We start from the raw sequence: 71,388 nt of genomic DNA, 5'->3' as shown, positions 1-71,388 counted from the left end.
GGCCAGTATACACGCTGCTAAGACCAGTGGGAAGGCTGTGTTTCTCTTTCAAGTTTCAAGCTCTCTTGTGGGGCATTATTTATGTGCTGTTAAATCTCATACGGAAAACATTGAAGGTCTCTGAAATCCACTGAACACAGGAAACATCGTACCATTTGACAATAACTTGCTCTGCAGTGAAATCCGCTGCCATTGAACCTGTCAATAACTTATCACGTTCTCTTTGACAGGTTCAATTAGAAGATTGAAAACTTGACCAGTGTCCAGCCATGAGGCTCATGAGCTGCCACGAATTGATTAGCCAGGAGTGTTGAGATGTAGCATGCGTAGCTGTGGAAGCAGACGAGAGCCGGGGACACGGAGGTGTCTCGACCGGGGTTGTGACTCGGGCGTCCTGCTCCTGCAGTGCCACCCTCAGAGTGCATGCTGGCCTGCAGTCATACTGTATCCCCTTTTTTGGCAAAATGTTTGACATGTACAGAAAATGAACTCTTTGTGCCTTGCTGGCTGGGGGCCTCCATGCCTGCCAGGGGCAGGGGTGTGTGGGTCAGCGGCCTGCGAGCTGAGTGCTGCAGTGTCTCTGCCTGACCCACGTCCTGTGCCCCAGGGATGCAGGAAGCCCTGCCCAAGCCACAGAGCAGACAGAGGTGATGGGCCTGGTGCAGCCCTTCCTGCAGCGGGGCTGGGGAGATGCACGCACTGACGCCAAGTCCAGTCCATAAAGCTGTGTCATCTGAGTGCACAGTTCTGTTTGCAAATACGCAAGCACAGACAGCTTTGGCTAAGCCTGCCCTGGCCCGGGGGCAGATGTAAATCTGATCCTGGGCATTCAGAGGGCATGGAAGGGAGCAGCTGCAGGGCCGGGGTCTGCTGATGCCGGGGTCTGCTTCTCCACTGGGTGCACCAGTCAGTGCTCGGGCTCCAAACACAAGCTCGGGACAGAGAACTAGACACGGAGGTCCAGTGGGGTCAGCCATCCCTCTTTATGTGGCTTGTGGGAGGGGAAATGTGAGCCAGCCACGGGGGATGAACACTTTAGAAACTAAACAAAAGTCAAAATGGATGAGGAGTGGATGCTCCCGTCCCGTCCCGGGTGCGGCTGCACTGTGGAAGCGTGTGTGTCTGCCCTTTGTGCTGGGGGGGGAAGGGCGCCACAAAGTCTGCCTGAAAATACTGAGAGCCCACGCCCCTCCACCCCCCTCTCTGCCTTCTTTTCCTGCACAGTGAATGCAGAAGGGTTTTCCTGACAGGGTCAGGCTGGGAAGGCCCTGTCTGGGGACACTGGCCTAGATGGGAACAAAGCCCAAGGTCACATGCTGGGCGATTCATTTCCAACATGGCAGTCTTCTTCCTCACGTGCCTGGCTATTTCCACACAAGCAATGGCTTTCTACACAGTCCACCGTATAAATGTAACCACTGCGGAGAGCACGGGCTAGGTGCGAGTGGCCACAGAGCTCTGGGTGTCACGAATGAGCAACAACCAACGTCGCCACAAAAGCAGAAGGATTCTTGGTAGACACCGTAGCTCTGATGAAGCTGACGAAATCAGCTACAGGTTACCGACACTCGATGACTTCTGAATCACTGAAGAACATTCCCTGGCATTGTCAGAAAACATGCTGCAAACAATACTTAGAAAAGCACAGGGGTATGATTAAAATGTAAATAATGTATATACACATGTATACATATATGGGCTAGCTTATGCAAGGAAGATCTGAACCATTCAGCAGAAGCGGGTTGGTGATCAAACCAGCAGGCTGGAACCTAAATCCAAGTGTAAAACACTCAAATGCAAATGAATGACTTCAAATATACAGGGCTGCCTCCCCTACCACCCCTAACAAGTTTCTGACTTTGAAGCCAGTTAATTCTCAAGTTGTAAACCAGTGGAGCTGCTTACTAATTTATTTATTTGGTTTATTTTTAGTCACAGATGAAAGGAACAGAAACCTAGATTTTCTGATTTTTTTTCTAAGCACAGAGGTAAGGGAGAGATGGGAGAGAGGAGTGACACTGAGACACGTTGGCTCAAAATCTTTGTGATACATTTTAAAAAATACGGAACACACTTAGCTTAAGTTGTGACTTTCTCAGAGCACAGGCAAGCCTGCCTGAGCTGGAATCTGTAGTCACTTCCTGGAGCCATGGTTCAGCCAGCATGGGGGTAGAATGCTGTCCCCCGCCTCGCCTCGGCGTCCTCCCTGCCACCTGACAACCGTGCAAGGGAAATGTCAACGGTGCCACCTTTCACCGACAGGTTGGCCGTGGGTGGTGTAGTGAGCACAACACTGACAATCACCCTCTAATCTGGACGTGAAGGACGAAGTGTCTATAAAACCAGTAGCCCAAAAGTGGCCCAGAGCCTCTGGGACCTTCAAATGGGAGAGGAGCCCGGAAGCAGGGGTACTAAGGGTGGCGACACGAAGCCAGGCGCCTCCACCCCCACCTCAGACACGTCCTGATTTGTTCACCAGGTCACTGCTGATGTCCTCAGCTAGGATGACGCTCTCCATGTGAAACAAGAGGCCTGGGGCGTGTGCATGCACATATGTACGTACACACGCATGACACCACGGGAAGGGCAGGGCAAGATGTACCTGGCTGATGCCGCTAGACTCAAGGAAGCCAAGGGCAGCAGGGACGCCTGCAGAGAAGACAGAGAAGGGGCCAGGCAGAGGCACGCTCACGGTCAAGAGAGACAAGTCTGCTTTCAAAGCCTAGGGAGTGTGGAGGAGGGACTGTCCCCTCTCCCAAGCTGACCTGGGTTGTCCCCATCCCCACTCTCATTCTTCATGGTTGGCAAATTCCTCCTGATCTCTTGAAACATATGAGGGGCCTCACAGAGCTTCCGTTTATGTTCGCTCTGTGCATTGACATTAAGTTCATTGACAACCAATGCTGAGACAGTTCGAAGGTAGTTATCAGTTCATGTTAACAAGGGGAACCTATTACAAATCAACATGCGCCATGTATTGCCATGAAAGACAGCCACGCGTTCAGAACCAGAGGAGACTCGTGGAGAGGACGGGCACTGCGTGGCTTTTGCAGATCTCAGTTTGTGGCTTCACTATAGACGGGTCTTCACCCTCGCTGCCCCCTGTCTGAGGGTTTGCTTTGAAGGCCGCCAGTGAGGAAAACTGCCTGGAACGGGTCAAGCATTTTGACAGGATCTCGGTAGATCATGGAAATTCCTCCTCTCTGTGTAGCACGGAGGTGTGACATGGGATTGGAACCCATCTGCAGACATTTTATGTCTTCTTGTGTGTGCGCTGGTCCTGGGCTTGAACTCAGAGCCGGGCACTGTCTCTGCCTTTTGTGTTCGTGACTGGTATTCCACCATCAAGCCGCCGCTCCTCTTCCTGATGACTTCTTTGTGTTTGTGGAACCCCCGGACCAGCCTATCATCATTGCCATGGGCAGTCCCGGTCCTCGGCCACTGGGCAACTGTGGCTACGGAGATGCCCAAAGCACTTGCTTAGAGAGACCGCAGCCTTCCAGGGACGCAGCTCAAGCTCAGGAAAACCCCTGTCCATCTTAAGATGGAGGTTCTATGGCTCCATTTCCAGAAGGCCCAGCTCACAGTGGCCCATGGAAGGCTCCCCTTCAAAGCATAAGTGTTAACCCAGACAGCAAACACTGTCATTTATTCTCTTGGAGTGACAGCTCACAATGTGTAGAGAAACTGCCCAGCACAAAACACAGGTCTGAATGGCAACCGCGTGCCCACCATTCTTTCAAGTAGAATCAGGGTTTCCATGAAAAAAAGGGGGGCTCAAGTAGAAACATGGTTTCCGTGAGGAAAATGGGTGCTAGCTCCAGGAGGTCACAGCGGCACAAGGACACTGCTGTAGCTCGGTGAGCAGCATGTCCCATTCCCGTGAAGGATTAAAAGGCCACACTGCTACCCAGCTGAGGAGGCACTGCCACCTCCCTGGTGACTGGGGGGTCAGAGTAGGGCTCAGCTGCCACCTCAGCACTGAGCAGAAGGGGAAGGTGAGGTGACAGCTTTACCACGCAAATGCTGGGGGCCAGCTAGTCCTGAGGGTGAGCTGGGGTCCTCGGGGACCAGCAACATATTTGCAGACAAATGCATGGGAAAGACAAACCTCTGTTTCCCTGGGAAATCACTCATGTGTGACTTGTCATCAACCGCTGGGCAGCTGGGCAGCCAGGCACAAGCCGTAAATCCGCCCAGAAGTAAGGGATTCTGGTGACATCCCTTCCTCCTGTGGAATCAGCTTTGGTTTTCTTCATGCTGATTGGCTTCAGTCTTCCGTTTCCATACCAGGCGGTGGGTGCCCTCTGCTGGTGAGCACGGGAAGCGGCAGGGCCGGGAAGAGCCGCTCTGCAGTCCCTAAGCTTAGGACCCTGGAAGCCCCTTCCTTCCCTGGTTCCCTGGAGAAGCAGGCTCACGCCGTCGTCAGGATTGATGGCCCACACATCATTTACCTGCAGTAATTTAGTGTTTCATAGATAAATTAGGAGTCGAGCTTATTTTCCAGAGTCAAACATGATTAAAAATATTTAACGATGTTCAACTTTCTATGAAGTACTAAGACATCCCCCTAGACTGCTTAAAGGCAAAAAAGCTACAAATGGTATCCATGTTGCTAATGGCTCTTCATGACATTTGGGAGCGCAGGAGTGCGTGCGCGTGTACACGTGTGTGAGTGTGTGTGCGCGCGTGTGTACAGGGAATAGGTAAGTTAAAACGACAGAAAACACGCTACTCGAAGAAAATGGCTGCTCACACTCGAGAGACAACTTCCTGCTTGAATCTGGCTCCTAACGTGCATCACCACCCACTGCACCTCTAAACGAGCCTCTCCCCAGGCCTGTGCCACGCTAGCATTCAACTTCTTGTAGGAGATACTCGGTTTTGGACGCGTGTGCACTGGTGAGACCTCATGAAATGAGGAAAGCAAGGGAACTGTTTCAGACTTCTGGGTGTGGGTTGTATGTCCTGCCATGTAGGACTTTACCATCTCCTAATGGGGCCAGGGCTTTGTCACCCTCTAAGGTCGTCTCTCAGGTCGGCTGAGCCACCTCTCCTGCTGCTCAGGGTGACAGTGTACGAACACCTAGGGCCTGGGCTGCCTTCCGTCCGCTAAGGACAATCGCTGAGTCCCCACACAAGCCTGCATGTGGAGCCCTGCACGCTCGGGCTCTGACGCCTGCCCTCATGCCTGCGTGGACTCTGACTAGAGGCCTGCATCCTCTCAGTCCTCTCCGGACGCTCGCCCCTCCCGTCCCCTCCCCATGTCACTGAACACCCCTCCCCCGTCCTCCCAAGGTCCTGGGTTTAAGTTTCACTTCCATAACTGCGCACCCAAGATGCACTGCACTCATCCACAGACACACTGAAATGAACCCCTTCGTCCAACTAACTAAAGATCTTTTTAAAAGAAGAAGAAGCAAAAATAAAAACCCAACACTCATATGCTGTTGAGTGTAGATAGAAATGGAAGACTTTGTCTTTTTTAACTTGCTTGCAGTCTCACTGAAACAGATACCATAAAGGAAAAGATATGGATATCTGAAAAGCAATTCCTTTACTACTACTGAGTTTATAAAAAAACACCCAAAACAACAACCACCAGCTTTGATCCAGGCACGCCGCGTGTGTGCCTGGTTAACCGATTTTGATGCACATTCTGTTGCTTCTTCCGTGTGAGACTTCACACCAATAGGATTCCTGCCAGCCCCTCCTTCACCTCAGGGACAGACCAGACCTGGATCCGTGCTCTGTTGGCAAACCCTAGAGCATCCGCTGCAGAGACAAAGCACTCTCACAGTTGGATCTACCTGCCCGCCACTGTCAGTATTTAAATGACTTTTATGTACTTGAGGGTTGTTTGTGAACTCAGGAACTAATTTCTATTCCAATATTCATTTCTATCATGTGTGTCTCCTCAGTCTCAAATGCTGGGAGATGCCTAGAGCTCAGAGACTGAACTCAAAGCATGTGCTCTGGGGACACCAGGCTCGCAAGAACAGGGCCTGCTGGGGACAGAGCCCTGCATCCTAAGTCTATAACTCCTTACAGAGCCCACCAAAGAAGAAAAGACACCATCTGGACTCCACACTGTCAGGAGGCTGAAAGTTTAAGGGGAAGACCTCCTCCACTGTTGTAGTTTCCATTTACTCCACAGAAACCTGATGTCCTGAACCAATTGAAGCTGCGAGTCTGGCCACTCTCCAGTACGTGAGAAAGCAAGGGAGACGGATGAAAAGACTGCAGTGTCTGCTCCCGCCTGCGCATACTCCTGTCCAAGAGTGGACAGACAGCCGGGGGTCCCGCGGGAACACACAGAAAGAGGCACCACCGGGAGTCCCCATGAGGTTCTCTTTCTCCTGCTGGAAAAGACAGCCGCACCGCAAACTGCCTCCAGGGCCCTCAATGGTTAAAAAGCAGCAGGCGCCCACTTTTCTTTAAGCCTCGTGGCCAATCCTGCGTGCGTCATGGAACAGACAGCCTGCGCGGGATGCTGACACCCCAGTGAGAGCCACTTGCACGGAAACTGCACACCCAGTCTCTCCGCAGGCTCTCCGCACCCTCGCCCATGAGGCCTGGCAAAACCCCAGGCCAGGCCAAACCCCAGGCCAGGCCAGGGACAGGCAAGGGCAGAGAGGTCCTAAGAAAACTTCCCACCTGAGCCTTACCATCTACAACATTCTAGAAGCCTGCGAGAGGCACTGTGGTGTCTGGACCATCCTGCAGACTACAATCTGGGACTTGAGTTTCCTGCGCTGGAGGCCCCGGCAGTCGCTGCTGTCAGTGAGTGTGCAAGGTTAAAAATCAGGTCCTCTGCATCCTCAGCCCACTGCCTCCTTCCGAAAGGAATCGTGGCCGGAAACCACTGCAAGCTCCAAACTCACAAAGCATTTGCTAGCCCGGCGGTTCTGTCTCCTTCCACGGAGAGGCTCACCTTCCAGCCCTGCTTCCACTCCAGCGAGGAGTCCACAGAACTGGGTCCAGGCAGGACAGTGGGTGACGCCAGCCCCGCCCTCCCTCCCTGCCGCCAGCCTTTCTGTGTGCCCTGTGTCCCCCGTTCACCCCCCCTCGGCCGCATCCCACCACGCGCTACTCCTGGGTTTATTCCATGTCCATTCTTCCTGCAATCTTCTTCCCTCCTCAGAGTGGCTTTTTCACTCGCTTGACAGAAATGATGTTTCCATCTACATATAGATACATATAGATACATACACATAATATATTACACACACACACACACACACACACACACACACACACACACACACCACGCACAACGCAGGGTTCTGAAATACATACAATTGCAGGATAGCTCAACTGACAGTGATATGCATTAGGGGGAGGCAGGAGGAGAATGAGGCTATTATCCTTATCTGACAGAAAAGGGAAACAAAGGCTCAGAGGAACTAAGCAATTTTCTCAAAATCACAGGCATAGACATGGAAAGAGCTGGGGTCTGAACACAGGTCTCCCTCAGGAAACGAACAGGAGATCCCACACAGGCCCCATCAAAACACGAGGTTCCCGGAGGTGCAGGAGCCACGGCTGGCTGGGAGAGGCTTCCTGGGGCAGCCGCTTGCCCCGTAGTGACTGGACACCGCTGTTCCCGGCCAGGGTCGGGCAGGGCATCAGCTCCAGAGCACCAATGGTGCCCAAGCCAAGGAGCTCCGAGGGCTAAGCAAGGACAGAGGCAGCTTCAGATCTAGGAATCCTCAAGAATCCACACACAAGGACCCCACTCTACCACTCTGGGGACCTCCAGCAGTAACGGGGCCGCTGAGGCCTGTATCTCAGCTCAGGGAACCATTCAGACCCGCGCTGGCATGGAGGTGAAGGCCTCTTTTCCCGGGGCCATGCTAGGTTTGATTGGATTTTAGCGAGTGCTCCCGTGGCTGCGTGCTGTCTCTGATCTGGTTGGCCACACGGGAGGACATGGGGTGCCGTGGCAGGGCTCGAGTCCTCACCGTCGGGGTGGGACCCTTTTGGAATTCCACCCTCACCCCTGCTGCACGCAAAGCAGTTTTTCCGGGGCCGTCCCCCTTTTCCATGGGTGTTCCACCCAGCCACGGCTGTGCACTCTGGACAGGCCTGTCTTCCACACAGGTCTTCCCCCAGCCCTGCTCCCTGGCCTCCGCCCTGGGCGAGGCCTTGAGTGTCCTCGGGTGGCATTCTCCTCTGGTGTTGAGTATTGATCATTTCCAATCCTAAAACCCGACCCTGGGGAGAATTTTTGTGCTGGGAACAGGCTCAGCTGGCAACTGGTTCAGCTGTGCAAAATGCTACAAGTTGTTTAGAAACCCTCAGACCCAGGAAAGCCATTGGCGCCCTGGGCCAGGTCCTCTCTCCCCCGACTGTCCAGTCCCGGGACCGTGCAGGCTCCCTGCCCGCCCGCAGGCCTCAGCAGCCCTCTCTTCCTGGAGCCTCTCAGGCCCCAGCAGCCTCCAGGGCAGCCACATGACTTTGTTCTTTAAACCACGAAAGCCACATTCGTGGCTAATCATAAAGTTAGGATTTTAACAGACTGAAGTGGGTGATCTTTTCAAGCAGACAAGAAACTGCGATAACTTTTGGGCTTGTTCCACACAATTTGCCTTCTCTTCCGTCACTATTACAGGGGTGTGGCCTTTGGGGCTGGCGTCTGCTATGCCGACTCTGGCTGGAAGACACGGACACTGGCCTGACCCAATACAGTCAAAGGATGGAGTAGGGGCAAGGCTGGAACCAGGAAGCCTTTGTTTTCCTACCTTTTTTTTTTTTACCAGTCCTAGGACTTGGACTCCGGGTCTGGGCACTGTCCTTGGACTTTCTCAAGGCTAGAGCTCTACCACTTGAGCCACAGCACCATTTCTGGCTTTTTTTCTGTGTATGTGGTACTGAGGAATCTAACCCAGGGCTTCATGCATGCGAGGCAAGCACTCCACCACTAGGCCATGTGCTGTCACCCTGCAGAAATCTGGGCCGGGCTGTTTTATGAAACCACCTGCAGGTGTCACCCCCGTCTGCTCCGGTCACTTGGCTTGGTCGGGATGGAAGGCGGAAATATCTGCCACAGGAACCACAGATGCAGCGTTCGTGGAGTGAGTGGATGCAGGCTGGCCTCCCAGCACTGGTGAGGAGCAGAGGTGAGTCCCAGCACTGGTGAGGAGCAGGGGTGAGTCCAGCCAGCAGGACTGGGTGCCTTCATCACAGGGCAGCGAAGCTTCTCACTCACTGAACACCACAATGTACCCGGCTTTGTTTAAGAAGACTGTTGTGCACATCTTCAGTGGCGGGGCTCAGGGGGGAATTGGGCACAACACAGGCATAATTTAAGGGAAGGGCATAAACACGGGGAGGGTAGACGGGCGGGGGCACTGTGGGTGGGCCTCATTAGAGGGTTGGGCAGACTGCCGCCTGGGAGCTGGAGAAGCCGCTGGCCACGAGATGGCGGTGTGCACCTGACGTAAAGCCAGCCCGAAGGGGCCCTGAATCGATGGCGTGTGGAGGTGGGTCTCCCAGACAGTGAGTCACACCCGTTCACGTCCTCTGGTTCATCCCAGACACACGTCTAGATAGAGAGCGTGAAGAATAAGTGAAAATCTTGCTGTATTCACTGCTGGTGGAGAGAGGAGAGAGGAGCTGTGCGGGCCACTACAGGAGTTCCCTTGTTGCATTGGACTTCAGTGCATGCGTGCATCTACCTCACACCGTGGAAACCGTAAAAATAAACAAAGCCAAGATAAATATAAAACTGTTTCCTTCTCTGGCAAAAAAAAAGTGTTAGATGGTCTGAAGATTCTGTTGCCACCAAACAATAGCAATGAAGAAGGTCAGGTAACAGGTAAGATGTGTCCTGAGGCCCTCACACCCAGAGTGGACAGCAGTCCAGGCCATGCACTGCCCCTGCAGGGCCCATGGCCACACAGGAGGCTGGAGCCAGCCGGGGCCGCCTTGGCAGACTCATGCCAGGACACAAGGACACTGCTGGACCAGGTCTGGTTCTCCGGTGGAAAGCATGTCTTTGTTGAGAATCTACCACCACAGACTGGCTTGGCAGGGCTCCAAAGTACCAAACAAGATGATGTTTACAAGGGCTGCTGGGTGGGCAGCGAAGATACACACTTGAAATCAGAGGAGAGGACCCTCCAGCCCCAGGACGGTGAACAGGGGAGCTGGCCTGTCCCACAGACAGCAAAATCGACACTCCAGTATTTCAGTTAAGTCTAGGGCTGCGATTTGATGAGGTTTACACAGACACATGTGGACTATGCTGAGAGAATACAGGATTTCACACTCTCCCTCACCATCCACTCACAAACTCGCTGTTCACCCACTCAATCCACCTACTCGTTTACTTGCTCCTCCGTTCATTCAAATGTCCATTTACTTATTTCTTGGACTATTTCCTGTAATCCTGTAAGCAGAGATTGTGGGATGCACAGACTGGACTTGGAATCCAGAATAACAATGTAGACTGGCTGATTTTTGAATGCTCTGTAATTGGGTGAATTGAATTGGAGACTGGATGCAGCCTCCTAGAGGGACAGGGAAAATGACTAAATAAATAAATACCCGGTGCTGGCTGGTGCCTGGAAGGGGCCTGCCAGTGCTCGAGTGGGAGAGAGAGTGGGATACACATGTAGAGGTGCCTCCCCCGCCCCCACCAGGACAGGGCCATGCCAGGGACAGTGGCAGCCAGTGTCGCCCTGGAGGCAGCTGCATGGCGGGTGGTGGGTCTGGACTGTGCTATGGAGTGATGAGGACAGACATCTCCAGTCTCGCGCCCCATTCGCATGCCTGCCACATCTCACTCCTTCTGTCCTCCAGGCTGACCTCCAGCCCTTCCCCTCCACCCTCTGCCTGAGGGAGCCGCCTGGGACTGCCCACTGGGAATCTGAGGGGAGGCCGTGGCTCATCTGGGGATCCTGCGTGTTGTAGATTCGCTTGGGAGGGGAGGGGTTGCATGCATGTACACACATGTGCACACACACGCACACATGCACACACAAACATACACACCTGTTCCTCAGGTGAAGGATACTGCCTTTCTCATCTGCCCTTTGAATGTGCCATCTCAATGACTCATCCTCTTGCTCCTGGGGCCTGTGCTAGCATCTCAGTCTTCAGGGACTCTCCCTCTCTGACCCATGACTCCTCAGAACCGAGGGCCTCTGCCACCCCCAGCGCCCAGTGCTGGCCTCTGCCCACTGTGTCCCAACCCCCTCATGGAAGTCGCCTCACGTCCCCAGAGCTGCCTCCACAATGGTGGTGGCAGGTTCGAAGCCACGCTGTGGACCACGGGCCCTGGGCTGGGGGCTTCGTGGTCGTGGTGAAGCTGCCCCCATGGAGACGACATGTGGCTGCTCCTAGAGCCAGCGCCTGGCTGATCAACTGTCTGGATCCCCGGGTCGCCATGTCCTCAGGACTTCCGCTGGCCTGGCTGGGACATGGACCTCTTAGGCTGTTGCAGAGTCCACGGCAACCACCATCCTGGTGTAAAAACAGCGCCTCCCTGGCTTAGGAGCTGGGTTGCTCAGCGACCTGATTTTTCCCCCTTTGTTTCCTTTTGGTCTCCCTGTGCACTCCGGTGGCCCTCTGGCAGCTCGTCGGAGGGACCGATGGGTCAGGGCCACCTGACAGCCACGCAGGCAGGAACTGGGGGGCCGGTGGTGCTGAGGTGGGAAGACGACAGGCACGCGCTGGTCCCCGGCTGTGTGGAGGGCTGAGGGGTGCACGAAGCGGGGCGAGGACCGTCCAGAGGCTGTGAGGCCTTCCCATTCAGAAGCCCGGAGTTACCCTACGTTATTCCTCTTCCTTTCACCTCCCTCTGTCTTCCTCTCCCTTTCTCCCCTACCACTTCTCCATGCAGACACACATCTGGTGAATAAGGAGGTGAGATGGAAGAGTTTGCTCTTGCACCCTGTGTGGACGCCCCGGCAGAGGGTGTGGGTGGCTCAGTGACTGGCTCCGTGTCCTTCTCTCTGCTCCCCGGTGCAGCTCTGCCCTCAAGACCAGGTTCAATAACTGTCCCCTGAGCGGAGCCACTGTGTCTTCGTCATACACATTGGTCTCCGTACGGAGGGTGCTTCCTGGGTGACCCAGGAATGGGAGCGCGGGAAAAGGTGACGCGCCCTGAATGAGGCAGACGATGGCTGATGGGTTCTGCCCACAGCTGTGAGCAGGCTGGCCCTCAGAGCCACACCAAGGCCTCGCTCGGAGATCCCCGCAGTTGGTCATGGGTCTGTGGGGCTGTGAGGATGAGAGTTCCCAGGCTCCATGGGCTCCTGTGGCGTCCCCACCCTGGGCCCCGGTGGACAGAGTCTGGTGAGTTCTCAAGGGAGGCGCAGAGGGGGGCCCCATCTCCTCTGGCCTGAGCTGCACCGCGAGCTCCCTCAGCGCCAGCTCAGTGACTGAAAACGCCACACCACGCAGGGCAGACAGCCCTTCCCTCCTGGCTACTGAGTCCATCAGGGCAGCTCAGCCAATTGCCTGTCTACATGGATCCGTCCCCTGTCTAGTGTTTTAAAATGGCCATCTGTCCCTTCAGGTTTGAGCTGTCCATTGGTTCCTGTGGCACCTAGAGGAAAGCCAAGCTCCTTCACAAAGCTACAGGCCTTGCCCGATCTGCTCTAGCCCTCGCCTTACGCCCGACCCCTGGCTCCTGGCTGGCCTGGGGGGAGGGGGGTGCCATGCTGAGGTGTGTGTCCAGAGACTCCACTCTTGTCCTTCCAGACACACTGCCCTTCCTGCACTGCTCAGTTGCAGAACTTCCTTCCCACCTGCGAATCCCTGTAGAAAAGATAATCCATTTGTTTCCACCATGCCCTTCTCATTGCCTCTGTCTCCACAGCTCGGCATAGTCCTGCCCATAAATCCGTCCAACAGACAAGGTCTGAGGGTCTAAAGACAGCCACGTACTCCCTCCCCAGGGTATGGGCCACGGTTCACTCCCCAGCTCCCTGCCTCCCACGCCACGTGCGTGCACGGTAGCAAATGGTGATCAATAACTATTTCCAAACTGAATAAAAGATCGGCCTTTTGTAAACTCGGAAAAATCTATGTTTGTTTCCAACATGGATTCAGACTCGGTTCCTGTTATTCAAGCCATGTCTTCCTGGTCTCCCGGGGTCCTTGCTGGAGGAGGCCATGGTCCAGGGTCCATGGTGAACACCCCTCTCTCTGGCTGCTTCTCTTGTCTCTCAGCAGTCCTAGAAAATGTTATGTCATGATTGGAATCTCCACATCAGTGGCTAAATTTGTGTGAATGTACTTTTCCTTTTACGTGTGTTTCTGGATTCAGATTATCATTATCATTGGCTAACTAGCCTTTGTCCAACCTAATGGGGGCGGAGAGGGGAGGCAGACGGCGTGGAGAGGGTCAGCATGGCGTGCACATGCGCAGCTAGGCGCGGAACCGCATGTCCCTCCCCTTGCTCAAGTCCCATGGGCTTCCCGTGGAAGAGGCACCACTGAAAAGGGCAGGCATCTGACGCAGTCAGCACACTGGGCACCGTGCTGTGTGGCCACCTATGGGCTACATGGGGGAACTGCAGACAGCACCGTACAGCAGGCACATGCCCACCGCCCTCCATCAGCTGTGGCGTCCTGTCCCAGCCCTTGCCAGCGGAATGGGAAGTGGATTGATCCCAGGCCCAGACACGAGAGCAGGAGAGTTCTCATACCCCAGCCTGCTGCAGTCTGGAGGCAGAAAACGGGGCTCTCGGGGCGCTGAGGACCGGGAGGGTCAGGTGGGGTCCTGGGACTGAGGAAACATCTCCAGGAACTCGGAGACAGGCCCAGGAACGCGGCCTGTCACATGCTGTGGTGTGAACCAGCCACACTCCGGTGTGTTTGGCCTTTCGTTTGTGGACTTGGTGTTGGAGCTGCAAGAGTCGTTGTGGCTGATAACCACCAGACAGAGCAAGACAGAAACCCCAAAACCATCTCCACACTTCCTTCCTGGCCTCCTGCGCTTAGCTGTTTTACTTCCTGAGTGAAATCAAGTCACAGAGTCACTGGCAACATAGCTGGCCTCAGTTCTCACGGGATTTCATGAGAAGTGTGGATTTTCTTCCTGTGCATCAAGAGCCCATTGTCATCTATTAATCCGTGGTGTGTCCCACGTTTCCGTTTTAGATTTTCGGTGACTACCCTGGACTAGAAGAGACTGGCTCGGCTCATAGCAGTGCAGATGGAAGGAGAAGGGTTGAGGATTTACTTAGCAAACTAAGGGCAAAGGGTTTCTTTCAGGCCTACACGTGCTGGGCACAGGAAGAAGAGCAGTCTGGGCTGGGTAATGGAGATTGGTGTGGGTTGCTGCCATTTCCCGAGACAGGTGGTACAAACTGGGGGATAGATAAAGATCCAGGTAGGAGAAAAAGGAGAGCCAGCACCTGCCGTGGACATGCGACATCTGCAATCAGACGTTTTGGCAGAGTGGCCTAGAAGAGGCTGAAAGCCAGGCCTGTACTCACTGCCAGGAGGGAAGCTAGAGACAGCACGTGGGGACTGCCTTCCCCAGAACACGTCTGGAGCCGTCCTGAGGGCTGAGGCCTCACCGTACAGACACACAAGGACCTGTGCCATGCCATGGCAGACAGCTTGGCCACCGCCAGGGAGCACAGCAGGCAGGCGCTGGACTTGCAGGACAGAGGTCACCAATGTGGCCACACAGCTGCAGAAATCAGCATGGCCACGGAAGCCTGGTGGCCACAAGCGGTCACAGGCGTGGGAGGCGGCTCTCCTGAGGACATAGAGCAGCGTGGAGGACGGAGGATGGGCCAGCACGGAGGGGCCACTGAGGCTGGTGAGGCAGGCCTCACCAGGAGGAGGGGTGCAGGGAGGGGGCCAGCAGGAGGAGCGCAGAGCCCCTGTGGGCATGGACGCCAGGAGGCTGCGTGATCTGTTCAAACACCAAACCCATCGCTGAAATGGACGCCTAGGTTTTGAGGACATCAGAAATAATGACTTATATACCTTCTAAAGGCCCACTCCATGTCTCCCCCAATTACAGCACTGGGCTGGTCCCCCGTTCTGATCAGACCTTTTTGGGGACCCCGGGACCCAAAATCCTCTGCTTCCCCTCCCCTCTCCTGACATGGACCCCAGCACCATCAACAGTTTTAAATCTATTTTCTTGTTTCTTTACTAGACTGTAAGGCTCAGTTACCAATTTTCATCTCATTTCTTCTTCCCTGTATCCCCCAGGCCTGGGCAAGTGTCTGACAGGAGCTAGGAGCACAAGAAACACTCAACGCACGGCAGATGGCGCCATCTGACAGTGCACACCATCGCTGCTGGGCAGGGGCAGGGACAAGAAAGCAGGGTGCCACACACAGGAAAGCTCTGGAAGGTTACCCACTAGGAATCTGGTGACAAGGCAGGAGAGATGGCCAGAAAACTCAGGAAGTCAGAAAACAGTGCTCAGACAGGCAAGCATGTCTGCATGCAGGCTCTGTCCCTGCTGCACAGATGAAAATGTTCTGCTGGCTGGCTCACCAGCATCAAACTACATCTAAATACACCGCTGACAAATGTGCTGAGCTCACAGCTTTCTGTCTGAAAGACTTGCAAGCCCTTCATCCACACACAAACACCCTTCTGTAATTTGTACTAGTTTAAAAGCAATATTGCCAGAATAAAAACCATATTTTGACAGTTTCTTTTAATAATAGTACCTGGTTATTTATCATCATCATCATCATTATTATTATTATTATTATTATTGAAGTCTAATTTAGTTCTACACAGGGGATAGAACTTCTGTGTTCAGGAAAATGAATTTGCTTCTTGATTTCTCTATCCCTACCCCAGCACCAACCTTCCAGGAAACTTCACAGTTCTACTGGAGTAAAACTTAATTTCAAATTAAAAATCCAATTTCGTGCACATAGCTCTAAGGCCGAAGAAGAAACATCTCAGGATCGGAATCAGGCAGACCCTGTGGCTGCTCAGATCTGGGTCTCTGCCGGGGGACACAGGCTCAGGGAGCATGGGCACACCTCTGGTGAGCGTGGCACATGTCTGTCAGAGTACCAGGCACAGAGCACAGACCCTCCTGCGGTGTCTGATAAATCCAAGCCACCGCAGATCACAGGGAAATGTTACAAGAGGATGCGGAAGAGCCGTGGCCTATTATCACAATTCAAACATGCCTGCAACTTTTAAAACGCAAAATAGGTACAGAGGCCAGCAACACACCCTTCTCAAAATAACGCTTGCATTAAAACAAACGTACGTGGTAACAATGGCCACACAGAAAACGCGTAGGACACGGTGTCCCAGACATGTACACGAAGAGCAGATTCTGGAAATGGCAGGAAAAACCTGGTCACGGCACCATTACAAAAGCAAGTTTTAAGGGATGTAGGACAGAAGATTCCCTATCCAAGGAACGTCCTGCTCTCGTGGTGGGCATGGAGCCCAGGGCTCCTGGCTGTCAGCCCTTCTGTTCCCTGACACCCAGCTGTGCTGCACAAGAGAATCCACTCCTGGGAAGACCTATGCCCTGCCTCCCGCCTCCATCCGCATCCCTGCCCATCGCCTGTCAGCCACACAGCCCCGACTGCTGGCAGCTTCCGTGCCCTAGGCCCCAGGCTTGCCTGAGGAGGGAGGAGGTGACGCAGGCACAGACCATATGTGCCAGCTGGTGCCAGCTAATGAGAGCAGAAGAGTCCTGGAGAGAAGTGCAACGTCAGCATGCTGGCGAGAGGGGCTCTGGGAATGTGCATTCGCTCTGTGATTCCCCAATGATCTTTTACCTGAAGGGGTAGAATATGCATGAACACGAATGAACACACACACACACACACGTACACAAGCACTGAATGTACACCCAGGGTCAAATCTCATTACTTAGAGATTCCATGCCAAAGACTACCTTCAGGGATCCTTTCTACGGTATGCTACCAGAGAAGCTCCACGGATTGTATGGAGAGCCGGAAACCACGAGGAGGTGGTACAGTGTTCTCTCCTAAGCGTGAAGCTGGCATTTGGCGTTGCTTTGACATTCCATGCTGTGGTACTCTCTACTCCCTACATTTGCCTGTGACCTGCAAAGCTGCACTTCCATCTGCTAATATGCAGACCAGTAGAGAGGTGACCCTGCCATCTCTGCTTCCCCAGAGGAAGGATGGCAAGCTAGAATTCTGGATCTCAGTGGGGGAAACCAGGCCTTGTCGGCCTTCTTATGCCCTGTCATACTGCAAATAACTCACTTCCAGATTTTTGTGCTTCTCTGGGGTGCATTTGCTGTGAGTGAAGTCCCAAAGCATGGTGCCACAGAATGGCTCCTATTCCTGATCACAAGACGGCCGAGAAACCTGGACTACAGAAGCTGGGTCCCACTGGGTGGCAGTCAGAGAGACAGGGGTGATCCCAGAGACAGACAGGGAGCCTGATGGTGACAGTGGTTAGTGACAGCACAGCTGCTATTGACTGGCAGTGATGCCACAGGGAAAGTGTGGGGGAAGCGGTGATGGTGAGTGTGTGTGGTGACAGTGATGGGGGTGGCGCGTGGTGACACGGACAGCGGTGGAGAGGGTGGCAGTGGTCATGGTGAGAGCGGAGGCTTTGAGGCGAGGGTGGTGGTGGTGGTGGCGGTGCTGTTGATGATGATGACAGCATGGCAGCCATGGGAAGGATAAGGGTGGGGATGGGAAGGGAGCGAGGTGACAGTGCTGGGGATGGTGATGTGAACGGTGACAACGGTGATGATGACACTGATGGGGCTGAGATGCAGCATGGTGGTGGTGGCGATGGTAACAGTGGTGGAACTGGTGGTGACTGGGTCAGCCGGTGATAATACAGCGTTGACCACAGCGATTGTGACAGCATGAGGGAGGTTCAGTGGCTGGTGGACCCACCTGGCGAGCTCAGTACAGCGTCGCAGCAGAATGTTGATGAAACAGGCTAATCTGTCAAAGGACTATTTGGAAACAGCGTAGGCAACGTCTGGCAGAAGTCTAGCCTTGTACTTTCCTTCAGTGTTGTCAAAGGCTTTACAATGCAACCCCCTGAGTAACAAGATTGACCCTGTGTGTGCAGTTACACATATACAACCTCAGGTATTCACGAATGAATGTGTGATATGACGTGTCAAGGGCCATGTCTTCAGAAAAGGAGACTTGGGGCCAGTGTTCCATGGGGTGAAAGCCAGAGCTCTCCAGGGTAGACTGTCAGGACTGCACAGAACAGCCCATCACTGCACCCCAGCTCTGCAAAACTAGGGTGACAGGACCTCTCTCTCACAACTCACTTCCTCTAGCTTCTCCAGGGTCTCTATACCGACTTTGCCAGGCCAGCAAGCACCCCCAAACTTAAGGGCCTCTCTTAGTGCAACTAAGTAGTACTACTTTCCCCAAATTTTCAATTCTGTAAATGTATAAGCATCATAAGTTATTTCCAAATAGTTTACATTAAAAACTTCAAGTTCTAATATTATAAGCAACAACAAACACATGTACACATACACACACACACACACACACACACACACACACACACACACACACACACCATCTTGCAGTTCAGAGAAAAAGGAGCATTCCCTGTGTCAACATTCGGGAGTTGTGTGATCACACAGCCTGTGGTCTCCATAGCAACACATCCCATCACCTAGGTGACAGTAGTCCTATGACGTCACCAATGAGCTAAACCAACTTAGAAACACATGGACAATTTCTCCTGGATGCACCCACGTCTTACAGTTTTATGCAAGTCTTCTGAGATTGCAGTGCCACAAATGGCTTCAGGGACAGACAGGGAGAGTTAAGTGAAAAGAATTCCGGGCTTTCTGGATTCCTCTTTCTTGTGGGGTTTACAACACACACACACATCCCAGGCACCTCTCAGGCCATCCCATGGAGAATGCTGGAGGAGCTGAAACAAAGATGGAATGGGCCACCACTGGGAAGAGGCACTGAGGCCTGGGCAGGGAATGTCTGGTGCTCCTGGCTCCCCTTCAGCTCTAAGGGTCACTCTGGAAAAAGATGACAAGGTTTATGAACCAGTCTTCTTTTCCAAACCAAGTGACTGCCACAACGCAGGTCTGCCTCACTCTGGCACTATTCCCAGGCACAGGCATGTGGAAGAGATGGTTTCAGCTGGGTGATGGATTCTGCGATGCGGTCAAGAGAAGGAGGGCGGGGGAAAGGGCCTCTGTGGTGGTGAGAGTTCACACTTGTCTTGTTCCTGTGCTGTCTGAGTGACAGAGGACATCTAGAAAGCACATGACATTCAGGAGAAGGAACGCTACTGGCTGGGTTTTTCTTTTGTCTCAGAACCACTGTCCTAATGCACGTTTTGACTTCCAGAATGATTGAGCACTTGAGATTGAACCTGAAGGGGCTTTTACAGATGGCCTGGGTGCTGCTGTGGAAACACAACTAGCCTAGGTCCAAATGACTTTCCTCCACGCGCAGGACCGCATGGCTGTGTACAGCTAGGAGAGTGTGATAACCCGGGCTCCGACGAGGCCTTTGCCATGGGGGAGATTCAACAGGTGGAGGGGAAGGCTGGGGGAGAGGCCGTCTCCCAAGCCTGTGGCCCTGGAGACAACAACAAAGCCACGTCACAGATGTAAACAGCATGATGCAAAGACAAGGAGTTACAAGAAATCCTAAACTCTGTTACAGAGCCGGTATTCCTCCCAACGGGCTGGAAGGGACAGGACAGCTTGTCTACACTGCTGTAATGTCACCAGTCCACTTGTCATCACTCTTCTCCAGAGAAGCAGGATATGAGACAGGACACAGTTGTTGCCTCTTTGCTGGCTGGCATGGGGTATGACCACTACCCCAGACATTCACCTAACGTGAGTCATAGGAGATCTGTCCAATGACCACCACAAGGCCAAAGTCACTGCCACGAGACCCATGTCACCACCACAACCTGCTTGCAGGTTTCTTCCTTGGCCTTCTTCTTTAGAAGCCTCTCTCAGATGCTTCAGCTTGGGGCCGGGACCAGGCATGGCTTTGGCATTGTGAGAATCCTGGTTTTCATCCTATTTCTGGCTGCATTTCTGACACAACCCAAAGTCAGAGACAATCCTAGAGCGAAGAGTCTACCAGAAAGAGGGATTTGGGTTGGAAGGTCTTCCTGGCCATGCTCCTGCACCGGCTCTAAGCACAAACAGCAGAAATCAGTAAGTCACTCCACTCGCGCACCGTGGCTGGGCTGACATTGCTATGGGAACATGAATCCGCAACATGCCATGATTCCACTTTACATATTCTTTTAAAATATTGTCAGGAATGATCAGAACTAATGCCAGTTGCCAGTTCCTACTTTGCAATCTGTTGAGCCAAACACATTTCTATAAAACCTGCCCATTCCAAGAAGTTAAAGCATCAAGACCACGAGACACAGTGACCTGATTCTCCCGTCTTCCCTCGATTCTCACGGGGTCCTAGCAGAACCGGAGCCTAAGCTTAGCCTCCGCCACCACCATCTTATACACAAACGAAGACAAACAAGGGGCAGAAAGACGAGCATGCTGGCCAGCTCTGTGCCCACATGAACTTTTGTCTAGGTTGACTGCGCAACTGCACACCTTGGGTTGGGCGATTAGAAAAAGTAAGTCCCAACCACTCTGCCTCTTCCATGTAGGAAGAGCTGGGTGCCAACGGCTCACACCTATAATCCTAGCTACTCAGGAGGCTGAGATCTGAGGATTGCAATTGGAGGCCAGTGGGATAGGAAAGTCCATGAGACTCTCATCTCCATGGAACTACCCAAAAAAATCTGGAAGTGGAGCTGTGGTTGAAGTGGTAAAGTGCCAGCCATGGGCAAAAGAAGCTCATGGACAGTGCCCAGGCCTTGAGCTCAAGCCCCAGGATCAGCACCACACACACACACACACACACACACACACACACACACACACACACACGCACACTTTAACTTGCTCTGTGAGATGTAGCCAGCCACATTGTCATTACAATTAACTAGAATGAATTATAATTAATTAGAAATCACAGCTCCTCTCTCCAGGTGGGGACCTTTGGCTAATCTTCTGCCCCAGGCAGGCATCCTCAATGGCAGGTAACAGAAAACCAATGGAAAATGGTTTAAAAGAGAAGTCTTGGGATCAGGTGAACTCACTGCCCCAACCCTCAGTATTTCCTTCCTCTGGGCAAGATAGTCGTGTTACCACCCTCGGGCCACTCACGCAGCTGGAAGAGGGCTGGACCTGCCCTCCCAGCCTCTTGGCTGTGTAGAGAATGCCCTTTCCCAGCAGACCCAGCAGGTGCCTCCTCCTGCCCCAGAGGCTACTATCGGGCTGGACTATGGCTTGCAGTGACATGACCATGACCATCATGGATCAACTACGATCGTGGAAATCCAGCATGGGCAGAGAGGGGCGGGGAGGGAGTGTCGTGGAGTGACTGTTCCACATTGGCATTGCCCCCAGAGGGAGAAGACTCGAGGGGAGGTGTGCAGGGATCCCAGGAGGGCTGCCCTGAGCTCAGGAGAAGACTCGGGGTGAGGTGTGCAGGGACCCCGGGAGGGCTGCCCTGAGCTCAGGAGAAGACTCGGGGGGAGGTGTGCAGGGACCCCGGGAGGGCTGCCCTGAGCTCAGGAGAAGACTCGGGGGGAGGTGTGCAGGGACCCCGGGAGGGCTGCCCTGAGCTCGGAGCCGTGGTCACGGTGGACGTGGGGACGCCTGTGAGGTCCAGAATCACTGCTTGGATGCAGCAAGGTCTGGGCGACAGGTGGTTATGTGTGGGATGTAGGTATTCGGAGCTATGTGTGTATGTATGCGTGCGTGTGTGTGCATGTGACATAGAACTTAGATGTAGTGTGTTGTGTGCAGTGTAACGTACAGTACGTGCAATGCTGTGTGTGTTCTGTGTAGTTGTGTGTGTGTAGTAAATGTGGTATATGATGTGTGGCGAGGGTGTACTGTGTGGTTGTAGTTGTATGCTTGTGATGTGGTCTGTGTAGTGTGTCATGGTTTGTGGCTATGTGTATCATGTAAATAACATGGTGTGTGTTTGTGTGCTGTGTGGTAGATATGTGGCACATGGTTGTACATGATGTGGATGACGTGGCATGTGGGGTGTGGTATATGGTGTGTGGTTGTGTGTCTGAGGTATGGTGATGGCGGCGTGTACGTGCTTGTGTGGCGTGCAACCACACGTGGGTGTACATGTCTGAATGGAGGTGCGGCCTGCTTCCTGTCTGGCCAGGCCCCATGAGGGCAGGAAAGCAGGTGTGCGTGCCGACAGGGGCGTGGTGCACGCGTGGTGGTGGCTGCAGGCTGTGTGGTGGGAATGGAGGAGACTCCAGAACTGAGGACCAGGGCAGCCCAGGGCAGTGGGGGGAGAGCAGTGTGGAGGGCGCGGAGGTGGCACCCAGGAGAGAAGGACCAAGAGCCACAGGAACGGAAATTAAAACACACGAATGGAGCAATGTTCTGGCTTTGCTAAGAGCTGCCTGCCTATTCATAAGTATAGGAAGCAGAACTGCATCTCTGAGTTTCTTCCGTCTCTACCTCTGCTTGTCAGTGGATGACCCCTGTTCTGTCCTCTACCCAGAAGCACAGGTGCCACTTCATCTACGTCAACCCAGGGAGAGAAACAATCGCAGCAGCAGGCGTCCATACTGCCATGGTCATAACAGTAAAAGGGAAGTTTATGTCTAAGATTCTCTCCTGTAGGTGAAAGCCTGGGTGCTAGAAAAGATCATGATAAGGACGACGGATCGGAGGCATCACACACACGCACACATCCTCCCTGTCACCAGGGAAGTTTTGTGACAAGTGACGTGTCTCCAGATAGCAGGGACCACGTGTATCTGTCTCTACAGTCTGTGGTGAGCAGTCACTGCACTTCATTAGATTATTTTCTCTTGGACAGGTAAGGGCTGCAAAGAATGACTTCATTGTGCTATTTAGCTAAATTCTCAGCTCTCGAGATTAAAAAGCAAAAGCAACAAATAAAACCTACCTTCAATATTTTGATAGTTGAAGTCTCAAGTGGGAAATAATGGATTCCTTCTTCCTCCCCAAACAGGACGATCTGTTCACTGTCACGTTGGCAGAACAATGGCTCTGATGCCCAGGAACCGAGATGGCGTGAGAACGGTGGTGAAACGGGGAGGTGAACCCAGAGCTACTCCCTCCCACGAGTGCCGTGACGAGCGGGAATCTGTGGTGAACACACCTTTCAGGGCATGCAGACAGAGCTGCACACACAGTCTTTGGGTCCGTCAGTTGGTTGAGCCCAGTGAACGGACTGAAGGAAGGACGGGTACCGTCCCCTCCCACAGTGCCAGCCTGACCAAACACCTTCTGCAACACCAGCGCTCCACACACCCGGCCACGAGAGCACACAGCGGGGGCTCCAGTCTCCTCGACCTCCAGGTGAGAACACTGGCACTGCTGCAACCCAAGCCTGACGTGCAAGGTAGACTCTGCTCATACCTCAGGGAGGAGGATGTGAACACACCCGACCAACGTGCAGAGCAGATGCTCTAAAAAAGAAAAAATCACTCTAGGAAGGAAACAGCCGTACGATTTGGACGCATATCCTAGAATGGATCCACTAGTGGTTTAAACCTTACAGTTTTTAAAACAAAGAAGAATGCACTTATTTGCCAGAAACCTGTGCCAATTGCCTTTTAGGGAAGAGAAAAATAAAGCAAAATGCTATCAACTGTTAAAGGGAATATGGGTTCCCAGACTTCACCTTCAGAAAGTGTGAGTGGTTCTGCCATTTCTAAATACAGGATGGCTGGGACGACGACACCGGTCACGGCTTTCCTTCTGCTGGCCACGCTTGTAATGAGTCTGGTGGTCAAATGAGCACAGGGCCCTGCAGCCAGCCGTCAGAAGCTTCTGTCACCAGTGGGTGTGTCTGGAGCTTTCTGTGATATGTGAAGGTAGCCAGAGAGCTCATGAAGTGGAAAGTGTGTGTGACCTCTCTGCACAGATTCTGGGCTCTAACCGATCAGGAGTCACCAATAACATGGAATAAAGAGAAATGAGGAAGAGTATCAAATGCAGCTACAGGTTTTCGGAGGTGGGGTAAACAAAAGCATCGTGGAAAATTCCTTGACAAACACGGGAGAAGACCTTTGGAGTCTAGAGTTTTTGACACTGAAAGTGTGACCTGGGCAGAGGACGTGGACAAGACGGAAGTCGTCTCTGGGATTCAGCGTGTCCCTAACCCAGGGCAGCAGCGGGGCCCGCAGGGCAGGGAGGGGGGGCGCCTCAGGTCATTACTGTGGGCAGGCTGGCTCGCTGCCCTCTGCTCTCGTGGATGGCACAGGAGAGCTGCCACCATCACTGGAGGCTAGGAAGGGCAAGTGAGAGGACGGTGGAAAAAGGGAGGTCAGTCTGGTCACGCGTACCGGATGTATGTGTGGAAATACACGGAACCCCACTGACATGTATAATGAACACAAGTTAATCAAAACTAAATAACTTAGAAAAGTTCTTGCCAGACGCTAGCACCCAGCTCGTGAACTTCCTGGCCTTAACACTGAAGCCAAATAAATTTCTATTCAAAACAGGGCACCCCACTCAGGTGTTCTGTATAGCAGCAGAAAATGGACTAAGAAATCAAAATTAAATAAATTGTTATGCAAAAGACTCTGTGGAGAAGAGGAAAAGACAAGTTTTGTATTGAGAGGAGAAGTATTAACCAACCACAGAGTTCTCAAAATTCAACAGTGAAAACATAGATAGACCAACCACCAACACACAGTCATCTCACTGCCCGCAGAGCAGGAGCCAGACAATGGCAGGGAGAGTCCTGGGGAGGAGAGGGGAGTGGAGGGGAGAGAAGGGGAAGGAGGGGGGGTGTGAGCCGGCCCCTTGCTAGTGAGTAGTGTCACGTGGGGACTGCAGGGCCTGAGTTTTGGATCAAGCCGCTCTCCGCATGTGACGGAATTGGGCAGAACTTGTGAGCAAGTGGTGGTGGAATAAGTGGAGACTGCAGGGCCTGCTCGTCATATTGGACTACAGTAGTACAAGAGCCGGCCCCTGGGGAGAACGGCAGCGGGCGCACATGTATGGGACTCTGAAGTATTTCTTGCAATTGCATAAAATCTGCCATTCTTTCGAAGGATTTCATTTATTTATTCTCAGATATTTTTTTTTTGCCAGTCCTGGGCTTGAACTCAGGGCCTGGGCACTGTCCCTGAGTTTCTTTTACTCAAGCTAGCTCTCTACCACTTGAGCCACAGCACCATTTCCGGCCTCGTCTGTGTATGTGGTGCTGAGGAATCGAACCCAGGGCTTCATGCATGCTAGGCAAGCACTCTACCACTAGGCCACCTTCCCAGCCCAGCAAAAGATGTTCAAGTCTTATTTTCAGACAGTGTGCTTGCCTCTCTGAGGAGGATAACTCCTGACAGACCAGTTTGGTTTTCTGCTACTGTTTACGTGGAACGGTCCCTGACAACGCAGGAGGGAGAGACAGTGGCATGGTCGACTGTGCCATCTTGGATTTCTTCTACAGGTGGCTCTGTGAGCTAGGACAGACCGAGCACAGTTATTCTACACACAAAGCCAAGCCCTCCGTCCTTGGATCCGTGAACCACCCTGGGTCAACGGGCAAGAGACGCTGACAATAGGAACCAAGAGCTGAAGCAGGTCTGTGGTGCAGCGCAGAGGGGTCTGGACTGTGACGTGGCCTGCAGTGCTCTGGTCCATCCTAAGCTCTCAAAGACAACGGCTGTTTTCTAGTGGAAAAGTCGAGCATAACGTTCAGCCTTCACGCACGGGTAGTTAATTTGGAAATCCTGGCTGCTAGACTGGGCCAACCCTGACGTCTTATTCTCGCTGTGTGCTCCTCCAGGGACGGCAGGAAGAGAAGCCAGGCATCTTCCAGACACCGGCAATGACACGCACCATCCCACCACAGAAAAAAACTACCGAGTCCCACCTGTGGCCACACTCCCGACACCTTGGATGGCTTCGTGGGTGTGGCACAGCTCCTCTGGCCTGGGGGCTGTTGAAACAGCTGCATTTCTTAAAGAGGTGTTGAACTGAGCATCAAGAACTTCCATTTGGAAGGGAAACTCCGTGCCTTGCTGCTGCCCTGGCAGTGGTGCATGGATGGAGCTTGGGTGGGGCAGAAGAGAGGCGGGGGAGAGGAGCGCACTCTCAAGGAGAGCTGCCAGACTCCATCCTAGAAGAGAACAAGGTACGTGCATGACAAGGCTAGGAGGAAATTCACCACAGAGCTGTAGGAGGCGCTGCAGAGCCAGTGCCTGCTCACACCAAATTCCTACATTCAGCTTTTTAAATGATCCCCTAAACCATAATCACAACAAAGACAGTTTTTAAAAGGTGGTTCACACATAGTAACGATAATGAAACTATGATTTCAGAAAAGTATGCATGATTAATTAGCTATGTGAAGGTGGCTTAAAGGACGTGCACACATTGGGCTGTGGGTGGAATTGGAGAGATTGTATATTGCTGTTCATGTTTTCATTTTCTCACTCTTTTTCATGAACATTATTAAGAACAATTATAACATATATAACCCATTTTAATATGCAAGTCAAGGTAGTCACATGTATATATATAGCTATATATCTACCGTGTATGGTTGTATATAACGAGGCTGTGCATTGACGAACACATTCACAACCAACGTGCCTTCCATTCCAGCTACATGCCATGTGTACAGGGAAGGAACGTGATACAATCTTGCCCAGGTATGAATATAAAACACTATTTGAAAAGCAATGAAAGCAAAAAGGCTGGTAGGATGATTCAAATGGCAAGGCACTTGTCTAGCAAGTAGACTCTGAGTTCAAACCCCAATACAAATGAATGGATGGATGGATGATGAATAAATAAAGGAACTGTTTTTGCTACAGATTATATTTGTGTTCAGAAGAAAGGCCTTTTGAGCTCACACCTATGATCCTAGTTACTCAGTTGGCTGAGATCTGAGAAATGCAGTTCAAAGCCAGCCTGGGGAAGAAAGTCTGAGAGACTCTTACCTCCAATAAACCACCAGAAGACTGGAAGTGACTCAAAGTGGGAGAACAGTGGGAGCTGAAGAGCTTAGGGACAATGCCCAGGCCTGGAGTTCAAGCCCCACAAATGACCAAAAAGAAAAAAGAAAGGCTTTTTAAGAACCATGCTGTAGTGTCTTTTCCTGGTTTCCAGTCAGGTGCATCCAGGCTCCGATTTGCACAAGACTGCAGACAGGCTCAGATTTACATCAGACAGTCCGCAGACATGGCTTTTCCAGACAACGCAGAGAAGGGGTGCTGTATTTAGGCATGCAGTGGAAACTCGAGAGCACAGACATTGGCAGCCAAGACCCAGGCCAAGTGCAAAGTGCAAGCAGGGAAACTCCACCCGACTGCTCCTTGTTGGAAAGCAGAACCTCCTGGAAACAAGAGTCTGCCTCCTACACATTCGCTCTCGGCAAGCCCCAGAAAGGCGTTGTACAGTTCTCCACCCTAATGAGTCTGGTGGACATGGGCCCGGCACCCTGGGATGGACTCTCTTCTGGCTCTGGTCCACATTGTTGCCATCTAAGCCTGCCCCACAGACTGGCCTGCCAGGCACAGGGACTCATTTGTCCTCTCCAGGACCTTCCGGCCTCTGCCCCCCAGGGTCTCTCCACAGCCTCTTGTGTCCATTCTAGAATCACAACTACCCTTTCCTAAAGGTCTTGAATGAAGTGAAATGGGATTTGTGGCAGAGCGCGAACTCATAACATCCATAACCTTTGTCACCGACAAAATACGGAACGAAAGCAATGTCCTCCAAACTCTAAAGACACAATTGCTCCTTCTTGTAATGAAAAATGTCTACAGGACTTAAGCTGCGTCAAGTAATTCTGCAGCAACTCGAGCCCGGTGAACTTGAGGACTATGTCTCAGGCTTTCAGTGTGACTCACGGTAGGTGAGGAGCCTAGAGTCCCGAAGAGTCCAGGGGTCTCCCAGCTCTGTCCCCGGGCTGCTGTTGGCACTCTCCCCCAGTGAGGAAGGAGGGTTGGCACACACACATCCCCCCCTCCCCGGGGGGGAGCGGGTTCTGGAGAGTGCCACAGCATAAGGCTGCCTCGTGACTGGCAGACGGGAGCTTTAATAAGTCTGCAAGAGTAAACCTGGAGTAAGTCCTTGACACATCTTTCTGAAGCCAGCGGAAGTCCCCGCTCTTACACCTGCCAAAGCATTGCTTCCCAAGAGGCAAAGAGATGCACTTCCTTGGCTCTCCAACTCACTCCAGCCCTTGGTGAGTGCGCAGTGTCTCCCTGCCTTTCCTCCTGGGCTGTTGTCTCTGCCAAACTGAGCAGACAGCTGTGTGCCCAGGGACAGGACCCGTCCAGGCAGACTCTGTCCCACCCTCCCAGGCACAGGGGACAGCAGGCGGCCCTCTCTCCCGACGGCATGTCCTTGCCAGCCGGTTCCTGTGGCTTTTCCTTACAGACACTTGCACCAGTCTCTGCTCCTGCCCTCATTCCCAACGCTCCAGGCAGGCCTGCCAACCACCATCATCTGACGTGGAGGGAATGAGAGGCCACCAGGGCACTGGAAATGCCAGCATACGGTGAGTGTGTCTGTGAGTGTGTGTGAGTGTCTGTGAGTGTGTCTGTGTGTGTGTCTGTGTGTGAATGTGTGTCTGTGTCTGTGTGTGTGTGTCTGTGAGTGTGTCTGAGTGTGTGTCTGTGAGTGTCTGTGTGTGTCTGAGTGTGTGTGTGTCTGTGTGTGAGTGTGTGTGTCTATGTGTGTCTGTATGAGTGTCTGTGTGTCTGTCTGTGTCTGTGTGTGTGTCTGAGTGTGTGTCTGTGAGTGTCTGTGTGTGTCTGAGTGTGTGTGTCTGTGTGTGAGTGTGTGTGTCTGTGTGTGTCTGTATGAGTGTCTGTGTTTGTGAGTGTGTCTGAGTGTGTCTGTGTGTCCATGTGTCTGTGTGTCTGAGTGTGTGTGTGTGTGTCTGTGTCTGTGTGTATGAGTGTCTGTGTGTGTCTGTGTATGTGAGTGTCTGTGTCTGTGTGTGTGGGTGTCTGTGAGTGTGTATGTCTGTGAGTGTGTGAGTGTGTCTGGGTGTCTGTGCGTGCATGTGTGTCTGTGTGTGAGTGTATGTGTCTGTGTCTGTGTGTGTGTCTGTGTCTGAGTGTGTGTCTGTGAGTGTATGTCTGTGAGTGTGTGAGTGTGTCTGGGTGTGTCTAGGTGTCTGTGAGTGTGTGTGTGTTGGTGAGTGTGTCTGAGTGTGTGTGTCTGTGAGTGTCTGTGTGAGTGAGTGCCTAGGTCTGTGTGTGTGTGAGTGCCTGTGTCTGAGTGTGTCTGTCTGTGAGTGTGTGTGTGTGTCTGTGTGTCTGTGAGTGTGTATGTCTGTAAGTGTGTGAGTGTGTCTGTGAGTGTCTGTGTCTGTGTGTCTGTCTGTGAGTGTGTGTGTGTGTCTGTGAGTGTGTATGTCTGTAAGTGTGTGAGTGTGTCTGGGTGTCTGTGTCTGTGTGTGAGTGTTGGTGAATGTGTCTGAGTGTGTGTCTGTGAGTGTGTCTGTGAGTGTCTGTGAGTGCCTAGGTCTGTGTGTATGAGTGTCTGTGTGTGTGTCTGTGAGTGTCTGTGTCTGTCTGTGTGTCTGTCTGTGAGTGTGTGTGTGTGTCTGTGTGTCTGTGAGTGTGTATGTCTGTGTGTGAGTGTGTCTGGGTGTCTGTGTCTGTGTGTGTGTTGGTGAGTGTGTCTGAGTGTGTGTCTGTGAGTGTGTCTGTGAGTGTCTGTCTGTGAGTGCCTAGGTCTGTGTGTATGTGAGTGTCTGTGAGTGTCTGTGAGTGCCTGTGTCTGTGAGTGTGTCTGTCTGTGAGTGTGTGTGCGCGTGTGCCTGCACCTGCGCATGTCTACCCTTCGGCACAGGAAAACCTCACCAGAGCCTGCTCTGTGCTGGGTCTCCTCTGGGCCTGCAGTGAGCATGTGCGCCCGGGGCTCCTCCGAGCGCCCACCCGGGGGGTGGAGGGCTCGCTCTGCAGGACCAGGGCGCGCCCCGCCCGTCCCCGCTCTCCGTCCCCGCGTCCCCGAGGTCCCTGCTCTCTGTCCCCGCGGTCCCCGTGGTCCCCGCTCGCCGTCCCGCCGGTCACAGGAGCCCGCACGCGGCTGCTGCCTGGACGTGGGGATGAAGAGAGCGTCCAGGGACGGCCGGCGACCTCGACCCCCAGATCCTCCATCAACTCTGCGGGACAGACTGGGGAGGGGGGGGACCATGCGCGACCCGACAGATCCAGGGCCCCCCGCCCCGCCCCCGACGGCGCCCCCCGCCCTCGACAGCCCCCCCGCCCCCGACGGCGACCCCCAGACAGCGTCCCCCCAGACAGCGTCCCCCCACCCCCGACGGCCCCCCTCCCCAGACGGCGCCCCCCCAGACGGCGCCCCCCACCCCAGACGGCCCCCCCGCCCCCGACAGCGCCCGCACGGAAAGGCCGGCCGGGCCACCCCGCGGACGGACGGCACCTTCCCGCAGCCGGGCGGCGTCCAAGGCGAGCGGGCAGCCCCGCCGGGCCCCTCCCCGGAGACCAGCGCCGGGAGCGGGGCGTCCGCCCTGAGCCCCGCCGGGGAAGCCGCCTGAGAGCCCGGTAGCCGCCTCCGCCGCTGCCCTCACCTCCAAAGGCCAGAGCCAGGCGCCTCTGCCGGGCGCATCTGGGGGCTGGGGCGGCCCGGGCCGGGCCGGGTGGAGTCGAGCCGGGGTCCGGGGTTTGGACGGGGTCGGGGCGGGGCCTGGGCGGGGTCAGGGCGGGGTCTGGGAGGAGTTGGGCAGGGCCTGGGCGGGGCTGGGCGGGGTCCGGGCGGGGCCTGGGGGTCTGGGCGGAGTCAGGGCAGGGCCTGGGAGAGGCTGGGCAAGGTCTGGGAGGGGCTGGGCGGGGTCCAGGTGTGGTCCGGGGGGGGGGGGCTGGGCCGGGTCCAGGTGTGGTCCGGGCGGGGCTGGGCGGGGTCCAGGTGTGGTCCGGGGGGGGGGCTGGGCGGGGTCCGGGTGTGGTCCGGGGGGGGGGGGGCTGGGCGGGGTCCGGGTGTGGTCCGGGCGGGGCTGGGCGGGGTCCGGGTGTGGCCCGAGGGCGGGGCTGGGCCATGGGCGGGGCGGAGTCAGGACGTGGTCGAGGTCTGGGCGTGGCTGGGGCGGGGCCTGGGCAGGGTCAGGGCGTGGTCGGGGTCCGGGCGTGGCCGGGGACGGGGCCTGAGAGGAGCTGGGCGGGGTCCGGGTGTGGCCCGAGGGCGGGGCGGGGCCATGGGCGGGGCGGAGTCAGGGCGGGGCCTGGGGCGGGGCCTGGGAGGGGTCATGGGCGGGGCGGGATTCGGGGCGGGGTCCGGGTGTGGTCTGGGCGGGGTTAGGGCGGGGCCTGAGAGGAGCTGGGCGGGGTCCGGGTGTGGTCGGGGCGGGGCCTGGGCGGGGTCCAGACGGAGCCCCAGTCCACAGCAGTGGGATAGACCCGAGGCCGGCCCGGCCCCGCCCGCCGGAGCCCTGGAGCCCATCACCCCAGAGCTGCCGTGTCCTGGGCCCCGCGTGCCGGGCGGTGTTGACACACGTTCTGCCCACGCATGTCCCGTCCTCTGTCTGGCCTTCCTCCGTGTGCCTGGGCGGAAGGGCTGGACGCCCCTCCTGCAGGCCGTCCTCCTCCTTGGAGGGCAGCGCACGGGTCCCCCTCGCTTTCCCTCCCCTCGCCCTTCCTCTCTGAACCCTCTACAATCTCCTAGGTCTCTAGAAAATGAGTTCTCTCTCCATCCCTCCCCTGCCAACCGCTAGTCAGTTTCAAAATCCCCACTCCCTGTCACCACCAAACTCCATTCCCGCACTGAATGGTCCTCAGGAGCCCAGGAGCTTACCTGGGTTCGTGTATCTCCACCAAGATCGACCCCTCAACCACCTGGTCAATCGAGAAGAAAGAGGGTAGCCTATTAGAAGATCCAAGTCGCACGTTAGTCAGAACCAGAGAGGTCTTCAAATGGGCAAAACCCTTATAGGGAGGAGAAGAGACTTCACAGACCGGACTAAAACATCTGCTGACCAAAAAAATGATCAATGGAAAAGCAGAGAGCTTTTAAAGACTAACGATGATCGGAAGAAGTCATGGAGAATACAAAAGGCTAAAGGAATTCCAATAGATGGCAAAGGAGTCCACTGGAAAAACAGCCAGTGAGACAGCAGAGAGAAAATCTCAACAAATGACCAAACAGAAGACAGAGCAAAAATCTATTTAAGAAGCTTCTACAGCAAAATAGATAAGAGAGAGCGAGGAAGAGAGTCTCTAGACTTGAAGATAGAGTAGATATAATAAAGAGGGGAGGTAGCCACACACAAGTGCGCACACACACACACACACACACACACAGATAGGACTCTTTAATAAACAAGAACATGAATTATATTGTCTCATCAACTGGGTCCACAAGTTCCCCAAGGCAAAGAAAAGCAAACTCATTGGAAAAACTAAATTTGTCATTTATAGTTGTATCTTGAGATCCATCCTAGTTATGATGTATTTGATAAGTTTAATATGAAGGGCTAGAATATACACAGAAGGAACAAGAACACTGATCCGAGAGACTTCTTAAAATAATTATGATTTGGTATGAGTGAGTCCACAGCTTTGAATCTTTACATCCTTGTACAAGGAGTTCCATTCAACCAAGCAGCTTATGATTCCGTTGCATCTTGGAGACTATCACCGTCTTCAACATTCTCACCCCCATTCCCCCATGCATTCTCTTGACATTTCCTTTATCCTTATCAGTCTGGACTTCCTGACTATAGTTATGTCTTGAAGACTACTTATTAAGGTGGACTTACTTAATATGGCTGATTTACTTCACTGATTTTAAAATGTCTAAAATAAAAACAATGAGATAGTCCATCTGAATAGGACAAAACGCTGCAATGCTTATCCTTCTTGTGCACATAAAGAAGTGTCTGTGCCCAGTGTCACAACAGGCTCAAATGGCTTGATGGCTTATGTTTTTAACCCACCATAATTCACTTACAGAAACGGGACCTAACGTCTCATTTAACATTTTATCTTTGCACACAGACTTTCTGTCATGCCATTGTGTATAGCTCTGTGAAGAGGCTGAGAGATGAGCCTGCTTTCTTCCAGCCCCGTGTGAAGGGTAAGCATTGACCCCTGCTTCCAGTGTGCCAGGGTCTGGGTAGGGCAGGGGCTTGAGCTCGGCTCATCTACGGCTCAGGACTTCCCTTACAGCACACAGGCTCTGCAAGTGGCCATTTGGGGTGCTCCTCAGATGTAGACTGCCACACCAGGGGGTGCTGACCCCTTCCCAGGCAGAAGGAAAGCAGCAGCAGGGATCAGAACCCAGGTGAGGAAGACACCCTTCAATTACACAGGCCTCCAGAAGAAATCCATGCATGCAAAGCATCGATATACAGATAACCACTTATGAGCTGGCAGAACCCCCAGACATGAAGCACTCACAAAGAACAAAACCGGGGGTAGAAATTCAAGGAATTGGTGCAAGAGTTCTGGGAGGCCCAATTCTCATGGCAAAGTGTGCTGAGTTCTCTGGACAGAATGAACTGTCGGACAGAATGACGGAAAGTGTGGGTCATCTTGGTTCTTGGTGTCATGTCATCGCATGTCTGTCTCACCCTTAAAGCCACTTCATAGAACTGGCAAAGGCACAGCTCATTCCCTGTACCAGCTGAGGCTCAGGAAAGGAAAAGCCAACCAGCTTCATCCTGACCACGCATGGCACTGGAGGCCCTCCAAGGCTGAGCTGTTCCAGCTAGCTAGCCCATGCTCTTCAGCAGGCCTGTCACATGCACCGGCTCTCCTAACTTACCATAACGCGTGGACAAATGTGCCAGGCCATGTGGCAAGTGTGTCACTTATTCTCCCTACTGCCTTCTAGGGCAGCCTGCCACCACTCCCAGCTTCCCTTTTGAGGACACGGAGAACTTACATGCCCTCCTCGCCGTGCATCTGGCATGTAGCTTGCCAGGACTCACAGCTGGCACCAGGATCCGGGCAGCTCTTATGAGGTCTGTTGACCATCCTCACTGTCCTCCAGCCTCTACCTGTGCCCCTCAGCCACAGCATCACACAGACAACTGGCCAGCAGCTGCACCTCTGGGTGAGGCCTTTCTCTCTCATGGACCAGATGTCGGAAGGCTACGCCACAGGAGCAGAACCCACTTGCTTCTGTTCTTAGAGTGCACTTGGTGACTGGCATGGTGTGGACGAGAGGGAGCCTGTTGGGGAGCAGCCCCTGGACCCCCCCACCCGAGGTCTCCTTTCATCGCTGTCCCTCTGTGCCGAGTTGCCGCGCTGCAGAACTGGGGTGGGAGAAGACCCTCCCACTGGATTGGGAGAGGACAGGACAGGGTTCTTGTAACCCCACCCAGTGGCAGGTGTATGCCCTTTGTCCTCCCTTTTGAGTGCCTGCAGGGCACCAGCAAGAACACAAGGCCCCCGCGAGCTGGTGGCGGGGACCCAGCCAGGAACACCAACTCGCCAGCACCTTGATAAATTCCTCTCCACCAAATGAAAGAGCCAGAAGGCAAACACTGAGCCTCGACTCACACTCTCGGGTGAGGTCCACCAGTTGTGGACCACGCCACAGGGGGACAATCCAGCCATCTGCAGGGTCCCTGGACACAAGGGCCATGGCTCAGGCTTGCTCTGGTCTCTGGCCCTGGTGTCTCAATGGATTAAAATCCCAACCAACAAGCTGGGCACCTGAGGCTCACACCTGTAATTTTAGCTACTCAGGAGGCTGAGATCTGAGGATCACGGTTCACAGCCAGCCCAGGCACTAAAGTCCATGAGACTCATCTCCAGTTAACCACCAGAAAACCGGAAGTGGTGCTGTGGCTCCAGGGGTCAGGTGGTAGGTAGCCTTGAGCTGTAGAGCTCAAGGACAGTGCCCAGACCCTGAGTTCAAGCCCCACAACCGACCCCCGTAGCCCCCAAAAATCCCAGGCAACAAAGCATGTGTGTTTATGCAGGTAGGCATGCAGGCAGGCATGCGCGCGCGCGCACACACACACACACACACACACACACACAGCTAAGCTGGAATTATTGTTATAACTTCAAGAACTGTTAAAACTTAGAAAAAATGTTACCCCATTAGGCAAGGGAATTTTCCAGATGTTAAGAAGAAGGCGAGTTTTTCCATTCATTGAGATGAAAGTTTTCCAAGCTATTCTCTGAGGTGTGGTAGGTCCTTCCATGCTCATACATGCTCACAATCTCACATATACTAACACATGCACACAGGCATGTGTGCACATGTTTTAATATACATATTCACATGTACGATATCACGCACCATGTGGATAGATGTACACTGACACACACACATTGATATGCTTGCATGCACATCAATGTATAACTACACTAACCTGTACAAACAGACATGTACAAAAACACAACACACCTACACAGAGAAAAGAAATCACCTCAACAGCCCACCCCAGGCTTCTCAGTCTCTTACTTAAAACATTTAGCATATTGAATATAGGCATGATTTATCTGGCAAGAAACAGCACAGAAACTGGAGGAGAAGCATATGGAGTCAATTGGGGGAACTAGAGTCATCCTCATGCCACACACAGGCCCTAAATTAAAATGACAGTAGTGGGGAAGACAGAGGAGGGAGGAGGCAGATGTAGCCGTCTCTCCACCTCTCATTGCACAGCTGGGACTTCCAGGTAGGGGCAGGCAGCCCTGAAGTAGCCCCCGAGCTGCCTGGGGGAAGCAGACTGGCTGCAGGGACAAAGCCACTGGGAAGGGCTCCCTTCTTCTGAGAGTACTGATCATGATTATGCCAAATAGTTACTAAACTATTTGATCAGAGGTGGGAAAATGTCACTACACACACACACACACACACACACACACACACACACACACACATTTCTATGAGCCGCAGAACTCCAAAGACAGGACTTGACTTCTGGGAGACAATCTAAAGACACTTGAACCTCAATGAGCCCCATCTCAGAACCAAAGCTAGAGAAGGAGAGGGGACCATGGAAAAGTGATGTCTGCAGAAAGTGGGGAGGCTGTGCCCCCGGGGGGAGGCTTGAGGTTACTGTGAGCAAAGGGGCCCTTGGTCTGTGCAGCCCTGCCAGCTCTCATGACCCAGGCTCCCTCTCCTTTGCCCTTCGCACCCTCCCTGTGTTTCTCAGTGGTCCACCACACACCTTGTGTGTGCGGCTGTTTCTAAGCTCTGGGTCCTGGCTGTCGGGACGTCCACGCACACACACCAAGGGAGGAAGGGAGACCAGACCTCAGAAAATAATGCTTTCTTCATTTCCCCACACCTCCTTTCAGAGAACCCAGAAAAACTGACACAGTAAAACAAGGAAAATAAGACATAAACAGACGAGGCAATTGAACAGAGGAGGAGGAGGAGGGGGAGGGGGAGGGGGAGGAGGGGGAGGAGGGGGAGGTAACAAATGAGGAGACACAGGTCCTCCTCTGGCTGGGGTACTGGCTCTTCCCACAAAGACCTGCACTCAAATCCTCACCCTAAGCCTGTGCTGCAGCTGACGCTAGAAAGGGAGATTTGGGGTTGATTTCACTCTACACAAACAAAACAAATTATCTGGCTGCCAGGAACTTTGAAAATCACTGGTACAATCATCTTCCCTAAACAATCAAAACACACTTTATAAGCAAATATGAGGAAAGGGTCACCCCTGAAATAAGAAGAGCATTTGTACCAGAGAGGTGGAAGGGAGAATGGCCTCGGTGGTCTCTTTGGCTTGGTGGACCTGTCTTCCACGCTGCGTGTGGGGCAGTGGAGATGGCCCAGGGGCCATACACCCGGTCCTCACACCTTACCCCACAGAGCAGCGACCTCAAAACTCACAGTGTCCACAAGGCTAGCTCTGTTCCACACCCGGTGTCTCCCCCAGGTTCACAGTGGCAAGCTCACCTTTATACCACTCTGCCAACTTCACCAAAGGTGTAAGCCATGCTCAGTGGTACACACAGAGGCATGCCCACAGGGGCTGAGAAGTGACAGCTATGTGGATTAAAAGGTGAAACTGCAAAACCCACACAGCCATATCTGTGGGAGCTGGAAAGCCACTGATAAAGATTCTGTCTGGATGTCCACTCTTGATTAAAGATAAAACAAGAAAAGACCTGTCCTAGCCAGAGGAAACAGCACTGCACAGCCTGGCTGGGAGCTGGCGGCGATCCTGCCCAGCCAGGGGAAGGGGAAAGGCTTTGGCGAGGCCCCTAGCACTGGCTGGCTTCCGTCCGACTCGGCCGACCAGTCTTCACCCCACTGTGATAAACACGAGAACCAAGAGGCATTCTGGTAACCATCTTTACTGTAATTACTCAGGGGCAACTTGGCATTAAGAGGGGAAAGACACGAGCTATAAAACAGAGAAATGGAAAGAAAGATTACCAACAGGTAAATCATGCTATTGACAGGCTGAGGTATTTGAGGGAAAAAAGAATCTGAAGAATGAACATAAATCACACTGGGTCAGTAAAGTGAATAAGCACAAACTCAGACACCAAATGCATTTTCCAGAGCCTAGACGGTCCAGAGAGGAGTGTAGAAGCCTAGAAAGACTGGATCTACACTGGTGAACTAAAGTTCAGATGGAGCAATAACTAAGTGTATCACAGAAGAGAGTCCAATTCTGAAAAGGCTGAAAGTCAGGCTTAGGGTGAATTCAGTGCTTGTCTGGGAAGCTGGAGGCACTGGGCTCAAACTCCAGCATGGAAAAAAGTATCTGAAGAAGAAAACTGATTCACTGGTATTAGAGTGTGGGTATGAACTTCTGATTTTGAGTAGACAGGCATTGTAACAAAATACTCATCAATGTGTAAACAGTAAATAACTATATCTTAATTCTCTTCTTATTTTTTTTGCCAGTCCTGGGCTTGAGCTCAGGGCCTGAGCACTGTCCTTAGGCTTTCTCAAGGCTAGAGCTCTACTGCTTGAGCCTCAGCACCACTTCCAGCTTTTTCTATATTTGTGGTGCCAAGGAATCGAACTGGGGTCTTCGTGCATGCTAGGCAAGCACTCTACCACTAGGCCAAACTCCCGGCCCTTCATTCTCTTTTTTTTTTTTTTTTTTTTTTTTTTTTTTAAGGAAGAGTACTGGAGATCGTGACTCTGTATGAGTTGCAGCAGTACTAGATAGCACAGCTGACTAGACATTCCCAAAGATAATTTGGTAGTACTTTTTACAAGTTGGCATGTAGGCGGCCAGAGTCTTTATTTATTTCACCGTGGCCTCTCTCTTCCTATCAAATCTAGACTAGTTGTATTTCACCATTGATGGGAGAAAATGAAAGAACAATGTGTACTTCTCCAGTGACTTGGCTTTATCTCTAAACACCCTGAAGGATAAAATGCAGAATGACATTGACCTTGGCTGCAATCAAGGAGCATACGAGAGGCCACCGTCCAGCCTCTCTGGGACATGAGGGGTGGATATAAACCCACCCTTCTAACAAAGGATGCCCCAAAGAGAACCCGAATCATTCCCAAGCACACCGGCATTCCATGTGCCAAGTTTTCAAAAGCCTGAAATGGATGTGAGAAAGGAGAATGTGCAGCAGGTTCAGTGAGGAAGGTGAAGAATGCAGGGGCACTGCCACCTGCAGACAAGAGGGGCACTCGCCACCTGGGCAAGGCACCTAGCCTGTCCTTCTCACCCCTTCTCCTCTCCCCTCACCCTACCCAGTGTGTCCCTTCCCCCACTCACCTCAAGGAAAGTGTCCTGGCACACACACCGTGAGGCTCACCGCTAAGTGAAAGGTGAGGAAGTGGCTCTGCCCTCCAGCGTGCTGGTTGAGGCTAGAGCCCCAGGCTTGGCATGCACACATGGTGGCAGAGAAAAGGCAGGACCTTGGCCAGCAACCACATGGGCATGCAGGCGTGGGCCCAGGATGAGGACGGGGGTTCCACCATCAGAGATCCCAGAGACCCTGAACCAAGATTTGCTTCTACTGGTGGGCTGACCACAATTCTGGAGTCCACGCACTGTGACCAAGGTGGCTGTAAGGAAGGCTAAGGCAGGGATTTTATTCCTTTTTCAAACCACAGTGAGAGCATGTTTGAAATCAGTCACGAGGGTACATCACAGCCCAACACTGGCAGTGGAGGCAGGGGACTTCAAGTTGGAGGCTAGCTTGGCAATTTCTTTCTTCAATAATATGATAACATTTCTAAACTGAGGCATTACTGCTTTAAAAAAAAAGCAACAACAACAAACCTGAAACAAACTATTTTTCTCTTATATTTTTTATTACTTACAGACACGCGTATTAAAACAATTTCTAAATGATACTGACATTTAATTTACTTTTTTACACCAACTAGGGATTTCACTTACTAGCACCAATGTGTGGGTTCTTTTTTCACATCTTTCTTCTTTCTTCACCATACATGTTTCTATTTCATTTTGTGTGTGTGGGTGGGGGGGTCATGGGCTTGAACCCTGGACCTGGGCGCTGTCCCTGAGCTCTTCAGCTCAAGGCTACCACCCTACCCTGGAGCCAAGCCCCACTTCCCGTTTTCTAGCAGTTAATTGGAGATAAGAGACTCAGGTCCTTTGGTGCCAGGCTGGCTCTGCACTCTGGTCCTCGGCCTCCTGAGTAGCTGGGATGACAGTCACCGTGTCTGGCTTCATTTTTTTTTTAAACAGTTGCAGGGACTCCCCTGCAAATCATCAGAAAGTCCCATGGCCACAGAAATGCGTGTGAGATGTCCTCCTGTGTAGACTTCCTCGGGCCAGCGGGAGGAAGGGAGAGCAGCGGAGGCTGTGTGGCTCTTCTCCAGCAGGTGGACTTCAGGTGACACCGGATACTGGGGCCCGGTCCTGGTCCAAGTCTCAAGGCACTCACCTGTTGAGTCTCAGGGACTTGCAGGGACACCCGTCTCTGTGTTTCCTTTCTTTGGGTTTGGCCATGGTCCCTGAAAGGAGCCTCACACCACAGAGGCACAGAAGCAGAAAGGCAGGCAGAGGCAGCGGCAGGTGAGGCCACACTCAGTGGAAAGCTGCACTGAAAAGCAACACACCCAGGGCACTGACCTTGTGCCAGCCTTGATTCTAACCCCCGGAGACACGGTGGGAGAAATGGGAGAGGTGCTTCTGCCCTTGCTGGAAACCTCTTCTCTCTCATGGGGAGAGGCAGAAAATACGAGTAGGCAAAGTGAGAAAGTGACAGGTGACACTTTGTCCCGAGAGCTGCACAGCCATTGTCACCGTGACTGGCACGGCTATGCCCAGAGCAGAGCACAGGCCCGGCATGTAAGGTGCACGGATGTCAGCAGAATACTGGATAATCCTCACACACCGCCCGAAAGTCTGCCCTGACCACGCGGGAATCCACCTTGCCAATCTGTCCACCACACTTCAGATGACTGCTAAGACGCCCAGTAGTTGGAGACTGAATAAAACTCAGATGGGATGGGTGAGCCATAGGAACAAAGACCTGGCAGAAAGGGGTGAGGATGAAACGGGGATGTAGTTGGCTAATTGTGGGTTTTCTTACCTATGTGGTAACCATCTTCCCCATTCACATTTAGACATAATGAAACTAAGCCTGCGATGCGACGTTCCATGGGAACAGCAGGCTCTGGCTACCATCGAGTGTTCCAGCTGACATCAAGTTAGGGGGAGAAAGTGGCAGGGGATGGCTCTCCACCCAACTGCCAGCTCTGAGGCTCAGACTAGGAAGAGACACACAGCAGAGGCACGCAGATTGCTGCTCACACAGAGGCTCCTAGAGATGAGCCCGGGCCTGGACTGGTGGAGAGCAGGAAGCCAGCCTGGAGCTGAGCAGACAAGGCTTCTCAGGCAGTCAACTCCAGCTGCACCCAGGGGAGGGCCCAGGGCCTCTGTGATCAGCTGACCCCAGTGGGGACGGGAGGAGAACACATCCTTCCTTCCTCCTTGACCATCCTTAACTGGTACTCATACTGGAGAGCCCTAAGGAAAACAGACTTTCACAGGTATGCAACGCTGTATTTAATGATCTCAGAGCAGATTTCCTCCCACAAATGAAAGACTTCCACCGCTCAATATAAATGGTTTTTTTCTTATCTACAGTCATTTTCAAGTAGAAGTATGGGTGCTATTAAATGGGATCCTTAATAACTGAAATGGCTTCACTTACAGAAATATTCTTCATTTCATTCGATAAGGAACTATTGTCATCCCACTGTGTAGGGCACAATGACATGGCAGGAATGTCACAGTGGACAAGACAGGAATCAGCATGCTCATCTCCAATTAACCAACAGAAAGCCAGAAGTGGTGCTGTGGTTCAAGTGGTAGAGCGCTAGCCTTGAGTTGAAGAGCTCAGGGACAGCACCCAGGCCCAGAGTTCAAGCCCCACGACCGACAAAAAGAACAACAACAACAAAAAAAAAACCTAAGAGCCTCTAAACATGAGAAATACGTAAAAGTCATAAAGTTCAAACTTGGAACTGTAATTATGTAAGAATTAAACATACAAAGCTAAAATTTTCAGCTATCCCCCTAGAAAGAACATCAATATCCTGTGTTAAACAACACAATTTTTAATAACATGGTTATTTCTCCAGCATGATTACAACTCCCTCAATGCATGTTCTATGGTGAAATTACAGACCTGTCTCTACCCTAGCAGAGATGGGGCAAACAAAACACTGAGGGCACTGGCCAGTCTTATTGTCCCTGTGACCAACACTGAGAGCACTGATTGACGGACTGGATGGCTGGGTGGTTAGGTGCTTGGTGGACTGGATTAATGTGCAGACAGTTTCAAAGTGTCAGTCTGCCATGGTGCTCAGGCACAGCTGAGGGGAGCTATTCCCACCATGGCTGCCAAGAAGCCGAGAGAGAACACATGAGCTAGCGGGACTTCTTTTTCTTCTTTTATTCCATCTAAGATCCCAAGACTGTGGGATGCCGTGGCCCTACCCAGGAAGACGTCCCTCCTGGTTCATGCTCTGGCAGGCACCCTGTGGACACAGGCATAAGTGTATTTTACTAATCTCCTAATGCTTCTCAAGCCAACCAATAACAATCCCTACCCACCATCACACATCCAATACCTGCTTTAACCAGAGGAAAGAAGAAGGAAGTTCAACCCCAAACCCGTCACAGACATGACAACCCTGTAGCGGCAGCTATTTGAATTGTAAGTGTTCTAGCTATCCACTTGAAGAGTGTACCTGCATAAACCTCAGAGGTGAGGTATCCATGAGAGATGCACGTAAACTGCCCAAAAAAACAGAGGCAGCTGTGGGAAAATTGGGGTTTGGTGTTCAAACGACTATCACATCTTTGACCCAACTTGAAGTTTTAGGACTTTAACAACAAATAAAAATATACACCTATTTAAAAAACTCCCCCGTGTTGCTTGTTAGATTATTTATTAAAGCAAAAGACTAGTGCCCACAGGGTGCCAATAATCACCTGGAATCCTGGCTACTCAGGAGGCTGAGATCTGAGGATTGCAGTTCAAAGCCAGCCCAGACAGAAAAGTCCATGAAACTCTTGCCTAAATAAACTACTCAGAAAAAGCCAGAAGTGGTGCCATGGCTCAAGCGCTCACCTTGATCACGAAGGGACTCAGGGACAACGTCCAGGCCCTGAGTTCAAGCTCCAGGTCAGACAAAAACAAAAGCAAAAACAAAATTGGCATGTTGAATACTGCTTAATAAAGGGTAATTAAACCCATTAGAGTACCTTGAAGTCCTAGACAGACAAAAATTATAAAATAATTGTAAAATTATAAAATAAACAGATCTGTATATTCTGATAGATGCCAAAACTATGTAAGTCAATAAAGCAAAGTACAAGATACAAGTAGAAAAGTGTGTAAAGATGTGCGTGTGTGCCTGGGACATCACATGCACGTACTGTAGAGTACAGAGTTGTATGCACCTTCCACTGGCCACACGCTGCTCTGGAAGCCATGGTGGCCTTAGGGCCAGGTGAATGGCAGAAGGCATATGACACAGCCCATGCATTTTGCCCAGCCCATGAATATTACAATTACGTCCCATTCAGACCATGGTCACTGTGATTCCCATCCTGCATTCACTCAGTTCCAAGCTCACAGCAAGGGTTTTTCTGTGTGCATCCTGGCTGAGCAGTTCCTTTTCATCAAAGTGCTCCTCCAGCCAACAAGGAGAAGATAATTTCTGTTTACCTGAGATGCAGACGTCCCTCTGTATTGTTCGGCCTGGGAAGAAGAGATGGGAGCGGCGTGGTTGCAAGGCTTCCCCCAGTCTGGTTGTGTACTGGAGGAGGGGGGAGCGGCTGATGTGCACTTCTGGAGTCAAGGAGAGCGAGAGCACTGACAAGCAGGGGTGAAACATCAGCTCTTCTTCACCATGTGACATGGGTCGTCCTGGCCCACTCGTTCTTTGTGGTGCTCAGAGCTTCTGCTGGTTCCAGAAAGAGCCTCTCCTCCGGCTCCTGCTCTTCACATCGCCCGCTCTGCAGACGGTGTCCCCTTCCTGGCCTCTCACACTCAGGAGAGACCCGTCATCTGTTTCTCTCTGGGCTTCCTTTAGACTGGGGAGCCGCTACGGTTCATCGAACTCAACTCCTGTTTCCACAGATGAGGAGAAGAGAGGCACCGAGGGGCGCCTTCTACCTGAGGCAGAGATAACCTGCTCCTGTTTGAATTAGGGGTAGAAACCTGAGTATGAGAGCACATGCCTCAGGTCCTGGAGCTTCGGCAGCTGAGGCAGGAGACTGGCAAGTAGAAGTTCTAGGCTAGAAATTCTTCCCCCCACCACAACAACCGCGTGTGGTCAGACCCGAGAGGACAGACTAAGTCTCTGTCCCATTCCACATTGTGTTTCTTGTCCTCAAATCTCACCTCCTTCCCTCACCTTCTTTGGCCCACATGATAACAGAGGCTTTTCTGTGGCAGAGCCCAAGAAACTAACCCAAGAACCAGACAAACGTCTCAACCGTCACTCTATCATCAAACTGTGAATGCGTGCGTGTGTGACTGTTTTCTTTGACACTGAGTCAGTCTTCCAAGGGTCATACCCACTCTTTAATTATTATAATTGTAATTAATGATTGATTGTAAGTCACCCATTCGCATATCAAAATATTGCTCACAGCATATTAAACACAGTGAATCTGTTTGGCTCCATTAGGAACATTAGCATTAGAGGACTGGGTAGGTATAGGTGGTTAGCAACCCGCACATTCGCTTCCTACTGGTGTTTCTGTGTGGACTGCCACACAAGGGTTCCGGGCGCCCGAGGCCAGCTACATATTATCAATATAGGAAGCACAAAAGACGAGGGTCATTTTGACAGAGGGAAGTTACGTGGCTAGGCGCAGCCCTCCACTGTGTTGGCCACAAATTCAGGGGATGGTAGAATAGGCCCTGGGAATCTTTCATTTTGGGGGAATGAAAGAGGGAAGTTTTTTTAATATTCATGCCATCAATTTTATGTGACTAAAATAATTTTGCATTCTAGGGCCACCTCAGTAGAGCCTTGGTGGCTCACACCTCTACCCCGAGCTACTCAGGAAGCTGAGTCCTAGAGGATTAAGTTTCAAAGCCAGCCCAGAGAGATCCGCCTTTGAGACTCCATTTCCAATTGCATTTGACCCATGGTTCAAGGGTAGAGTGCAGGCAGTGAGCAAAACAAGCTGAATGAGTGTGCCAGGGCCTGAGTTCCAGAAAAGAAAGGGGGGAGGGAGGAAGGGAAGGAGGAGGGTGGAAAGAGAGGGAAATGCAAGGGAAAGGAAGGACCTGAAGGCAAACAACTAAGCAATAGGTAGCAAGCAGGGAAGGGGCAGGCGACTTCAGAGATACTTCAGGAGCATTTCAGGAGCTAGGATCAAGGTTCTGATGAGAAGAATCTCAGGAGTACTTGGCTTTGATATCGCATCTTGATGCAGAGTAATGACAGAGGTCTGTGATTAAACTGAGGCTCCCATGTAAATAACAATGCTTTGGAAAGAGACCAGTAGAAAAAGTATATAGAAACTAGACCAAGATGGAAGACTGCTGTCATGTTGTAAAATCAATACACGCCATCAATTATGAAGTATTTATCTCATGAAAACTACCCATAAATCTTCAACATTTCCTTCATCTACATGGTTAACACTGTGATGTAGTCTTTCTGTTTTTTTTTTTTTTCTTTTGCCAGTCCTGGGGCTTGAACTCAAGGCGTGGGCACTGTCCTTGGGCTTTCTCAAGGTGCTCTGCTACTTGAGCCACAGCACCACTTCTGGCTTTTTCTGTGTATGTGGTACCGAGGAATGGAAGCCACTGCTTCGTGCATGCTAGGCCAGCACTCTACCACTAGGCCAACCTCCTGGCCCCTGTGACATATTCTTATTTCTAAGTTCAAAACAATGAAGACAAGTAGAAAACAACAAAAAAATGTGACTGATATGCCATTTGCAGGCCAAATTCCTTTAAGTTATTTAGATAAAAACCTTTAGAAATTTAACATTACATGCAAATACTCCCCATTAGAAGAATGTACATCCATGCTGGGCATAAAACTAGCTGGAGTCCTTGAGAGGACTTCACTGACCACAACATCACACACACACACACACACACACACACACACACACACACACACACACACACATCAAAGCTCTGGTGAAACCCTCCAGGTAAAGCAAATCAAATGGGGGTGGATTTCCCCGAGTCAGGGAGGAAACGAAACTCATCCATGTGTGAGGAGGCGGCCGACTGTGAACCCACCATAACTTTCAGAAGTCATCTCCAAGGAATCTCGGTGACCAAATATGCCAGCTCCATACCACCACCACCACAGCACCTTGGCACAGGACCTGGAATGCAGGCTGGCTCGAGGCCCCGGGCTCCACACGCCTGCCATGGGACGTGGCGGGCGAGGACATGAAGAAAAGCAACGAGCCGAGCCGTGTTCAAGCCTCCATCGTGCTCTTCTCCCCAGCCTAGGCCCTCCCAGCTGTGCTCAAACTTGAGGCCAGCGCTCAGAACCAATAAAAACCACCACACGTGAGTGCTCAGATGCCCTTCTTCAACTGCTCTGGATATTTTCCCTGGCTGAAGCAAACGCCTCACCTTCCTCATCCCTGGAACGTGTTTCAAAGTCAGCAAGACCTTGGCTCCCTGCTCCAGAGGGCACATTGTTCATTTGGCCAGGTGGCCAGAGGGGAAACAGCAATGGCCACCCGGAGTGGAGGTGGAGGACATCCAGCGCCTGGCAGGTCACCAGCAGCCACCACCAACACGGTACCCACTGGTATTCTTCCTCCATCGTCGTCCAAGGACCGGGCCGACACAGAGCATTAGCATTGCCTCTGAATTCCAGCCCACGTTCCTCAACCACTACCAAAAAGAATGGCTATGTGCCAAATGCCAAACGTACAGGAAAATCTTTAGACCTTTCGAGTTCTTCCCAAAAGAAAAGAGTTCATACAATGATTCTGAAATTATGATAATCTCTGAGTAATATGGTTACAGGTACTTACTGCTGCGTATTCTGAGTTGGAAGATATTCTCTGCAGAGACCCTCTCCCTGGGGAATTTATGAATTGTCTGCTACTGGCACTATAGCTCTCCCCTCCCCTTCCAGAGCACAGCTTTTTATTTCATTCTCATGCCGTATATTTCCACAAAAGGAATGAGAAATATTTGTTAAAATACAATTCTCATTTATTTCCTTGTAACAGACAGTCTTCATTCATGAATTGTGAAAGCCATATCTTATTTATCTTAATAGCAATGCTCATTCCTATAGACCTTAGTTCTCAGCCCCAAGAAAAAAGTATATAACTTTACAGATCAACTCCAGAGCAAAACCAGCACTGCATGTAGAGTTGATGGACTTGCCAGACACTTCTGGTTATACCAAATGATTCCCCCAAGGATGGAAAAATACTGATCTGACAAATACAGCCATTTGCAATATTTGAATTTCCTCATAAATTTATTTTTCCCGATTAAAAACCCATTTTAAAAAATGTCCTGGCTTGGCTGTAAAATCATACCTGAGCAAAGAAAGTCAGGACAGGGGCCGTGGTCTCAAGTTCTGCCTGTCAAGGTAAGAGGGCTCCACAATTCTACTAAAACCAACATGCACTGGGGGGGGGGGCGGGCAGCCAGAACCCAGCCCCTCTGTCACATGTCCCAGGCTGCAGGGACCCCGTAGGGTGCCATGGTAGAGCCCCACTAGCTCCATGGAGTCACCATCACCTGCCCTGGGGGCCTCGGGCCCTGCCACCATTGGCTGGCTGCAGGAAGAAAAGCTGGTACCCAGAGCAACTGCTCCTCCTCCCACCTGAACCCCCCTGGCTGGCAACCCCCCCATCACCTCGGCACCCCACCCCCTGGTCGGCATGCCCCCTCTACCTCCTAATTCCCCGCAGCTGACAAAAGCTTGCCCTCAGGCTCGCGTTCCCCTCGTGTTCTAGCTCCAGTCCACACAGAACAAATCCACTTCATTTGGGCCTACTCCTAAGCAAACCCGAGAGGCCCTGCAGAAAACCCAAGCTGTCGGTCGGGGTTTCTCCTACGTGGGAATCAGATGCCCAGGGCTCATTTGTGTTTCCATAAGACATTTCCCATCTCTCCCCCCCCCCACACACACACTGGTATGATTCCAGGGAAGAAGTCCCCCACTGCTTCCCCACGCCATCTCCCATCTGCTTCGCCTCACGTCCAACTTGAAGAGGCAGCCCAGGGCCCTGCCTGTGCTGGGCTCAAGGCTCCTCATGACGCAGCCCTGGATGGGAGACGCGGGAGGCCGGCTGCGGCCCTTCGGCTGCCCAGGCACCAGGCCTGGGCCCTGGCAGACCCCCTCCTGCAGACACGGGTCCTGTGCCCTGGTCCTGCGCCCAGGCACCAGGGCAGACATCCATCCCTCCATCCCTCCATCCCTCCATCCCTCCCTCCATCCATCCCTCCATCCATCCATCCATCCATCCACAGGGCAGGCTCTCTGGCCCCAGCCCCAGACAACAAGGCAGGCAGGGGGGCTCCGGCCCTCCGCCCCGTCACCCCCCTGCGCCCCCAGCCCACTCTCCCCCCCCCCCACCGGGCCCCTCCATGTCCATCCAGCCCCAAGTTCCAGGGCTGGGTCCGGCCCGGCTCATCCCCACCCCACCCCTGCTTCCTGACGTGTCTGGGGAGCTGCCCCCCCCCCCCCGCCGGAGCGGGGCGCCCGCAGGCTCGGCCCGGCCCCCGCCCCTCCCCCTACCTGGCTCCTCGCGGCTGCCCCCAAACCAGGCAGCGGGCTCCTCCTCGGGGAGCCGGGGCCGGGCTTCTCCACCGCCTCCACCCTCCAGGGCTTTGCGCTTCTTCGACATCTCTGCCCAGGGCCGGGTTCGGGGCCGCGCTCTCCCCACCCCGGCCCACCCCGCCGGAGGGGAGGGTGAAGGAGGGGTTAGGTGGAGAGGAGGGGGCCGAGGGGCGGGGAGCGAGGGCCGGGGCGGGCGGCGGGGAGAGCGAGGGGCAGGGGCCGCGGGGGGGCCGGGAGGCGGCGCAGGATCCCCGCCACCACGGCCATCAGTGCGGCCCTGTGTCGAGGGCTGTCTGCGCCTCCCTCCCCCCTCCCCCTCCCTCCCTCCCTCTCTCTACCCCCTCCCTCTCTCCCTCCCTTCCTTCCATCCTTCCTTCCTCCCCTCCGTCCTTCCTCTCCTTCCTTTTTCCTCCTTCAACTACAGGGGAGACACAGAGATCAAAGCCAAGCGGGGGCGTCCTGGGATCCTGGCACATGGGGGGGCGTGGTGGGAGCCCCAACTCTGGGTGTGAATGCGCGTGTCCTCTGGCCGGCCGGGCCCCGCGGGAGGGAGGAAGAAGAGCGGCGGAGGAGCGGCCTCCGCTGCGCCCCGAGGACAAGGGCGGCCGGCGGGAAGGCCGGGGAGCCCGGCAGCCCTTCTCCCGGCGAGGACGCAGCCCGCGGCGCCTTCCCGGAACTTGAGCTCCAAACTCCCGCGGCTCCCTCGCCCCGGCTCCAGCTCCGCGGGCTTCCACTGCTTCCCTCACCCCTTCCCTCTGCAGGCCGTGCCCAGCCAGGTGCGTGCGCGCACACACACATTCACACACACACTGACACACGGACACACACTCACACACATGGACACACGGACACGCGCGCGCACACACACACACTGACACACGTACACGCGCGCGCGCGCACACACTCACACTGACACATACACACGCGCGCGCGCATTCACACACACGGACACACGCGCGGGCACACGCACACACACACTGACACACATACACACGCGCGCGCACACTGACACACATGTGCGCACACGCGCGCACACACAGACGCACACACACAAGAGCGCACACTAGCACACGCACACACGAGCGCACACACGCACGCATACACAGACACCCGCTCACACACACGCACACGCGCACACACAACTTCTTGCTGCCTAGAAGGGCGGCCGCGGAAGCGGCGCCGGGAAGTTTCCCGCGCGGGAGTGGCTGGGCGGCGCAGGGCTCACTCACCGGCCGGCGCGCGCGGCGCTGCCCTCCTGCCCGCTTGGCCAAAGTCGGTCCACTCAAAGGCGCGTGGAGAAGCCGGGCCTGGAGCGAGGGTCCCGGAGAACCACGCAGACGCGCTCCCGGGCCGGGGCGGCCCAGGCTCGGGACCCCGGCGGACGCGCGCCCCGCTCCGTCCCGCGGGCGCCTCCCGGGCTCCGCGCCGGCCTCGCCACGGCCGGGGCCCCCAGCCCCGACCATCCTGCTCGTCCCTCCGCGGCGCTCCGGGCTGGCCCACCCCCGCGCGGCTCCCAGCGGCGGCCGCGCCGACCCCGCACCCCGGAGCGGAAGGCGGGTGGGTCCGCGCGTGGGCGCCCGCGGGCCGCGGGGTCCGAGCCGGGGCGCCGCGCTCCGGGCTGGAACTTAGAGAGTTTTCCTTTAAGCCGCGCGGCGCGGCCCCCCCGCGCGTCCCGCGGGAGGCGATGACGTCCGCGGCCTCGTTGCGGAGCAGCCGCCGGGCGCCCGCGCCGCTGACAGCCGGGCTCGGACGTCAGCGCCGGCCGCGCCGCCCCCGCGGCGCCCCCGCACCTGCCCGCCCGCCCGCCGAGGCTGGGGGGGCTCGCCGCGCGCCTGCGCAGCCCCCGGTTATAAATAGCGCAGTCTCCAGCCAGACTCCCGCCCGCGCGCCCGCGTGGGGAGGGCGGGGAGGGGGGGCGGCCGGCCCTCCCTCTTCCCATTCACAGATTCGCCGGCAGGGGCCATGAATGGATGCCGGGTGCGGGCGCGGGGACCGCCTCTTTCCTGGGGGACCGGCCCTCGCGGTGCCCAGGCCTGCCCGGCCCGCCCTCTGACCCACCCCAGGGTGGGTTTGTCACCGATACCTCCCGGCCCCTGCGGGCCGGGACCCCACGAGGCCCCTTCTGTGGTGGGCAGGGGCTGGGCACAGGGTTGTCACCACCACCACCCCCCCACCTGCGCAAGCCGCCCGACCCGACCCGCGCGCTCCCCTCCCCGCACCAGCCCTGCGCCACGCCAGGCGGGGCTGAGTGTGGGCGGCCAGCCGGCAGAGTCCACCAGCTCCGCAGGGCTGCAGGCGCCGCGGGCTGGGAGGACGGGGGGCGTGGCAGCCCCGTGGGCTGGACACTGCCCTGCTTCTCAGAGGAGCAGGAGCACAGCCTCCCGAGGACGCCAGCGCACAGGCTGTCAGGGCGCAGGGCTGGTGCCTGCAGAACCCCAAAGCAAGGACCCCCGCCCTTGGGCAGGCAGGCTGTCCATGGTGTGGTCGCCTCGTGAAAGGTGCTGTTCCCTTGGCCCCTTTCCCTGGGCACCTGCTACCAACTGGGCCCCAGAGGGGAGCCCTTCACAGCGCCTCTTCGGCCCTTCCCATGGCAGACACTTGTCCAGCCCTGAAGGAAACACAGAGGACCGCCTGCCCCTCCTTCTCAGCTTACTGCAGGGCAGCAGCCTGGGCAGACAGGCGGAGCCCGGCGAGGGAGGGGAGGGAAGGACTCTGCTCCCCTGGGCCCCACTCTGCACCCTCCTGGGATCCAGTCTTTGTCCTGACACTGCCCGGTGCGCATGGGCTTCCCCTTTCCCTCCTGCCCACAGCCTCTTGGCTTCCTGCTCGCTGAGCTCATTTGGTTTCTGCACTCTGCCCATTCCCTTCTCAGGCTTGCTGATGCCCTCCTCTTCCGGGCTTGGCCGGCAAAGGCAGCCCTGGCTGGTGGGCTGGCTCCGCCTGGTGGCCTGAAAGTCTGCCTCCCCACTTGAGGACTCTTGCACTGTCCACTTACCTTGGACGTCCCCACTAAGGCAGCCAACACCTCCCTCGGGTACCCAGAGGACCCCGGAAACCAAACCTCACCAGTGCAGTGCTCTACCCCACTGCAGCCCTGGCCTTCAGTAGTTTCACCTTTTCAGTGAGTAGAACATCTTGCCCCCACTGCCCTCAGGCCGAAGCCACTGGCGGGACACTGGCCCCTTCCCCCTACCCGGTTCCCTCTCCCCTCCTGGTCTTCAGCATGTCAGGTGCTAGGACTACCCACTGACCCTACCGACTCTGCTGCGTCACCCCTTCCTCTGCCTGTACCCCACACCATGTTAACCTCAGTGCCCTGGTGAAAGCAGACCCTCACTCCACCCTGTCCATGTCTCTCCATCACCCAGCGACAGCCACAGTCCTGGGTGGGTTACAAACCCTGTGACCTTCCTGTCCTCCTCACCACATGGCCTAAGGGTCCACCAGGTGCCCTCTCCTCCAAAGCCTTGGCAGCTGCTGGCCCTTCCCCAGGGGCTAGAATATTAGATCATTTTTTTCAGGGCCTGAGCACTGTCCTTGGGCTTTATCAAGGCTAGAGCTCTACCACTTGAGCCACAGCACCATGTCTGGCTTTTTCTACGTATGTGGTACCGAGGAATCGAATTCCAGTCTTCGTGCATGCTCGGTAAGCACTCTACCACTAGGCCAAACTCTGGGCCCCCCAAGGGCTAGCATTTTAACCCTAAGCTTGGAGGCTTCAGGGAATCCAAACTATGAGCCCAAGAACTCAGCCACCCACCAGTCTCCCAGCTCAGGGCCCCACACATGGAGTCCTGAGAGTAGGCCATAGCCAAGGTACAGGGTGGTATGATAAAGGCAGCCACAAGTGCCCACGGGAAAATGGATGAACACAACCTGGAGAGACTGGAGGGAAGCTGCTGGGGTGTACAGATAGTCAGGAGCATGGGAGGCAGGGGTGCAGAACCCAGAGGAGGAACGTAGCAGGGGACAAGCAGGAGGGTGAGAGCTACTGGAGCTCCTGTGCTTTGGTGCCGAAGAGCCTTCGGCCAGGCGGAAGAGATTTGAGAAGGAGAAACAACATCACAGGGTAAGGACTTGAGTTAGCCTTCTTTTGCATATCGACAAACCCCACGTGATCAAGTTGACCTCAGTAATATGTGAAATCTTACAAGTCCATGAGCAGGAAACTGCGCTGCCCCTCTGCCACAGATGGTAGGTCCTTGTGAGAATACTCTTATGGTATCCTGGGTCCCCTTCCCTGGTCAAGGCAGCAGCAAGGCATCTCCCTGGGGAAGGAAGCATGGCCAGCAGGATGCATCCAGGCTGTCAGGGCAGGGTGTCCAGCTGCTGCCTACAAGGCCAGCTTGCCCTGCTTCTTCCTCTCTCCCTTCCACAGACACATTCCTGTGTCCTAAATGAGTTCCACAAGGAGTTCTTTAAAAAGACCTGAGGAGGCACGCTTGAGGAAGGGCTTGGCTTCATGGTGACGCGGCCCTCACAGGGCCTGGGCAGAGCGTTCCCTCCCCCGTTCACAGGCTTCCCATTCTGAGACCAAAGATCTTCAGATACGGGTTGCATCAAGTCCAATCCCAAAGACCCGCAGAAACACAAGCAGCTTATGGACTAATCCTACTTAACATCCAGAACAGAAGAGCTGAGAAGGTCCCCCTACCTCCATTCCCCAGCTGAGGTATGGAGGCAAAGTGTTTAGATAACCAAGGTCCTGCACCCTCCAGAAGACCCGAGCCGGAGCAGGCTTCCCCCTCTGGAATAGCATTCTGGTCAGAGGATGACATTGACACCTGGGATTTCTCCAGGACTGTGAGAAGTCAATGTCTGTTCTTTATAAAAGTTCCTGGCCCCCAGTACTCTGGTATAGCTGCATGATAAGAGCTAAGACAATACACTGCACTGACCAGCTAGCACAGTCATTTCAATAATCGCTAGAAGGAACATTAAATTATCTAAGGAATCCAATCCTCCAGTTCCAAATACACTTATAAGTGAAAAAAAAAAAAAGAAGGCAAACTACTTAAGGGAAACAAGAGGTCGTGGGTTTTTAAGCAGTTTTGCTATTAGAGGATATTGTAGCCATGTATTTCATTAAGACATTAAACAAATGGAAACCCCAGAAACGTTAATGATGACTGTTCTGTTCCACAGGTAGGTTAGGTGAGTTATCCTAACTACACCCATCATCATGTACAGTTTTGTGCTTTAAATTTGGAATTAATTTCTAATTTACCAAAAGAAAGTTGAAAGATAAGCTAGTTCCCACGACAGCTGTTAGCAGAGTCCACTTCCAGTGGCACTGCCACCTGTCGAGCCCTCACTCACTTGAATGTGCTCTATACACCCTTGGCCCTTAGCGCCCTCTCAGCAGGTGTTTCCTGACAACAACAACAACAACAACAAAACCCCACATGTTTTCATACAAGCACAATGCTGTTTTCCATGTCCCCGCTGGCATTAATGTCACCAGTACAGTACTTGGAACCTGCTTGGTTGATGGGTGCGTGACTCTGATGAGGCCACCCCTGAGGGAATGCAGGCTGAGGTCACAAACTAGATCCATTTTGCCGTTGCCTGTACTCCTTCAACCTGGGTAACTTCCAGAGTCCTTCCTTCTTTTATAACCGGACACTTGTGAAGAATGCAGGCCCTCTGTTTTTCACGGAGCATTTCTACGCATTACGTCTGTCTTCCATGGTTTTCCATGCAAAACATATGCTGCACGAACTTTGTAGCATCGACTTCCCAAAGCAGAAATGGCAGGAGTCCTAGATTCTGTGGTTCTTTAGTCTCTCACCGATGAACTGTTTTACTCTGCAAGTCTATATCCCACTGCAGATCTCATCCTTTATAAAATGAGCAGCTGAGCTTACCACCTGGAAGACTCACTGTGGTCTCCACACTCGGATCCTTTGTGTAACGTCTATAAAATTGGCAGTGAGGGTGAGAGAGGAGGAGAGAAATGCCACATCTCATGTGAAGGGCTGAATGAAGAAGTAAATGACTCAAAGGTAGAAATTTTAGCAGAGAAAGCCACTACTGTTCACTAGAGCCTTAAGATCACCTTTTCCCCTAGGAGACTCAAGACCAGACACTTTAGATTCATGATTTTTTTCCCTTAAGAATTATTGTATTGCCGGGCGCGGTGGCTCACGCCTGTCATCCCAGCTGCTCTGGAGGCTGAGGATCGTGGTTCAAAGCCAGCCCGGGCACTAAAGGACATGAGACTCATCTCCAGTTAACCACTAAAAAACAGGAAGTGGCACTATGGCTAAAGGGTAGGGCAGTAGCCTTGAGCTGAAGAGCTCAAGGACAGCACCCAGGCCCAGAGTTCAAGCCCCATGACCAACAACAACAAAAAGAATTATTTTCCTCTTGTCTTTCCATGAGATCGACACTAATGACTGAACTTAGTTGGCAAACAGAGAAAGCTTGTGAAAGAAAAGAGAGAGTACAGTGTGTAGCTGCCTGCATTACTACCTCATGTCCAGCTGTGGAAGTGAAAGAGATCCATCCCTGCTCAGGGAGAAAGAAGAGGTGAACTTGGAAAGTGGAAAGAATGTATACTGATGAGATGTCACTGTGAACTTCAGCTCCGTCAAAGACTGCGAAACCATGAATCTAAGATGGCAGGCTGCCATCTTAGATTTGTAAGCCAGAGATAGCTTACAAACTCAAAAGTAAATGCATCAGGTGGTATACAAGTGTTTCCAACTGTATTCACTGAAATATGGCATATTCAATGGAGATCTCAATATTATAATTCCATAAAAAGTCAAAGTTTGGTCGGGCACGGTGGCTCACGCCTGTAAACCTAGCTATTCAGGAGGCTGAGATCTGAGAACCAAGTTTCAAAGCCAGCACAGGCACAAAAGGACCTGAGATTCTTTTTTTTTGCCAATCATGGGCTTGAGCTCAGGGCCTGAGCACTGTCCTTGGACTTTTCTCAAGGCTAGAGCTCTACCACTTGAGCCTCAGCATCATTTCTGGCTTTTTTCTATGTATGTGGTACCGAGGAATAGAACCCGGGTCTTCATGCATGCTAGGCAAGCACTCTACCACTAGGCCAAACTCCCGGCCCCGAACCTGAGATTCTTATCTTCAATTAACCTCTAGAAAATGGGAAGTGGGGCTTGGCTCAAAGATAGGGAGATAGTGTTGAGCAGAAGAGCTCAGGGACAGCACCCAGGCCCAGGAGTAAGGTGGTAGCCTTGAGCTGAAGAGCTCAGGGACAGAGCCCAGACTGAATTTAAGTCCCATGACCCACAAAAAAAGCCACAGTTCAACAAAATAAGCCACCAAGAACAGGGTCCTTGAAAGAGTGAGGGGTCAAGGGAACAGGGTAGATGAATGAAGAGAAAGGGAAAATGCAGACAAGAATCCAATGTATATCCTACAAAATGAAGTAGGTGGGTAAGAGAGAGATGTGAGAATGATGGTGGGGTGACACTGATCAAGATATATTACATTCATCAATTTCTTTGTCCAATGACAACTTCTTTATACAACTACTTAAAGATAATTTTAAAATAATAAAAACACTTAAGCAATAAAATACATTTAAAGATGGCATCCTGTCCTGAAATAGGGCGCCCTGGCTGCCCCAGCTGAGGCAGGTCTTGCTGCCTGTCCGTCCTGTGTGCTGGCTTGCCACATACCCACCATCAGCTCCTGCAACTCAGAACAAATCAACCACCCCCAACCAGCCTGGAGCCGAGCGGCCCTCTGCCCTTCACTCTCCCCCAGCTCCCTGTGCCAGGCGGGAGTGGGTGGTAACACAGCGCTCTTCTCTCACACTCGCCTTGCCTCCATCACCGCCTCAGGGTCTGACTGCCCTCCAGGGCCCAGCTCTCCGAGGGTCCACCTCCTTGGCACAACCACCTGGGTTGAGCCCATATTCCTCTCTGCTCCAGGGGGACTCTGCCTCACTCCCACCATGTGAAGCGCGCGACAGGAACACCTGGATGTATTTAAGAGGCGCCACCTGGGGCTCAGTTACTCAGGCCTCAGGAATACATTACTTTTTCACGTGATCTGTAAGCAGCGCAGAGCAGAGCTCCTCGGAAATGCTCGGCATCTCTGTTGTTTAGCAAGTGTTTTCAGTCTCCTAATTCCTCCACCCCATGGTCTCGGAAACAACTCAGCGTGGAGGTTTTCTTATAGGAAGAATGAATATTACGTCACAGAAAGCTGTGGGGCTGCTGCTCGGGCTTTGAGGTGTTCCTCAGCAGGAGAAGGTTTGAAATACAAACCCGCACTTTTCCATTGAGAAATGCTAGGATTTATTTTTTATTTTTTTACTTTTTTATTTTTGCCAGTTGTGGGCTTAAGCTCAGGGCCTGAGCACTGTCCTTGGACTTTCTCAAGGCTAGAGCTCTACCACGTGAGCCTCAGCACTACTTCTGGCTTTTTCTAAGTATGTGGTACCAAGGAATCAAACCCCGGTCTGCAGGCATGCTAAGCAAGCACTCTACCACTAGGCCAAACTCCCGGCCCAAGAAATGCTAGGATTTTAACTGAGACACAAATAAAGAACAAGCTGTTTGATTAAAAAAAAGAAAAGAAAAACCCGCGTTTTTCAATGACTTCTTTTGGGTAGTCAGACCATTACTCACATAAACATATCCAGTGAGAGCCCAGTGCGCGCTGATCCTGAACTCCCAGCTGTGGAGGGTGGGATCAGGAGGTGGAGGTCAGGGCATCTGGACCAAAAGGATAACTTTAAAGAGGGCTACCTCCAGCACGGCGGTGCATGCCCACAGTCCCAACTGTTTAGGATAAGGGCAAATGTGGGAATGGCTATCTGAACAGTAACTAAAGCCAGAAGGACCCGAGGCGGGCTTCCGTGGTAAAGGCCTCCCCACACAAGTACGGGGGTCCCCCATGCAAGCTCGGACACCACCAAAGAAGTAAACACCACATGTGCCAGAGTGAGTGCTGTAACACAGTATGGCAGCTGCAAGGGCTGCAGGCGGGAGCTGGTGCAGGCCTCCCCGTGCCCCTCCCCGGGCGGTGGGCACTGTGCAGGAGGCCTGGGCAGGGCTGCAGGCGGGAGCTGGTGCAGGCCTCCCCGTGCCCCCTCCCCGGGCGGTGGGCACTGTGCAGGAGGCCTGGGCAGGGCTGCAGGCGGGAGCTGGTGCAGGCCTCCCCGTGCCCCTCCCCGAGCCTGGGAATCCCGGGCGGTGGGCACTGTGCAGGAGGCCTGGGCAGGGCTGCTCCTCGCAGAGGACAGATCTGTGAGCAGCGTCCTGGCCAAAGTCCTGGCTGGAGCTGGCTGGGGCCGCTGGCAGTGGTGGACAGTGAGCAGACAGGCGATTCCAGCAGTGGCGCATCCCCACCAAGTGGGCAGGAGCCAGCGGGGGGGGGGGGAAGGGGGGGAGTCCAGAGGGAAGGTGAGGCAGGGACAGGCGGTGTGAGTGCGGCCTGGGCGTCCACGACGGCGTGGGCCGCTCGCTGCTCTGGGCGCCCCGGCCCCCGCCCGGCGGGCGCACAGCAGAGCCTGGGCGCGAGTCCCGGGCGCGGGGGGCGCAGCGCCCGCCTGGGCGGACCTGGGAAAGGACGCCTGCGCTCCGCTCTGCTCGATTCGGGCTTTTGCCGGTTCTAGGCTCGGACTCCGCCCCAGCCCGGGCCCTGCGGGGCGCGGGCGGCCTCGACCCCCACACGGCAGGGCGGCGCGGCGCGCGGGGGCCCTCGGGGAGCCGCAGCCTCCCCGCCACCCCCTCCTCCCAGGCCCCTCCGGCGCGGGGGTCCGCGGGGGGTGGGGGGTGGCGCTGCGCCCGGCCGCCCCCTCCCCCCGCCCGGCCGCCCCCCTCCCCCCGCCCGGCCGCCCCCCTCCCCCCGCCCGGCCGCCCCCCTCCTCCCCGGCCCGCGCGCCCCCGCGGCCCCCGCCCGGCCGCTGGCGTCAGCGCCTGCGTCAGCGCCGCCTGCAGACCTGCGTGTTTTCTCAATGAGCGGAGCCTAATGGGATTTTTATTATCAGACCCATAAATCAAGCGGCGCGGGCGTCATCGGGGAGGGGGGAGAAAGGGGGAAGAGGGAGGAGGGGGAGGAGGGGGAGGGGCCCTCTCCTTTGTCATCGGTCATCTGTGCCTTTCAAGCAGTCCTGCAGGAAGCCTGGAGAGACTGGGGACGGGGACGGGGACGGGGACGGGGGACGGGGGACGGGGACGGGGGACGGGGGACGGGGACGGGGGACGGGGACGGGGACGGGGGACGGGGGACGGGGACGGGGACGGGGGACGGGGGACGGGGGACGGGGACGGGGGACGGGGACGGGGACGGGGACGGGGGACGGGGGACGGGGGAGGAGCCCACGGCCCTGGGGATGGGGGCCCGCAGGGCGCCTGCTGGGGCCGTGCAGGGTCAGAGGACAGTGGACGGACAGACGGACGGCTGCGGCGGGTCGGGGCGCGGGTGCCGGGCGCTGCCCCCGCCCCGTCCAGGCCCCCAGGCCTCCGCGGCCAGGTCCGTCCCCGCCCACCCCACCCGGGAGGGCGCAGCCCGCACCGCGGCCCCCAGCCCGGCGAGGAAGGGGCGAGGAAGGGCGGGCGGCGCGCTCCCGGTACGCGCGCACGCGCGTGTGTGTGCGCGCGCTTGTATTTGTGTGCGCGCGCGCGCGCGCGCGCGTGTGTGTGTGTGTGTGTGTGTGTGTGTGTGTGTGTGCGCGCGCGCATGTGTGCTGGCCTTCCACCGGGGCCACCGCTCCACTTCAGGGTTGGGTGCAGGAAATAGACTCAGACTCGAGCCCGCGGCCTCCCCCTGCTACCCACAACCCACTGCCACCCACACCCCATGGCCACCCCACTGCCACCCACACCCCACGGTCACCCCACTGTCACCCCACTGTCATCCCACTGTCACCCCACTGTCACCCACACCCCATGGCCACCCCACTGCCACCCACACCCCACGGTCACCCCACTGTCACCTCACTGTCACCCCACTGTCACCCCACTGCCACCCACACCCCACTGTCACTCCACTGCCACTCCACTGCCACCCACACCCCACTGTCACCCCACTGTCACCCCACTGCCACCCACGCCCCCACTGTCATTCCACTGCCACTCCACTGCCACCCACACCCCCACTGTCACTCCATTGTCACCCCACTGCCACCCACACCCCACTGTCACCCCACTGCCACTCCACTGCCACCCACACCCCCACTGTCACCCCACTGCCACCCACACCCCACTGTCACCCCACTACCACTCCACTGCCACCCCCACCCCACTGCCACTCCACTGCCACTCAGACCATGCCCACGGGACTGTGGCTGCAGGATGCATCCAGAGCTGTCCTGGAGCCCTGTCACAGGCAGGCAGGGACTCTGAAGACCCACCCAAGACAGGCAGGCAGGCAGGCAGGCAGACAGACAGACAGACAGACAGACCGACCACATGAAGAGGATCATATTCAGAGTGCATTGCATTCTTAAATGCTCTAGTACCACTACCGTTGGAAAGCCCCAAATTGAACCAATTGACATGCTGCTCATCCTGCCATGAGATGCCACATGTAGCCACGCTCACGGTAAAGAAGAAAATCACGACTCAAGCATGATGGTGGGGACCATCCAGCAGGGCTCAGCATTCTGGGTGGTCAGTGCTCAGCAGACACACACGGATAAAGAAGGACCTGCTTTACTGGCGGTCTTGCCCACGTCAGGGCTCTGTCGTTTTGGTGTCCCCATAGGTTGCCATCCATCTTGAGTGTTTGAACCGATCTGTCCACCTCTCTACACCAGAACTAGACAACTGGCTATGAAACGGAACCTTACTAAAAGCCAAAATAATAAACTCTCTCTTTTCAATGTCTCACGTGCTGTTGGTACTTTTTTGTTGGTATTTTTGTTGACAAAACTGGAAAAGTAATACAGTACACATACTGAACTTAGTAAATCTACCTTCAAATATTATTGTTTTACTTCATATGCTGTGTGAGAAGCTATTTATGTTTACATCACTGTTCCTCTTCTTTGGGCGGTGGCTTTTGTTTTATATCTACATTAACCCCTTTTCTATTAGTAGTGGTTTTGTTTCAAATTGTCAATTCTACTTTGAAAAATTTCAAAACTGAGAGAAAAGAAACCTCATTCAGCTTTACATATTTACCATTGGGGTAACGTTACTCATCTGATTAGATTTCTTTCCTATCTGAAAACACTTTGTTTTACTTGAAACTCTTCATCATTTCTTAGATTCCTTCCTTGACGATGAATTCTCTCGTTTGGTTTCTCTAAAAAATTTTGCCTATTTTTAATTTCTAAAAAGTGAATTTCATTTTATAAAGACTTCTGTTTTTGTATTTTCATTCTAACTTCCATTGTTCAGAGAAGCAATCTCATGTGACTCTTAAGGTATATCTTTTCTCTGGCTACTGTGGCCATTTTCTCTTTGCAGCTCCTTTTAAGCAATGATGCATCTTTGCCCAGTCTTGTATAGCTCCCTCTCTCCCTTCCTTCCTTTCTTCATTCCTTCCATCCACTCTGTCCTTTCTTAATTCATGGAGCTTCTGATATTTGTAAATTTATTGTTTCTCCAAAATGCGTAAACTGTTTTACTATTTTTTTACTCAAATACTTTTCCTGCTTTACCCTAGAGACTCTACCTACTTCATAAAGTAGCTTAATAGCTCCTGTAGGCCAGTGATGCTTTTTTTCAGTTTTGTTTTTCATTTTAATTCTGGGTTATCTTCATTCCAGCTGGTTTTACATTGTCTTCTAGTTCAGTGCTTTTTAAATGATCACTATCTAATCTGCTGTCACCCCATCCAGTGTTCACTTTCCTTCATATATGGCATTTTCCATCTCTACCAGTCCAGTTTCTCCTCTTTCATGCCTCATTTCTACATCGTGGTTGTATCTGGCTCCTGCTCCATGACTACATGTACCTGGGTTATATCTTTTTTAATGTTCCTTTGCTTCCAGTTCTTTTTTTTTCATTTCTAGCTTTTATTCTTCTATGGACTTATCTACCTTCTGGTTCTGACTCATATTTTCTTGGAACTAACCCAGGAAGCCAGAGAAGAGGAAGATGAGATGCCAAGGTCCAGGAAAGCCGTCCAGGGTCATGTTCTCCATGCTGCAAAGACCTGCACAGCCCCAACCTGTTCAAGGTCTCTGCACCCTGGAAACCAAGCTTTCAACCTGTGGGCCTTTAGGGGACATTCCGCATCCACACCTCGGCAACCTCTGCAAATCCTGGCCTCCACTAAGCCCAACGCATGTTTCCTGACATTCGCAGGACTTCCAAGTCAGTCTGGTCTCTTTTTCAACCTGCTCATAACTAGACCTCCTGTCAAGCCATGTTCTCGAGGTGAATTCTTACACGTTGAATGTTTTCAGTTCGGTGTAAGACTATGAGTTTTTTTAAAGGCAACTAGAATCTCTGAATGTATCGTAGAGCTCCCTGGCAAGTGCCACATAAACCTTACAATTATTTTGGTGTCAGGTGAAGATGGTCTCACAACCCCCACTGTCCCATAAGATGTGAAGTCAGCTGGGCCCTCTTCAGAGACACGATGGACAACCCTTGTCCCATGGAAATGAGGAGCCAAGATGTCTCCTCCTGGGTGCAGCCTCAGCCCTCAGGCTGGACAGAGAGGTTCTCTTTCTGATCCACACATGGCTGCCGCACTCTCAGCCGTCTGGAACATTCCCGGTGGAACGTCACTAGGCCTGATCTCCTTCCTGGAAGAGGAGGACGGAGCTAGTTCTCACCAAGGCCTTGCTCCCTTCCGGCAGCCCCAGAGCTGGATGGTCCCCTGAAACCCAGTGTGGTGAGCCCCAGGGGTCAACCTGGCACGCACAGAGGTACCAGGAAGGCACAGCCCACCCCTGAGCTTCCCAGCATGACTTCACCTGATTTGTTTTTAATTAGTCGAGAATCACTACCTACTATACCACAGCCTAACTGCTCAGGGCCTGGAGATGGAGACACAATGCCTGCCTGGGGAGGTGGCCCTGGCCCATGCCTACTACATGGCTGGCAACAAAGCAAGACAGACACCAGCTGTCTTTGATGATAGCAATGCTTCTCTCTCTCTCTCTCTCTCTCTCTCTCTCTCTCTCTCTCTCTCTCTCTCTCTCTCTCTCTCTCTCTCTCTCTCCCTCCGTCTCTCTCTCGCTCTCGCTCTCTCGCTCTCTCTGTCATCCTGCGTACATTCTTGTTCATCGCTCTCCTCTGTGTGGAGTCCTTCAAGTGTCCAGTGATGGATGTTCTCTGCCTGTCAGTGCCACTGTCTGACTGCCCGGGTGTGAACTGCCATCATAATCACCTCTGCAACCAGAAGTCAGCTCACAGCACTAATTCCTCAGCCTCACCCACCAGCTGTTCTGTTCTGTCCCAAGACTCAGCCTTGGCTGTAGCCTGTAAGTCCTGGTGCATCCCCAACTGCACTCTGACCATGTCCTGTGCTGCCCTGACGGTGCCCGCTTCCCTCTGCAGGGCACAGTCCCAAGATAGTGCAGCAGGCGCTGCCTCTGCCTGGAAAGCTCTTTCGTTCTGGCTCTGCATGCCTGCCTCCTTTGCCTTCTTCAGACCATCCACGAAGAGACCAGTGCCCTTCTGCTAAGACTCCCTCCTCATCACTACTCCTTTTGAACACCCTCTCCATGCCCGTGCCCACACAGCATTCCATCACTTTTGCTTTCTGTGTCTCCTCTGGGGCACCAAGTCCCACAAGAACAGGGAAATCTGTTTATTTGGTGCACATGTCTTTCAAGTGCTTACATGATTTATCCTAAGTGCCCAATAGTTATTAGTCATCTTCCAGTGACTTAGACACCCTCTCTCCCTCTCTATTCGATCGTTCTCCTGATGCTACTCTCAACTTTAAAACAATCTTCCTATTGGGCCAGGAGTTTGGCCTAGTGGTAGAGTGTATGCCTAGCATGCACAAAGACCCGGGTTCAATTTCTTGGTACCACATACATAGAAAAAAGCTGGAAGTGGTGCTGAGGCTCAAGTGGTAGAGCTCTAAAAGTCCAAGGACGGTGCTCAGGCCCTGAGCTCAAGCCCAGGACTGGCAATACATACATACATACATACATACATACATACATACATACATACATACATACATCTTCCTATTTTCATTCCACAGACTTAAACATGTTCTCCCAGCCAATATGTGAACACTCAAAGTATTTTCAAAAGCTGTGAATACACTGATCTCATGACTCTCAGCAGATATAATGTAGATGCTCTTCCAGCCTCTCCAGCTTCCTCCTCTAGTGGGGTAACTGCCAGGCCATGCGCAGACGTTGCACACCCTGTCCTGTTGATGCTGCACAGTTGGCTGGCCCAGCTGGTCTGCAGCATGGGGGAGACTTCAGGCTCCATGGCTGACGTCAATTGGCAGAGTCCCTTCTGGAGGAAGCTCACACTGCGTCTGCCTCCCACACGCTCCCCTCTCCCCTCCACAGCCACCGGCTTACTTCAGCTTCTTGGTATTCAGTGTTTGCTCCAATGTCCTCTTCCAACAGAAAATAGGTGGCCTTATCCACTGTCACCCATGTTGTACTCAGTCTGACTAAGCCAAAGAGACATGCAGGAATGAAGAGTGGACAGCGCCAATTCATGATGCATTTAGTCACACATTTATGTCTCAACATACTACTGATTTGTTCCAAATACAAAACTCGTCCTGTCATGGTGCAGAAAAAGCCCTCCCTCCTGGAATGACAGCATCCTCCCTCCCTTATCTATTTACTACCTTTTGTATTTATGTCTTCCTTTTCATCTCCATCCTTTACACCTTTCTCTGACTGAAATTGGGCACACATTTGATGACCCCGCCCCAGAGAGTTAGCTGTGGACCTAAAGCCAAAAGGGACCCCATGGAACCTTTGCAAATAACAAAATCAGCCAAGAGAGGGGGCATAACTACTGCTCGAGATATGGGCGAGCTAATGAGATGGTGCAGGATCCAGTCCTCAGTTAACAGTGATCCAGGTGTTGCAGTAAATGTATCCCCAGACTGTGCTTATCTTCCATAATCACTGAACTGAAGGCAAAAGAGAAATATGATCCTCAAGAAGATAGGCGAGCCTAATCTGCCCAGTGGAACGTCTAAAGGACACACGATTGACTAGGCAGGGAGACAGCATGGAGGCATGGCACGAAACAGCGAGCTGAAGTGTAAAGTCGTGCCACGCCACAATTCTGCTGGCTGAACAGCATTGCTGCTCCTGACGCTCCCATCACCAAGCTTCCAGAGTAACTGTTGTCTTTGTCCTTCTTATTCAACCAGTAGGAAGCAGCACTGGGAAGTCCCCGGACGACACTATTGAGGTGGACGGTGAATGCTATTCTCACTGGAACACCTTTGCCACCATTGCATCCATTAGATGTGCCAGCCCTGGACTGGGGGAGCGCAGAGAAAATTGGAAGCAAGTGATAGACCCAGAGACAGATCTTGTTTGTTAATTTTGCCAATCACTGACCATATCTAGCCACACTACACATGCCAATAAATGTAGATCTATCTTTATTAATTCTTATTTGTGTAAAACCCTGCCATGATGAACAAGAAGGCTCTTCTTGTTCAATAAAACACACTATAGGAAAGCTTTTCATCATTTCCACTATGCCCCAGACTCATATAGATATCATAATTATCTTGAAATTATTTTTACAGAAAATTGCCAAATATGTAATTGTTAAAATTATGAGGCAAAAGCAGGAGGACTATGAGTTTGAGCTAGATACCTAGATACCCTGTCTCAAAAAATCAATGGCCAGGAATAGAGCTCTGTGGTGGAATCCTTGTTTAGCATTTCCAAGGCCCAGGATTTGATCTTCAGAACTGCTAACTAAATAAGTAAATAAAGCTAATTACCAGAGCACAAAACAGGATATTTCTTAAGTGAGGTGGCTCTTTTGTAAGAGGCATATATGCTTTCTATGGAAAATCTAGATAAGCAAGAATCTGTAAGCCATCGTAATCTTCTTGCCAACGTTTTGGGGTTACTTGTAATTTCTGAATCACTGTTAAAGCATTATCTGGGGTACAATTTTTGACTCTTGTGAGATTAATTTAATAACTGACCTCATTTCCTATTTTTATTTTATAAATGTGCAGAATAAATATTCATGCGGTTTTTTTTTGCCAGTTCTGGGCTTGAGCTCAGGGCCTGAGCACTGTCCTTGGACTTTCTCCAGGCTAGAGCTCTACCACTTGAGGCCACAGCACTATTTCTGGCTTTTTTCTATGTATGTGGTACCGAGGAATCGAACCCTGTCTTTGTGCATTCTAGGCAAGCACTCTACCACTACGCTAAACTCCCAGCCCAATATAAATGATTTTTTTAAGTCTCTCTTCCTTTTTTTGGTGATGGGATTTGAACTCTGGGCCTGGGCACTGTCCCTGAACTCTTCAGCTCAAGGCTGCCGCCCTACCCCTAGAGCCACAGTGCCACTTTTAGTTTTCTGGCGATTAATTGGAGATAAGGGTCTCATGGACGTTGGTGCCCAGGCTGGCTCTGAACCCTGATCCTCAGATCTCAGCCTCCTGAGTAGCTAGGGTTATAGACATGAGCCACCACACCTGGCTCTCTTCTATCTTTGATAAAGCTATCCTCAACGACAACCTAAGACATTTGTAGTTTTATTCCCTTGGTGGTCCTAGCCTTTAAAATTCTGACTGCACAATTACAGACATAATACAATTGGTATAATGCCATTTTACCTACAAATACTTTGGTGCACATTTTCTAAAACCAACCATGTTCTCTTTGTGTACCCACAGTACAATGATTAAAATCAGCAACTAAGCTGATGTGCTAACAATCTCTAGACCTTTTGCTTCAGTCTAGAATCATGTCTTCAACTGAGGATCTTGCCTATTTAGATTCTGAAACATCTCTGGCATTTCTTTGTCTTTCATGACATTACTTTTTTGAAAGACTGTATAGCCTGTACAAGTTTTCAAAGGATTTTTAACAACATGCTTGGCTTAAAGGAGGATTTGCTTAGGATCCATTTGATGAGAATAATTTACCCCTATCAAAAGTCAAGAATGAATGGATCAAGAATATGCAATATTTAAACACAATGGAATTCTATGCTGCCATCAGAAAGAGCATGGGCCCCTTTGTAAGGAAATGGAAAGACTTGGGGAAAAAACATATTAAGTGAAATAAGCCAGACCCAAAGAAACATAGACTCCAGGGTTTCCCTCATTTGCAATAAGTAGTACATGTTCTCCTGGTGGCAGACAATAATGTACATATGGCCATACAGAATGAGGATACACAAAATGAACTCCAGGATAGGGAAACAAGAGGTTTCTTTGTGTTTGTTGTGCTGAAATTACTTCCTCTCTCTCTCATTCTCTCCCTCGCCCTCTCTCTCTCTCTCTCTCTCTCTCTCTCTCTCTCTCTCTCTCTCTCTCTCTCTCTCTCTCTCTCTCTCTCTCTCCCTTTCTCTCCTTATGGTTTATCTCATGCTGTTATTGTACCTGACTTTGGTTCCTCATATATTGTATACACGTGTATTTGTTATAGGGAAGGGAAGGGGAAAATCAAGATGATTGGGAGGGTGGGGGAGGGACAATGGGAGAAAAACATGGAAAGGGTTATCAATGTTCAAGAAGTAATGTACCCACTACCTGATGAAAGTAACTGTAATTCCTCTATACATCACCCTGACAATAAAATGCAACTGGAAAAAGAAGTCAGGGTATCACTCGTAAGTGACAGCCATGGATTAAACCATGGTAAATGCTAAATCCTGCAAGTATCCAGCCAAAGAACAGATGCAAGATTCTAATTTATTCCTATTAAGTAGTTGTACAAATGGGTTTCAGATCCACGAAGGCTCTTACTTTTGTATATTCCATTTATTGTTAAACACTGATATCAAAACAATGTCGTGACATGTAAACAGAAATTTTGACTAAGCATGTTGCTCTACTGAAAAGGTGTTTCTTTCCCCGTAAGAACCTCATTTGTATGTGATGTTGATCGAGGCATCCAGTGGACAGTTCAGGAAGTGGGAAGACGGCACAGCTGAGCACACCCAGCAGGGGTCTTTTGTTTAAGAGGAGATGGGCTGGGTTCAGGGCACCCAAAGGCAGGAAGAGGCGGTGGGGAAGTATTTCCACCAAGTCACCTTGACCCGGTGACCCTGCTACCTGCACTTCTCACCTGATGCTTCTCACCTGATGCTTCTCACCTCGTTCTTCTCACCTGATGCTTCTCACCTGATTCACAGTACTTGTGTGTGGTTCACAGTACCGACGCGTAGTTCACAGCACTGATGCACCACAGGACAGTTTGAATTGAAGCCTCATCCTCACGACCACTTACTCTCTTGTGGCTTTCACTGTGGATTCAAATTCTGTATTGTGTCCTTAGCTATGATAACCTTTTCTCAACAGTTTGCCTCCATTTTTTGCCAGTCTTGGGCTTTATCTCAGGGCCTGAGCACTGTCCTTGGGCTTTCTCAAGGCTAGAGCTCTACCACTGGAGCCACAGCACCATTTCTGGCTTTTCTATGTATGTGGTACCAAGGAACTGAACCCAGGTCTTCGTGCATGTTAGGCAAGTACTTTACCACTAGGCCACATTCCTTGCCCAGTTTGCCTCCATTTTTAAACTATGATATATTGGTTTACTTGTTCCTCCTTATCTTTCTTTTTAACTCAGCTTATTCCTTCCCACAATCTTTTAGATCCCAACTCAAATGACATTTCTTCACTTATGCACAAAAAGCAAATTGTCAACTTTTAATGAAGAATATTGGAACACATCATCTTTAGATGCGGGCAGACTTTACATATTATCCATGCCAACTCAATGTCTGATCCTGTTGTCAGCTGAATGATCCTGTTCGTCACGTGGAAGGCAAGTGGTTATGCAAATCCAGTTCCCTGAAGGTCACCAGGCAGCCCAGCTCCCCCCTCTTAACCCCATCTCAGGTCAGTTAAACACGTGCGTCCTTTCATGTACTTCTGGAGTGTTCTCTGACCTTGTTTCTGGCACTGTCTCTAAACAGCAGAAGGCTCTGCACCGCGTATATCTCAAATATACGTTGGGGGCAGAACAAGGCCAGCATGCAGCGCTGCCACTGCCACGGAGCCATCCCTCAAGGGGACAGGTGGGCTTCATTCTTCATTTTACTCGAATCAAAAGGTGTAACATTCATAACAGAACATTCCTTGTTCTGTTTCTATCTACTTTCCAATTATGATAAGTCCGTTTTTATAAATATCCCAGAGGCGGGTGAAGAGACATTTTCTGCCACCGATAGCCAACACCTCATGAGACTATGGGATTTAAGAATCTGGGTCACAGGGCTGGGCAGGTGGGTTAATGGTAGCGCGCTTGCCTAGCACGCATGAAACCCTGGATTCCATTCCTCAGTACCACATAAAGAGAAAAATCCAGAAGTGGCACTGTGGCTCAAGTGATAGAGTGTTAGGCTTGAGCAAAAGAAGCTCAGAGACAGAGCCCAGGCCCCTGAGTTCAGGCCCCAGGACTATGGAAAACAAAGAAAGAAAGAAAGAAAGAAAGAAAGAAAGAAAGAAAGAAAGAAAGAAAGAAAGAAAGAAAGAAAGAAAGAAAGAAAGAGGGAGGATAAACCCAGGGTCCTAGCCTCCCACTCAGAAAGCAGGTGTGATGGGCAGCTAACACATGCCCACAGCTCCCACTACGCTGGATGCACTGAGAGAAGGGCCAGTGGGGACCCAGCTGTCCCCAGCCCCACCTCAGAACACAGGCAAAAATAAAACATGGCCTGTGCTACATATTTACTTCACTTACAGTTGTGTGAGTTATTGTCTTAGAAAGGTCTCTCGATCTCAGGATAACTTCCTTAATAGAATCAGGTGTTCTGTTTTGTTTTATTTTAATTCTCCTTCATGGAGTTGGAGAAAAGAAGAAAGAGTAGAACCGATCCACCATTTTGATTCTGTGAATGAGCAAAGCCATAACTAAGAGGGACTGCATTCTAAAGACAGTAAGGAAGGGTTTTAAGGACCATAAAAAAGGTAGCAGGGGGGCCGGGAGTTTGGCCTAGTGGTTAAAGTGCTTGCCTAGCATGCATGAAGACCCGGGTTCGATTCCTCGGTACCACATATATAGAAAAAAGCCGGAAGTGGTGCTGAGGCTCAAGTGGTAGAGCTCTAGCCTTGAGAAAGTCCAAGGACAGTGCTCAGGCCCTGAGCTCAAGCCCAGGACTGGCAAAGAAAAGAAAAAAAAGGTAGCAGGGGGCGAGGAGTTTGGCCTAATGGTAGAGTGCTTGCCTAGCATGCACGAAGACCTGGGTTTGATTCCTCAGTACTGTATACATAGAAAAAAATGCCAGAAGTGGTGCTGTGGGTCAAGATGTAGAGCTCTAGCCTTGAGAAAGCCCAAGGACAGTGCTCAGGCCCTGGATGCAAGCCCAGGACAGGAGAAAAAAAAGAAGGTAGCAGGACAGCAGAAGAGCAAGGAGAATCATAGACAGAGAAAAAAGAAGTATAAAGCTCCGTTTACAGCCTGACTGACCTCAGGAGAACCAATGCTGTTTGCACAAAGTAGGGCATAGGGAATATCCCCCAGAGAACCAAGTCGCAGTGCCAGTTTCAGAATAAAGCCATACTCGTATTTAAGCTATACTCGTGCAAACCTAAGATCCAGAGTGGGCGCTGGTGAGACAGAGAGTAATAGAGACACAAATGAGACAAAGGGGTGCAAGTTAGATTCTTCACCAGCACTAAATTACATGAATGCAGAGTTAGGGCTGTGCACTGCCCAGGACTAAAATGTATGTTTGGCAAATGTGAGGGGAAACTACAGGCTTCCAATGGGGAGAAAGGTTCTGAGTGTGATTTCTGTGTCAACACGACCCTCTCACACCGGAGGGTCTCACTCCCTTACAGGGAAGCCCTGGTGCTCAGATCATGGAGGAATCCCTCCCTTCTGACAGAGGGAGATTCCATACATTTGTAAAGAAGGGGCCTAGCAGTCCAGAAGGTACAACCGGCCCCTTCAAAGCTGTTGCCATAACACCAAAGCCAAAACAACCTTGGCAGCCAAGAAGCTAGACGCACCCTGCTGCATGGTTAGGTGAAAGCAGAGCTTCCTCCCCCCAGGGGCTTTGGGAAGAACAGGATCTTCTCCATTTCACCTGGACGGCAGTCTGTGGACTGCCAGAGCCTTGAGCCAACCACTGAAGAGCACATCCAGGCCTCACCCAGGCAATGCAGGGGAAAAGTGATTGCATGAACACACACACAAAATGTTGCAGGAAACCTGCGGCACAGAGAGTGACATGCACGCTCTTCTCCTCGGTAAGGATGCCAGATCAACTCACCTGTTATGCTTAGTTTGAAGAGTATTTATTTACTATGGATCTGATCTCTTGCAAATTTCTACATTGATGGTTCACCCTACCTCCTGCGTTGCCCGTTCTCAATTCCCCCCTCCTGCTGCAATCTGGGTGACGATGTCCTCCTTCAGTCACTGAGCCATGACTCTGACTGCTTCCCTCACACTGCCTTAACCACTTTCCCCTCGTCCTTCCTCCTTTCCTCCATCACAGACCCCTTACTTGTATTACCCGATTTTTAATTTCTTCACAAAACCGTTCCTTGTTAACTCCATATTTTGCCATGTGAAAGCATTGATCCTTTTCTACACAACTGATGATGTCTGCATTTGTTTTACTCGATGCAAATATCTAGATTAGGATTGAACTGGTACGTTTATTGTTGTTGACATGTTGATGACAAAAGACACGCCAATGTTTCAACTACCCAGGCTTCCCAGAAGCAGGAAATGTTTTCAACTGAGAGAATTTACTCGAATTCTAAAATTGTGAACAACTAAAACTACCTATCAAAGACTTGACTCTGGATTTTTTAAAAATCTAGGTGCAAAAGCACGGGAAATATCAAAAGGAAGTAAACATTACATCTGAGAAAGTCAGAAATCACACAACAAAGGATCAGAGCAACAGTGAAGTAGAGAAAACTCAAATAATGAGCACACAAAAATAATGGTAAGAATGATCCATGAGATGAAAGAAAAGTGTAAACATGTCAACTAAGTCAGAAAAAATGTAAGACAGAAACTAAACAAATTCAGAGAGAATCAAATAAAAAGCACATTAAATCAAACTTAATGCAAGTAAACAGCTAAGTTAACTCAAGGAAGACAAAAATAAATGAATAACTAAGTGAAATAAGGTCAGTCCAAGACATGCAAAAGGAACTCAGTTAAGATAAGGAAATACGGTAGGAGAGGATTA

At 52.5% G+C, this 71,388-nt stretch overlaps 2 long non-coding RNA genes and 1 pseudogene across 3 annotated transcripts; 1 reads left to right on the top strand and 2 right to left on the bottom strand.

Moving 5' to 3' along the window:
• Window positions 1-1,896: 1,896 nt before the first annotated feature.
• LOC150059441 (uncharacterized) lies at window positions 1,897-11,041 on the bottom strand. Its single transcript, XR_016536449.1, has 2 exons — window positions 10,999-11,041; window positions 1,897-4,454 (listed from the first exon to the last, which is right to left on the bottom strand). It is a non-coding gene; the product is annotated as an uncharacterized LOC150059441 (long non-coding RNA).
• Window positions 11,042-16,850: 5,809 nt separating this feature from the next.
• On the top strand, window positions 16,851-17,078 carry LOC150059440 (small nucleolar RNA U3; annotated as a pseudogene).
• A 22,077-nt stretch (window positions 17,079-39,155) lies between these two features.
• On the bottom strand, window positions 39,156-43,581 carry LOC150059439 (uncharacterized). 2 transcript variants are annotated; one of them, XR_016536447.1, is made up of 2 exons: window positions 42,345-43,581; window positions 39,156-41,887 (listed from the first exon to the last, which is right to left on the bottom strand). It is a non-coding gene; the product is annotated as an uncharacterized LOC150059439 (long non-coding RNA). The 2 variants fall into 2 exon arrangements; XR_016536448.1 differs by having other exon boundaries at window positions 42,484-43,581.
• Between the last annotated feature and the right edge of the window lie 27,807 nt (window positions 43,582-71,388).

The sequence above is a fragment of the Megascapheus bottae genome, chromosome 8, assembly GCF_031878675.1.
Source record: "Megascapheus bottae isolate mThoBot1 chromosome 8, mThoBot2.hap1, whole genome shotgun sequence".
NCBI classification, from domain to species: domain Eukaryota; kingdom Metazoa; phylum Chordata; class Mammalia; order Rodentia; family Geomyidae; genus Megascapheus; species Megascapheus bottae.
This window is presented reverse-complemented; position numbering and strand designations above follow the sequence as displayed.